Below are 72,089 nucleotides of genomic sequence, written 5' to 3' on the forward strand. Positions count from 1 at the left end.
AGTCCTATACTCTGTAAGAAGTTAGAACTACAATTTAGTAGCCATGTATGACATATATTTGGACATGTTTGAAAACTTTTTAAAATTGTGTAGGGTGTACTCCAAGCCTTTAGCACATTTGCGATCTCATGGGGGCTGCATTTGAAAGGACCTGTCTACATTGCAATATTCAAACCAGTATCAATCGCCATTGCTGCTTTTATGAGTGCCATTTTCCTGGGTGATTCCCTGTATCTTGGAAGGTACTGTTTTCCATAGTTTTCATGTTAGAATCATTTGAGAAGCAATCTATATAAATTCTATCTTAATTTTGCAGTATTATTGGAGCAATTATTATATCAATAGGATTTTATGCTGTGATATGGGGAAAAGCAAAAGAAGATGAAAGGACTACATCTAGCAGCAAGGTTCCTCTGTTGAAAGTGGAAGAGAATGTAGAATAGCTCAAATGATTCATTAATGGTATAGGAAATCAGAGTTTAAGGAATCATCTGTAATTAGTTTTTGTTTTATCAATGTTGAGCTGATGAAGGATGATCATCATTGTAACTAAAATAAGGAGGATTAAGATATTATGGGGTTAGGATCCATTTTCATTCATTTCAATTGGGCGATCCAAGCTTCATATCTATCAAATATTTTTAGAATGAAAGGCAAAGCCAATAAAAATGGCGACGACAAAAAGGCCAGAATTTTAGGGGTGGAAAAACACTTGGATAAAAATGTAGAAGATGAAATTTGATGTCGTGAAGCAAGGAAACGCATCCTTGATTTGCGTTAGATGAGTTTGGTGGGTGTAATGTCTTGTTCAAAATGAGAGTGTGGATGACATGTTCTCTTTCTAAATTTAGGTTGGTTTCAACCCCTACTTTTCCCTTTCTATAAAGTCTATTATTCCATTTTGTAACCACTTTAAATTTAAATTTTGAAATTGGATTTCAGATAAAAAAAATTTTGTATCATTGAATAAAAAAAATCTCGATTTACATGTTAAATTTAATTATTGATTTTTTAAAAAATACAAATTGTCGAAGCCACTTTTTGAAAGCAAAAATTAGTCGACTTGGATTTTTAAAAAACGAAAAAAATGGGAGTCACCACCGACATTTTTTTTTTGAGGTGTGGTCGGATCACCCTACAATTCAATCGTTTTGATAAAACGTTTTGATTTTATTAAAATAATGATTTTGTTCTGCGAAATTCTAGAAAAACGGGTTCGGGAGTCGGTTACATGCAAGGAAGGATTAGCACCCTCGTTATGCCCAAATTGGTACCTAATTGATTAATTAATGTCTTAATGTCGAAAAATTAAAAATTTAAAAATATGATCCTTTAGTTAAAATTACTTTTAAAATTTCAAGAAGGGTGATTTCTCGTTAATCGAGAAAAAGAATTATATCCTGTGAATTAAGACACAATATCTTAAATTCCGAAACAAGAATGAACACCAAAAATTTATTTACTTTTAAAAGTTTTGATCGTCCTGGTTTCGGAAAAGAGATTATATCCCGTAAGTTGGAACATGGTCCTTTCTTGATTCCCGATATAATTTTTAAGAAATGTGCCTTTTAAAGAAAAAGGTTCATATATTTGAAATTATCAAAAAATTGAGACCCGATAAGTTAGGGTACGATCTTTTCAAAAATCTCAAATACTGAGTGTTACATTATCTTGGAAACTTTTGGATAAAAATGATTTCGAAACTTAAGTCATATTAAACATAATTTTTGAGCAAATAAAGCGTGGTGGAAATGATAATATACAATGCGAAGTGATAATTCGTAAACCAAAATGTACTCTAATGGATGACAAATAATCGATAAGTACAAATAAGCAATACAATACACATAAGGGCTGTAAGAACCCATTTTTTCCCGGCCCATAAACCAACAAAATAAACCAAATAAAAATAATAATAATATAAAAAATTAAATTATTAACAGTCCAAATTACCAACCAAGTAGATTAAGCCCAAACCCGATTACAAAATCCAAAGTCCCAAGCCTAAACTGTTAACCCAATACCAGCTTGACCCACTAAACCCAATGGCCCAAATCACCTAAGCCCAAAGCCACAAGCGAAACCCTAGCAGCTAGGGTGAGCAGCCAGCGCCGCAGCCACTAGGGCTTTCCTTTGGCCCCACGAGCCTCGCACGCCTCAGCCGCCGCTCCAGCAAGCCTCCGAGCCGAGCCACGCCACCGCCAGGGACCACGCCTTCACGCATTGCACCGCACCACGTCCTCATACGCCCGTATACCTGCAACAACACGCACACAACAATAGACAACAAAAGCAGAAAACGCAACGAACGTAAAAAAGAGAATAGCAGAGAAATAGCAGGTTTTTTAGAAAAATTACCTGTAAAGTTTCTATGATTTTTTTGGCTATAAAGCCGTTTTCGAAATTGTAAAAGGGGTTCCCTTTTTTTTAAAGGAAGATCGAATGTAAAAACACCCACACACCGAGATTGAATACAAAAAGAAATCAAAAACAAGTTTCGAAAAAAAAAGTCTTGGAGGTGATTTCGAATCTGACTTCTGTTTAGGGGCTGTTTTCTTTTAAATCTTTCTCCGTTTTTCCTTGCTTTTCTACTGCGTTGTTCATTAGTAGTGTAAAATGAAAGGCAAAGAAAGAGGGGGCACTTACCTGGCCGTCGGATCTCTGACCACCTCTGTTGCAATCGGAGTCTTGGCGGAGGTCGAGGGCGCAAGAGCGGCGCAGAGAGGAGAGCTTTTGAGCTCTCTGTTTTTTTTGTTTTTTTCTTTTTTTCTTTTCGTTTTGAAAGAATGAAAGAGTGCCTATCAGATTAGGGTTTTACCTTTGGCCCTTATGCGACGTATGAAACGACGCCGTTTGGAGTTTGATTAGTGGCTCCAAAACGGTGCCGTATTGGTCCATACCTGATGACCTGACCCAGAGGTGGCTGTGACCCGTGCCGTATTGGCTGTTATGTTATCCGCCGATATAGAAGTAAGTGTTCAAAGGGAATGTTGGCACACAAATTATCTTCAAATATTATAGAACCCACCAAGGTATTTTGTAGTAAAGCTCACTAAGTTCTCTTGAACTTACAATATTTGTTATTGTTTCAGGTATTGTGGTAAGAGAATGCGCCAGGAGGGATGACACCAGGATAGCGACGAAGTGGGTTATTATGCATACAGTGAAAAAGTGGCGTAGATTGGGGTTACCCCCTAAGAGTCTATCTTTAACAAACTTTGATACTGTAATGAGTTGTAACAAGTTTAGTGTAAAATTTTATATTTAATACTTTTTTTGTTCTCAAATATTAAGTCTCTCAATTAAGTTTGTACAAGCCCAATAATGCCCAGGCCCAAGTAAATAAAGAGGCCCAAATACTAGACCCAACCTACTAAACCCAGCCCATATACAAATAAAAAAATGTAAACTAAAACCCAATAATTGAAACCCAATGTCCCAAGTTACTAAACCAAGCTTGCTAGCCCAAAACACCAGCAGGAACCCTAGGCGCAGCAGCTCCCACACGCACACCGCAACAGCGCCCACACGCCACGCTTGTCGCTCTGCGCTCGTCGTGCGCACTCCGCGGTCACCAAACCTGCGAAAAAGGGGGACACAAGCGCAGCAAATAACGAAAAGAAGTGGTTTTTTTATTTTTTTTCAGATTTTTGGTGTTAATCGGCTATATAAAGCCAATGAAAATTTGTATCTTGGGGAATTTTTGCAGTGTAAAAAACAGACGAAAATAGAGAGAAAGACTGAGATTCCAAATTTTTTTCGAAGGTGAATTATGTTTTTTTTATTTTTGATTTTTCTTATTTATTTTTCATTTAAAATAAAAAGGAAGGGAAAGGGCGCTTACAGGTTGGGCGTTGGTTTGAGTCTGCGTCTGTGGTGGCTCCTGTTGGCATGGCATGAAGGGGCTAGGGTTGAACCCTAGCAGAGAGTCAGCCCCCCTCCCTTTTTCCCCTCTGCTGTTTTAAAGAAAAAGAAAAAATGAAATAGAATTGTTGTTTAGAAAGAAAATTTTGGTTTTAGTATTAAAGACAAAACGGCGCCGTTTTAGCCAGGTGCGACCCGCACGGTGACCCGACCCGAAGGGGAGGATCCGCGCTTTGGCTTTAAAGGGGAAATTGCACAGACGGTCCCTACCTTTTGCAGCGCACCCCAATTAGACCCATTGTACCTTTTTTTAAATTGGGCCACGTATTTGATTTTCGTTTCAATTTAGTCCCTTGCTACGCAGAGTCTTGGAAACTGGGTAAAATTGCTCGATCGGTCCTCCTCCTATTGCGCGCTTCTAAATTTGCTCCTCCCTTGCTTTTTACTTTTGAAATCAACATTTAAATTTTGCTTATTCGCAATTTAACCTTTAATCTTGTATTTTAGATTTTTTTTTCTTTTATGTTATTTATATTATTAGTTTTTTTTCCTTTATTATTTTTACTATAATGTTATATATTATTATGCTTATATGCGCATGTGCATGTTAATATATATATATTTTAATATATTAAATATATATACCTATTGTATGTACATTTTATTATTACTTTGTTTTCATAATTGTTACATATAAATATACATACATACATATTTTAAAAGATTTTTATATAGATTTTGTACATACAAACATTCTTTATATCGATATCTGAATGCATATTTTCATGTTTTACCAATACATGTATACTTATACTTTTTTTCCTGTAAATATATACATATGCATATTTTTATATTTTTATTTTATTTTCAATACATGTATTTTATTTGTTTTTGTTTGATATACTCCATTTCTTCCTTTTACATGTATACTTGTATATGTGTGTTAGATATATATGTATACGTGTTTGCAAATTTACTTGTATATCGTACTTGTATATATATTTGTAAATATTTATTCATATTGGTCTTAAATTAAAGTTTGTTTCATATTATACATTAACTTTTAACATACCTTCCGGGAAATATACTTTGGTTTTGTCAAAACATTAAAATCATCATATTTTATAAATTTTCAAAGTATTTGGCATTCATGATTCTCAAGAAAGACCGTGTCCTAACTTACTGGATTACGATTATTCTTCGATGAATTTAGAATGCTAAGTATTCATTTTGCATTAAATTCGCAAATTTTAAATAAAAGCTTATTCTTGGAGTTCAAAAATGTTGGGTCCTAACTTACTGGTCCTGATATTTTGACTTCTCGAAATAAGAATTTTCAAAAGCAAAAGGCAATATTCGGGTATTTTGAAGATTTAAAAATATTGTGCCCTAACTCACTAGGTGTGGTGTTTTATTTCTTTGAAATAAGAATGTCTTATTATTTTGATTCATTCATGAAATAAAAAGTCTCCTTTTAAAATCTTTTCAAATTTTCGACACCAAGACATTAAATAATCAATTTGGTACCGATTTTGGGCGTTACGAGGGTGCTAACCCTTCCTCGTGCTTAACTGACTCCCGAACCTATTTTCTCAAATTTCGTAGACTAAAATTATTTTTAAGGTGAGCCGCTCACACCTCAATCAAGGATCGGTGGCGACTCCAACTTTTGTTTTTAAAGTCGACAACTAAATTTTTGTTTTACAAAAAAGACAGTTTCGACAGCTTGACGACTCCACTGGAGAATTTGAGAGTCGAGCCATGAATTGATTATGCTTTATCTTTTTGTCGAAAGTCAAAAGTTTTTAAAAAAATCATGAGTTCTCTTCGCATTCATTGTTTTTTCATATTGGTATGTTGGCAATTTTGCATTTTGCATTGCATGGTCCGTTTTACCCCCTTAAGTGGGAGCGAGAAACTAGTCCTTCGTAAGGTTTTCACCTCCGTGCAGGGTAGTGGACCGCTTCCGGGATACATCCGTACCTATGTCTTCGTGAGATTTTCATATCCGTGCAGCCATAGGGAAATGTATCTCCCTAAACTGAACTCGATCCACATGAGCCTATAATGGGTGAGGATTGAGGAATCTGCTGGTTTGGGTACCTTTACTCTAGAACCTAAGCCTCATATAATGAGCTTTAGGAACTTGCCCTAGGTAGAGCTATACCAAACCCTAGTGGATTCCTGAATAAATGTTCTTGCTATTTCATATTTGTGTTGGATTATATATTTTTGGTGTGATACTGACTTGGGTTTATTTTGTTTTGATTGCATGACATCATGATTGCATTGCATTTGCATCTTACAAAAGAGATGTTTATTTGAGTTTGATTACTAGATTAGAAAGCTTGTTATAGAATACGGGTTTCTTGATAATGTGGAAGATAATACAGTGGTCCGAAGAAAACATGGCACGAAAAGCCTAACAAGAGGAGTATACGACTTTGCTGCATGACCTGAGGATCCAAATTGTCAAAGTTTATTCAAAAGTCATCAAATGTTCCAATATCATAAAGAAGCTAATGAACGTGAATGAGCAAGGATTTACGACCTAGATCAAACAAAAAGGAGATCAAATTCGTGAGATATATCTTAATATCTGAAGGGTCGATGTCTTCACTTGGAGTATGAGGGTAAAGCCGTATATATATGTCCGCTTTATGTGAAGAGATCTGTTTTCTAGTAAAGTGTTCTAGTAAAAAAATTGAAAATGAATCAACGTCTCTTTTTGCATTCATTTCATGCATTTGCATTTCATTACATCATATGCATTAAACACAGTTAAAGGATCCTAATTAACTAAAATCATTGCTCAGCTAACCTGGAAACCAACCAACTGACCAAGCACCGTTACGGCACTCGAGCAAAGATTAAGGACATGGATCAGAGATTGGAAAAACTAGAACAGTGTCAGAAGGAGATGCAAGACCGGCTTCAGCTACAGGTGCAGGAGCGGTTAGATAAGATGCAACAGGATATGTCTGAGAAGATGTGAGAATCCCAAGATGATATGATGGCGAAGCTGACCAAACTGTTGACTGGAGGAGGTGATAAGGGAAAGGGTCCCATGACTGATGTCGAAGAGGGTAATGAACCACTCTATCCTCCAGACTTTACTCCTCCGCATGTTCGAACTCAAGCTGAATATTCGCACAAACCCACTGTCACAATCAGGCCTCAGCAGTCCCAGGCCAGTGCTTCGAACTTTCAAGCTAGGTTGGGCTCTAACCCTGAAAACTACCCTGTTAACTCTGTCATTCCTAACTTCAATGAAGTGGTTGAACAGGAAAGAATAAAGGAGGAGTTACCAAAGCAGCTAGAGGAAATATGCAAATGGCTCGAGGAGAAATTCAAGGTGATGGAAGTCACTGAAAGATGTCGTGGGATTGACGCTAAAGAGCTGAGCTTAGTTCCTGATTTGGTACTCCCTCATAAGTTTAAGATGCCAGAATTCGAGAAGTACAATGGGACGACTTACCCAGAGGCTCATATCACCATGTTCTACAGGTGAATGGCTGGATATGTTCACAATGACCAGTTATTAATACATTGTTTCCAAGATAGCCTAGCAGGGGCAGCATCTAAGTGGTACAATCAGCTGAGCCGTACCACGATTGGTTCATGGAGGGACTTGGCACAAGCATTCATGAAACAGTATAGTCATATGACAAACATGGCTCCTGATAGAATTACCCTTCAAAACATGGAGAAGAAGCCGAGCGAAAGCTTTAGGCAGTACGCACAAAGATGGAGGGAAGTCGCAGTCCAAGTTCAACCACCGCTCTTAGAGAAAGAAATGATGATACTTTTTATAAATACATTGAAAGCCCCGTTCATCACACATATGTTAGGAAGTGCCACAAAAAGCTTTTCTGACATAGTCATGAATGGTGAAATGATTGAAAGCGCTGTAAGGAGCGGGAAAATTGATGCAGAGAAGAGTAACAAGAGGTCAATCTCAAAGAAAAGAGAAAGTGAGGTGCACAACACGAGTTACTCTAAACCAGTTATTGTGAGTCAGCCAAGAAAGGTGGCACTAACCAACAAGGTTTATTAAGACAAGAATCTAGAGTGAAACCAGGTACTAAGAAGCTCCAGTTCACACCAATTCCGATGTCATATAAGGATCTGTATCAAATCTTGTTTGATGCGCATGTTGTTACTCCTCATTACTTAAAACCTCCACAACCTCCTTATCCTAAGTGGTTTGATGCGAACGCGCAATATGACTACCACGCGGGAATTACGGGGCACTCAATAGAGAATTGCATTACCTTTAAAAAGCTAGTTGAAAAATTCATCAACATGGGTATTGTCAAGTTGGGTGACTCATCAAGTGCAGAAAATCCGTTACCCAATCATGATTGAGGATAGAGGGACTGCAATGTATGAAGAAGTGGTGAGAAGTTTGCATATCGATGCCATAGATGCAGACATAATCAAAAGGGTCCTTGTTAGATATTCGTCTTAGAGGTGTTTTAAATAATGGGACTGCAGAGGAAACTCTTGAAGTATTTAGAGTCTGTTAGAGTAATGTTCAGAACACACTTTTGCTTTCAGCCTAGATGTAATAGGAATTTCTTTGTGAAATAGGCTCACGTCTGAACATTATTATTTTAATAAAATACATTATTGCAATCATCTTTGAGCAAATGTTCTTTCATTCTTTACAATTTTTTTCATTCTTTCAGATTTTTTTCTGCCAAATTATTCATTCATTCATTCATATTATTCATACATTCTTTTGTATATTCTTCAGTACCCACCATGGGTCCCCAAATATCAATGACATGAGTAACGCTGCTACAGACTCAGAATCTCCTTTTGAGTGAGACATGTGTTCAGAGGGATCTCATAACTTTGAAGATGACATGGATCGTAGCTTATCTCCGGACTTATTGAGGATGGTAGAATAAGAGGATAGACAGATCTTACCTCATAAAGAATCATTAAAAGTTGTGAGCTTGTTGAAGATTGGAATTGATATGACTTCAAAGACAAAGCAATACATTGTTGAGTTACTTCAAGAATTCAAAGATGTCTACGCATGGTCATACCAGGATATGCCCAGGTTAAGCGCTGTCATTGCAATCTGAACAACAGCACGATATCAGAAATTTGCAGTATGTTCGAGGTTAATATCATGAATGATGCAGTGAAAACTCTACTGGAGCAGTGCCACTTTTTTCTGTTTATCACGGTTTTTTCTATTGAAGTTGAAATTTTTTCTCTCTGGGTATTGGCTGAGCAAGTTGGATGAAGCAGAATAGATCAGATCGTAATGTGATCAATTGAACTTGATAGAAGGAAGAAGATTAAAAGCTATTCATCACGGTCAGATGTACCAGAAATGAATGATGTAAGCCTATAACAAAAGGTTCATCCTAGAGAATTCCACAAGGGTGACCAAATGTTGAAGATCCTACCTCTACAAAAAATATAATGAGGGAAACGGATGCCAAATTGGGAGGAACCTTATGATTATAGAGAATGTTTTTTTTCCAAATGAGCTTTGATTTTAAGCGAGATGGATGATAAACCTGCAAGGTCCTGTAAACTCAGATTCAGTCAGGAAATACTTCGCTTAAAAAAGGAGAGGACCAAGGTAAAAACTCGCAAAGGGCAGTTTGAGTCCCAAAAAGAAAAAAGAAAAAAAGTGATGTGAAAAAATAAAAAGATGAAAATGAAAAATGAAAAATGAAAAAGTAAAATGGAGAGGCTAAGGTGAAAACCCGCAAAGGGCGCCTTAGACCAAAGGGGATTTGAGTTGAAAACCCAAAAAGGGAGGCTCAAATATTGATCAAAAGGGCGCTTGAAATTTTCAAAGTAGCTCAAATACTGATCAGAATGGGGGCATATAGTGGTCTTGCTATACCGGAATCAACAGGAAATGGTAGGCGACATCTTGAGGCATCGACAAAGTACTCCTAAACACATGTTAAACTCAGAATGGTCTTAAAAAAATCTGTACAGAGAAGTTCAAGCTGCGATATCTGGGGCACCTAATCCCTATATTATTTTTTGTTATTCTTGGAACACTTCATTCATTTCCAAGATATGCATTCTTAAATCAATTTCTTTGTTATCCATCTTTATTATCTTTGATAACTTATTCATTTCGAGCTATTCTTAGAACCAACTCAATTCTTATCCATGATCTTTTTTGCAAGCATGTTGTATTAGAATAATGATTAATGGACTAATAAAACTTTCACAAGGGAAGTTTTGCATATTACTCTAGAAGTTTCTGAATAATATAGGAACCTCAAACAAGACTATTGTTTAGAACGCACCAGGTTAGAAATCTGATAAAGAAGAGTCTAAATTAAGACTATCCCTTTGAATTTTCTTGTCTAAAGTATTAATTGAACAAAATGGCAGGATGCCGTATTGGTGACAAAGCTTCAATGAACAAGCAAGCAATTATCACCGAGTAATAAGAAGAAGTTGTTCTTGGAGAAGATTTCTTCATTTGTGCATGAGCATTTGGTACAACACCTTGGGAATGGTGTAAGAGACCAAAAAGTCTCACATCCTGTATCCTTGAACTGTGATAACAGAGGATTGAGAAAATGCCAAATCTTTTACTCTTGGGTTACAACGGGAAAAGATGGTACAAATTTTGCATCCCAGTGGATCAAACTTGGAAGTTTACAGTGAGGGGGCAATCTGGTCAAGTGCTTATTAGGTTCGCCAACCGAGCATAAAGGCGCTATAGTACATTAAGCGATAGGACCTTAATAAACTTAGAGTAATGATAACTCAAGCTTTAAAATATCATTTTCATGACATTCTACATTCATTCAAATGCCATTCATACATGTCTAGTTAGGAGCATTTGATTCATTCTGTTCATGACATCCTAATCATTAGGCATAATTAGGTTTATTATACAGGTCATGTTCTCCAGAGAACAGATCAGTGAAAATAGCAGATCTTGCCTTCCTGCACCGACAGCGAAGCAGATCGAAAATAAAACCTTGCCTCCCTCAGTTGCAGTAGAGCAAGTTAAAGATAGCAAATCTTGCCTTCCTACATTGACAGCGAAGCAGATTGAAGATACCAGCTTTACCTCCCTCGATTGCAGTGGAGCAGGTTGATGGCAGATTTTACCTCCCTGAGGTTACAGTGGAGTACATTAAAGCCAGTAATTCTATCTCCCTGGGCAGTAGTAGAATAAATTAAATATTACAGATCTTATCTCCCTAAGCAGTAGTGGAGCAGATCAAATATGGTAGATTTTACCTCCTTGAGGTTACAGTGGAGTACATTGAAGCCAGTAATTCTATCTCCCTGGGCAGCAGTGGAATAGATTAAAGATTACAGATCTTATCTCCCTAAGTAGTAGTGGAGTAGATCAAGGATGGCGGATTTTACCTCCCTGAGGTTACAGTGGAGTACATTGAAGCCAATAATTCTATCTCCTTGGGCAGCAGTGGAATAGATTGAAGATTACAGATCTTATCTCCCTAAACAGTAGTGGAGCAGATCAAGGATGGCGGATTTTACCTCCCTGAGGTTATAGTGGAGTACATTGAAGCCAGTAATTCTATCTCCCTGGGCAGCAGTGGAATAGATTGAAGATTACAAATCTTATCTCCCTAAGCAGTAGTGGAGCAGATGAATGATAGCGGATTTTACCTCCCTGAGGTTACAGTGGAGTACATTGAAGCCAGTAATTCTATCTCCCTGAGCAGCAGTGGAATATATTGAAGATTACAGATCTTATCTCCCTAAGCAGTAGAGGAGCAGATCAAAGATGGCGGATTTTACCTCCCTGAGGTTACAGTGGAGTACATTGAAGCCAGTAATTCTATCTCCCTGGGCAGCAGTGGAATAGATTGAAGATTACAGATCTTATCTCCCTAAGCAGTAGTGGAGCAGATCGAAGATGGCGAATTTTACCTCCATGAGGTTACAGTGGAGTACATTGAATTCCATCTCCATGGGCAACAGTGGAATAGATTGAAGATTACAGATCTTATCTCCCTAAGCAGTAGTGGAGCAGATCAAAGATGGTGGATTTTACCTCCCTGAGGTTACAGTGGAGTATATTGAAGCCAGTAATTCTAACTCCCTGATCGGTAGTGGAATCGATCGAAGAAAGAAGATATTGCCTTCATGTATTAGCGTGGAGTAGATCGAAGAAAGCAGATCTTGTCTTCATGTATTGGCATGAAGTAGATCAAAGAGAGCAAATCTTGTCTTCCCATACTGGTGGCGAAGTAGATCGAAGATACAAGTCTTGTCTTCCTGAAGTTACAGTGGACCAGACAGAAATAACCAGTCCTATCTCCTTAGAGTTGCAATGGAGTGGATTAAAATCACAGATCTCATCTCTGTGAAATTACTGTAGAGCAGATCGCATCCGATTTATCTTTAAGTCGTAGCAGAACAAGTTGAAGTTATAAGTCTTATCTCCCTGAATATGCAGTGGAGCAGATTAAAGATAGCAATTTTTTTTTCTTTCAAGAACCTACAACATATGAATCCTATCTCCCCGAAAATGCAATGGGGTAGATCGAAGCACCAGTTCCTATACCTCTGAACATGCAGTAAGAGGGAATGTAGTTACTTGAAGAAGAAAAGCACTGAAGAAGGCGAGACTCAGTAAGACCGGGCACAATTGGGCTTTTAGTCTTTGCTCTATTCCCGTTACACGAAAATGAGCAAAGAAGGGCAGCTGTACAAGCCCAATAATGCCCGGGCCCAAGTAAATAAATAGGCCGAAATACTAGACCCAACCTACTAAACTCAGCCCATATACAAATAAAAAAAATGTAAACTAAAACCCAATAATTGAAACCCAATGGCCCAAGTTACTAAACCAAGCTTGCTAGCCCAAAACACCAGCAGGAACCCTAGGCGCAGCAGCTCCCACATGCACGCCGCAATAGCACCCACACGCCACGCTTGTCGCTCCGCGCTCATCGCGCGCACTCCACGGTCACCAAACCTGTGAAAAAGGGGGACACAAGCACAGCAAATAACTGAAAGAAATGGGTTTTTGATTTTTTTCGGATTTTTGGTGTTAATCGGCTATATAAAGCCGATGAAAATTTGTATCTTGGGGAATTTTTACAGTGTAAAAAATAGACGAAAATAGAGAGAAAGACTGAGATTCCAAATTTTTTTCGAAGGTGAATTGTGTTTTTTTATTTTTGATTTTTCTTATTTATTTTTCATTTAAAATAAAAAGGAAGGAAAAGGGCGCTTACCTGGGTTCGGGCGTTGGTTTCGAGTGCCGTACGCGGTGGCTCCACGGCGGCGGCGGCATGAAGGGGCTAGGGTTGAACCCTAGCAGAGTCACCCCTCCCTTTCCCCCCTCTTTGTTTTAAAGAAAAAGAAAAATGAAATAGAATTGTTGTTTAGAAAGAAAATTTTGGTTTTAGTATTAAAGACAAAGCAGTGGCGTTTTAGCGGTGCGACCACCATGATGACCCGACCGAAGGGAGGATCCGCGTTATTTTTAAAGGGAAATTGCAGACGGTCCCTACCTTTTGCAGTAGCACCCCAATTAGACCCATTGTACCTTTTTTAAATTGGGGCGTATTTGATTTTCGTTTCAATTTAGTCCCTTGCTACGTGACGTCTTGAAACTGGGTAAAATTGCTCGATCGGTCCTCCTCCTATTATGCGCTTCAATTTCTTGCCCCTTGCTTTTTACTTTTGAAATCAGCATTTAAATTTTGCTTATTCGCAATTTAACCTTTAATCTTGTATTTTAGATTTTTTTCGTTTATGTTATTTATATTATTAGTTTTTTTCCTTTATTATTTTTACTATAATATTATATATTATTATTATGCTTATATGCGCATGTGCATGTTAATATGTATATATTTTAATATATTAAATATATATACCTATTGTATGTACATTTTATTATTACTTTGTTTTCATAATTGTTACATATAAATATACATACATACATATTTTAAAAGATTTTTACATAGATTTTGTACATACAAACATTCTTTATATCGATATCTGAATGCGTATTTTCATGTTTTACCAATACAAGTATACTTATACTTTTTTTCCTATAAATATATACATATGCATATTTTTATATTTTATTTTATTTTCAATACATGTATTTTATTTGTTTTTGTTTGATATACTCCATTCCTTCTTTTTACATGTATACTTGTATATGCGTGTTAGATATAAGCGTACGTGTTTGCAAATTTACTTGCATATCGTACTTGTATATATATTTGTAAATATTTATTCATATTGGTCTTAAATTAAAGTTTGTTTCATATTATACATTAACTTTTAACATACCTTCCGGAAATATACTTTGGTTTTGTCAAAACATTAAAATCATCATATTTTATAAATTTTCAAAGTATTTGGCATTCATGATTCTCGAGAAAGACCGTGTCCTAACTTCTTTGGATTGCGATTATTCTTCGATGAATTTAGAATGCTAAGTATTCATTTTGCATTAAATTCGCAAATTTTAAATAAAAGCTTATTCTTGGAGTTCAAAAATGTTGGGTCCTAACTTACTGGTCCTGATATTTTGACTTCTCGAAATAAGAATTTTCAAAAGCAAAAGGCAATATTCGGGTATTTTGAAGATTTAAAAATATTGTGCCCTAACTCACTGGGTGTGGTGTTTTATTTCTTTGAAATAAGAATGTCTTATTATTTTGATTCATTCATGAAATAAAAAGTCTCCTTTTAAAATCTTTTCAAATTTTCGACACCAAGACATTAAATAATCAATTTGGTACCGATTTTGGGCATTACGAGGGTGCTAACCCTTCATCGTGCTTAACTGACTCCCGAACCTATTTTCTCAAATTTCGTAGACCAAAATTGTTTTTAAGGTGAGCCGGTCACACCTCAATCAAGGATTGGTGGCGACTCCAACTTTTGTTTTTAAAGTCGACAACTAAATTTTTGTTTTACAAAAAAGACGGTTTCGACAAAGTTAATAAGAAAAATGTTTTACGTAAGGATTGTTTGTCAATTGTTCAATATTTTGTTAAGTATCATGTGTAGTAACACCGAAATCTGGACCCGATGGATTGAGTCGGTTTGAGGGCATTACAATAACAATTTGATGTTTTGTAATAATTTTTATAATTTTTTAATTTTAAATTATTCGTTGAATTTTGTGTACTACTAATGATTAGTTAGCGAGGAATATGTTTAACTTACAAAAAATATTGCTAAATGAATTTATTTGATGAAATTTGAAATTTTTACAAAAAAAATGACACACACTTATATTGAATTTTGGGATATTGTTAGCAGCCTTTTATACCATTATAAATTTATCATACGTGCATAAGTGTGGAAACTACATATTTAGAACATATGAGTGTATTTAAAAATAACATATAATAAATAATAAGACGTATAGTTTGAAACTAATTAATAATTACACATGCAATGTATACGAATGAAAAATATAGATCAAATTGCAAGTAAACGACATTTAAACATATAAATACATTAAATTAAAAATATTAAATGTTCTAGAAATGTTTGCGATGGTGTTGTCATCAATCTTGAGTTGATGGCGCCGTGACGAGTCAACTTATGATATCAACTCAATCGACAATATTATTAATATATACAATTTACGGAGGTAATAATGTTTATATAATAAAATTAAAATGTATAAAATATTAAAACAAAGTTTTGGTTGAGGGGTAAATTTAAGGTATTTCTAATACACTTGGCTTGGGTTCATATCTCGCAAAATGTATATCTTTTATTGTTTATTTTAAAATTTTAAAAAAACTAAAATACTCTCGAGATAATATAACTTATTTTAAATAAAAAACATTTTAATAATTTTCCTAACCGAGTTGTATTTGATTGACTCATAATACCAAATCAAACACGAGTGTAAATAATAGTATAAATTTATGATTTAATCAAAATAAATAAATTGAAATAAATATTAATTAATTTTTTGGGGGGGCCAACTGCCATTAATTATTGGTGCACGTTGAAGATGAAATGAATGGCTGAACATATTAGTGGAGATATTTATCACATGTCACAATCATTGCTACCATAATCATTATTTAATTACAACCTAAAGTTATTTATAAAAGACAAATTTAACATGAAAGAAAAAGATTCCCCATTTTTGTAGTCCTTTTGACTATTGTATATTATTCTTGAGAAATACCATTGAGAAGCAGGAGATTCAGATGGCAAGAAGGTACTGCTACAACGATGTTCTGCCATTAACAGCCATGGTTGCAATAGAGTGCACTAATGTAGGGCAAAACGTTCTATTCAAAAAAGCAACTTCAAAGGGGATGAGCTACTTCATCTTCATTACTTATGGTCACGCTATTGGAGCTCTTCTTCTCCTCCCTTTATCCTTCCTCTTTCCCAGGTCATCTTTTACGTTTTTTCTTTGCCCAGATTTGGTTATTACTCTACTTTTCCAATTTTATAATTTTAATTTTGATATTAAATTTATTAGATCAAGTTATGTTATTAGGTTCGTATGATAAGTAAGTTGTAAATTTAGTTATTGTTTTTTAATTTTATATTTTACTTTTATATTTTAAAATTATAATTATGATATATATAGTGATAATATAAAATTTTAAAAATAATTTAACTTAATAAATTTAATAGCTATAATTTAGAGAAAAAATAAAATTTCAATAATTAAAAATAATTTAATTAAAATGCAAATACTAAATCCATACATAAAACTAATAGAAGAATTTAATAATTTTGTTCTCTTAATATTATCAAGACATTTTTTACATTTATGACCACTCAACACCATTGAAAATTTGCTTGTTTGTAGTGCAGTGGACGTGTGCTTCCCTCATTGAAATTCCACCTTGGCTTTAGAATTTTCCTACTTGGCCTTATTGGGTATTGAATCACTGTAAATATTTTCTCACATGTGATCATATATATTTTCGATTCTTGGAAAGATTTCTATCTAAGAGTGTTTTTTTTTCCCTTTTCTGGGGGCAGGTTTTTTGCTCAAGTATGTGCATATAAGGGTATAGATTATAGCAACCCAACTCTTGCTTCTACTATTCGTAATCTCTCACCAGCTTTTACCTTCATACTGGCGGTTCTTTTCAGGTTTCTTCCTCTTCCTAATCAAACCAAGCACCGATTTTGATTCTAATATTCAATTCAGAGTAATAGTTAAATAAATTTTGAGTGGATTTTATTAGATTTTTTATAAAAAAAAGCACTAAACAATAATTTTTATTGTTTCTACCTTTGGTTTGATGCTAAAAATAACAAGATTGGAAAGAGTAGCATTGAGAAGCTCAACCAGTCAAGCTAAAATCATGGGGACCATAGCATCAATTTCAGGCGCACTATTAGTTGTTCTTTACAAAGGCCCCCAAGTTTTTTCCTCTCCATCACCATCTTCTACTTTACTTCAACTTTCATATTCAAATTGGGTCATTGGTGGGATCCTACTTGCTGTTGCCTATCTTCTATTTTCGATTCGGTACATTATCCAGGTAAATCATACATCTCTAAGCACTCCTCTACAATGTTGAAAACTTTCGAATAAACTGAACTGAACTTGGGATTTTGGAATCTCCCAGACCCAAGTTATGGAGATTTACCCAGCTGAATTGCTTGTTGCATTGTTTTACAACATATGTGCGGCAATTATCTCTGCACCGGTTTCCTTAATAGCAGAATCTGAGTTAAGTTCTTGGATGCTAAGGCCTAGTGTTGCGGTTATTGCAGTCCTATACTCTGTAAGAAGTCAGAACTACAATTTAGTAGCCGTGTATGACATATATTTGGACATGGATAGGCACGTTAAGACCCTTTGAAAACTTTTTAAAATTGTGTAGGGTGTAATGCAAGCCTTTAGCTCATTTGTGATCGCATGGGGGCTGCATTTGAAAGGACCTGTCTACATTGCAATATTCAAACCAGTATCAATCGCCATTGCTGCTTTTATGAGTGCCATTTTCCTGGGTGATTCCCTGTATCTTGGAAGGTACTGTTTTCCATAGTTTTCATGTTAGAATCATTTGAGAAGCAATCTATATAAATTCTATCTTAATTTTGCAGTATTATTGGAGCAATTATTATATCAATAGGATTTTATGCTGTGATATGGGGAAAAGCAAAAGAAGATGAAAGGACTACATCTAGCAGCAAGGTTCCTCTGTTGAAAGTGGAAGAGAATGTAGAATAGCTCAAATGATTCATTAATGGTATATGAAATCGGAGTTTAACGTATCATCTGTAATTAGTTTTTGTTTTATCAATGTTGAGCTGATGAACAATGGCGACGACAAAAAGGCAAGAATTTTAGGGGTGGAAAAACACTTGGATAAAAATGTAGATGATGAAATTTGATGTCGTGAAGCAAGGAAACGCATCCTTGATTTGCGTTAGATGAGTTTGGTGGGTGTAATGTCTTGCTCAAAATGAGAGTGTGGATGACATGTTCTCTTTCTAAATTTAGGTTGGTTTCAACCCCTACTTTTCCCTTTCTATAAAGTCTATTATTCCATTTTGTAACCACTTTAAATTTAAATTTCGAAATTGGATTTCAGATAAAAAAATTTTGTATCATTGAATAAAAAAATATCTCGATTTTCATGTTAAATTTAATTATTGCTTTTTTTTTAAAATATAAATTGTCGAAACCACTTTTTGAAAGCAAAAATTAGTCGACTTGGATTTTTAAAAAACGAAAAAAATGGGAGTCGCCACCGACATTTTTTTTGAGGTGTGGTCGATCACCCTACAATTCAATCGTTTTGATAAAACGTTTTGATTTTATTAAAATAATGATTTTGGTCTGCGGAATTCTAGAAAAACGAGTTCGGGAGTCGGTTACATGCAAGGAAGGATTAGCACATTCGTTATGCCTAAATTAGTACCTAATTGATTAATTAATGTCTTAATGTCGAAAAATTGAAAATTTGAAAATAAATTTAAAAATATGATCCTTTTGTTAAAATTACTTTTAAAATTTCAAGAAGGGTGATTTCTCGTTAATCGAGAAAAAGAATTATATCCCGTGAATTAGGACACAATATCTTAAATCCCGAAACAAGAATGAACACCAAAAATTTATTTACTTTTAAAATTTTTGATCGTCCCGGTTTCGGAAAAGAGATTATATCTCGTAAGTTGGAACATGGTCCTTTCCTGATTCCCAAGATAATTTTTAAGAAATGTGTTTTTTAAAGAAAAAGGTTCATATATTTGAAATTATCAAAAAATTGAGACCCGATAAGTTAGGGTACGATCTTTTCGAAAATCTCAAATACTGAGTGTTACGCTATCTTGGAAACTTTTAGATAAAAATGATTTCGAAACTTAAGCCATATTAAACGTAATTTTTGAACAAATAAAGCGTGATGGAAATGATAATATACAATGCAAAGTAATAATTCGTAAACCAAAATGTACTCTAATGGAGGACAAATAATCGATAATTACAAATAAGCAATACAATACACATAAGGGCGATAACCTCACATCACATATTATATAAATACTAACATTAATATTTGAAAGCTAGTGAAAAAGCTAATTAAAAAATACCAAACAAATTAACACAAACAAAATGTACAAATTTTAAAATAACTAAAAAGATGAATGGCATGAAAGAAGGAAATTTGAAACCGTCAATTTATAATCAATAAATTATACATACAAAATTTTTAAAATAAGTGATTAATATGAAAACTTGAAATAGATAAAAAAATAGGGTTAAAAATGAATTTTAAAGTAAATGTTGCATAAGAAGAAAATCAAAGTAAATAATATACTAAATAATATATATTAGTCTAAATAAGTAATAAATATGAAATGATAATCTTAATATAAATAATAATATATACAAAAAGTTGAAATAAACAAAGTATATAATAAAATAGGGTTTAAAATGGATATGTAAAATAATTTAAATAAGTGATAAAAATAGTATATGAAAATGAGTTTTAAATAACTAATATAAATCGATTTGAAGTAAATAGTATAGGATAATCTTAAAATAATTAATATATAAAATAACTTAAAATAATAAACAAAGCAACTTAACATAGATAATTTACAAAGCAAGTTAAAATAATCATATAAAAGCTTAATGCAATATATATATATATATATATATATATATATATAAGTGAAATTTTAAAAGAAAACAAATTAAAACAAATTTTAAAATAAAATAAAAATGATTTAAACTAAATAATACGTATACACAGGAAAAATATGAAAAAAAGTATTTAATATTAAGTTTGAGTTCATTAAAATAATAAGATAACAAATAGTTAAATAAATTAACAAATAAAGCTTAAATGAAAAATAATAATGAATATAATATAAAAAATAAAAATAATATCCACTTAAAAAAATTAGACAGATTGATAAACAAACAATAAAACAAATTAATTAAAGGACTATATTATAATCAGAATAAAATTAAAGGTAAGATTTGTGAACAAATTTAATACTAAAAATCGAAACAGGATTAAAATGGAACACGAGCGAAGAAAGGAGGGCTAAATGGGCAATAAGTCTGAATCCTGGACACGTGTCACTTCTCCAGAGGATTAGCGCGCTAGGGATTAAATTGCCAATTGAAAAAAACTTGAAGCCCAATTTAAAAATAAAGGAAAAAGTGCGAAAAGGACTAAATTGAAACATATCGAAAATGTGGAAGGACTTAAAACGCAAATAACCCATTAATAGAAAACACGCGAATCCTTCCCCGGGTCGGGTCACCGCGCGGGTTAGGGGAGTGTAAAGGTCAAAACGGCATTGTTTTAGGGCTATAGAGACTAGCCCTAAACGGCACAATTTCACTTGCCTATAAAACCCAAAATTTTTTTAAAAAATTTCATTCTTCCTCTTCTTTTAAAAAAATAGAGAAACACAAAAAAAAAAAACTCTCCTCCTCTAAAATATTTTCCAAAATTCGGCCCAACTTCGGCGCCAGACCACCACGCCGACCGCCAGCGACGGCGTCGCCACTCGCGATGGCCGAAAAATCGAAAATGCCCATTTTTTGGGGCTTTTAGACTTCCCGACTCAAAAATCCCTGATTTTCATCGGAATCGACACCTCTTTCGCAAAAAGGTATGATTTTTATCTTTTTCTTCTCATTTTTTATTTCCTAAAAAAATAAATGTAAACAAATAATTAAATAAAAAACGGCACAACTACCTTTGAAAATGGTCTGTATTTGAATTGATTTTTCTCTGTTTTCTTTTGATTCATTCGTAAGTAAAAAACATAAAATCAGAGTTCTTTTTATAGCCCGAAAATACCACTTATTTTTCTATTTTCCCTATTTTTTACACTGTTTTTTTACTTTTGGATTGTTCTAATTCGTTTTCCAGGTACAGACGAATTGTTTGGCTACTGTTGTGGCGGCTGGAGGCCTAGGCTGTTAGGGTTTTTTGTTTCTGAAAATTTTTGTTTTGGGTCATACTGGGTTTGGGTTATTTATTGGTTCTGGGTTTTAGTTATTTGGGTTGATTTGTATTTGTTTATTTCTTGTGTTTATTTTGGTTTTGGGCCTAGGCCAAAATTGGCCTATTACACAAATGCTTAGAATTATCTATAATATCTTCCCAACCCTTAAATAAAAAGATAAATATGTTTTAACTCACTCGAACCCATATCTTCCAAATAGATACGCATTAGTTTGGTTCGATTGAAATGTGTATGATATTTTTGTTTTCTAAAAAACCAGAATATTATAAAATAACCATAAATTATAGGGTAAACTACAAAAATAGTCACTTTTGTTTGCCTTAGATTACATTTTAGTCATTTATGTTTGAAATGTTATGTTTTAGTCACTTACGTTATTGTTTTGTTACGAAGTGGTCACTCTATCGTTAAGCTCTGTTACCTCCCTAACGACAATCCTACGTGGTAGTCCAAATGGGTTTTAAATGCCAACTTGGATGTTTTACGTGGCAGTCCAAATTAAATTTATTTAATTAAAAACCTATTTTCATATTAGAAAATGGGCATCCAAGTTGACATTTAAAATCCATTTGGACTGCCACGTAAGACTGTCATTAGGGAGTTAACGGAGTTTAACGGTAGAGTGATCACTTTGTAACAAAATGATAATGTAAGTGACTAAAATGTAATCCGAGACAAACAAAAGTGATCATTTTTGTAGTTTACCCTAAATTATATTCAAATTTGTTTGAACCAAAGCATTATGATGCTAAAAATATGAGTTTGATGGGGATGGATTCTGTTTAGATATTGATGGGTTAGTGAAGGGCGAGGGAGGGGGAGAGTGTGGACGCCACATTCCCCTTATGAAATATGGAAATGGGAATTGAAATTGAAATTGCTTTTGATTGTCAACAGTGAAGTCCCAACTTGCGTTTGGGATCCGCCACTGCCATTGGACTCCGCAATTTATGTTGCTTTATTTTCCTACACTTAAAGCTTTATTCTAATACTATACGATATACCCAAGGCTATGGTGCTGTCTTCAATCTTCTTCCTTCAAATGTCAATATTTTTTTGTTGTTTCCTAGGTACTCTATTATTACCTTCTACTCACTTAAACCCCACTAATTGTTGATTTAATCAAAAGTCTATTGTTGAGATTATATAATTGTTGGCAACCATCTTACGAAATCGTCAATAAAAGAAGCAAGTGATTGTAACCCCAAAAGCATCCATATGTAATTTTTTAAAAAGAAAATTACATCTGTCAACTAAGTAATAGTTTAATTAATATTTTTCATTATTTTAAGTGGATGACGTGAATTTAAATATACTCTTATTAAAAAGTTTGATAAAAATTTATAACGAGGTTAATGTAAAAAATTCATCTCAAAATTACATTAAATTTCAATAATTAAATTAGATGGACTCTTTAAAAGAAAAACAATATGCTAACTTGCCTTTTTTTAAATTTTTAATAAAATCTTATTTAGAATACATATATTTTACCAATCCAACCCGAAAATCGTCGATAATACTACATTATATTTAACATATAATACTCCAATGATAAGATGCTTGATTGTGGTTGGGCCGAAGAATCCTGATGCGCACCCCACATATTGTTTTCAGTAAAGCACGCCAATGGCATTAACGATAATTTTACATAAATATTTCAAAAAAAATCAAACTATATAGGTTAAATTCAAATTTTACTTTCGCAATTTCGCCAACTCTATCCTCGAAAAGTCATCGATAGTGATTGCTTTTTTTAGTGTCATTAATTCATTCTCTCGGCTAAAAATACCTATAAAAATTTTATTGAATAAAAATCGATTGGTTCATTTATTAAAATAAAGATAAAATACAAAATAAAAATTACCAGTCCTTCTTCAACCCTTTGAAAGAACACTAGTCAAAGAAAGTAAAAAAGGGGAAGCACCACTTTCGATGGCAAAAGGAGGGTCAAGAAAACTTTCCAAGGTGATCTCCACCCAAAACCGATCGTCGAATCTTCTCATGCCTACTAGGGTCATTGCATGCGCCATTTGGTTTCCATTTCGATCGCTGAAGTTGAAATGACAGGAAATGAAGTTTTGGGCCAACAATTTCGCATCCCAGATGAATGAACCAATTTCTGAATATTTCGTTTCTACTGACCTTAAATCACTTTCTACAACTACAAATCGAAATCCCAATTCCATTACGAACTCGCCATAATTTCCCCAGCAAGGACGTAAGGAATCTAAAAAAATTCCTAAAAATTAAATGAATGGTTGATATATTAAGATATTATTATATTTGGTAGATCAAAATCACACTCTATCTTGTAATATTAAATATTTTGTTTTGTCACATAGGTTTGAGCGGTAAACGCAATAATAAAGTACATAAGCACAAGATCATAATTTTGGACACTGTTGTGACATAAATAATGTAATTATTTATAATAAAGTATGGTCATGTCAAACGATATAATAACCTCTAAATTATTTGATGAGAGAAAATATACTTTTCACACTATAAACCCAATTTATTATCATGCAACTTTGTTATCAAATTTACTTGGATGCTAATATATTTTTATATCCATGTTTTTTTAATGAGAATGTTAAAATATATTTTTATAAGTATGTATCAAATATAATCTTTTTTTAATAAATAATACAGCTTATATCTAAAAACTAATGTTTTAAGAAATGGGCTAATGGTTAAAATGTCAGATTCCCAATTTTTAGTTTAATTGGTTCATAATAAAAGCATAAAGATATACTCATTTAAATATATTGGTTTTATTTTTTTGGTAATTTTCTCCTTTTAACTTTTAGAATTTAGTTAAATTGTTTGTTTTTGACGAAAAATTATTAAATTGTTAAGATTTTGATGGCATTGATGTGACTACTATTGTTACGTATAATTCATAAAAAATAATAAAATCATTTACATCTAATAAATTTTAAAAAAGTTTATAAAAATTTTAAAAATTTATCCATGTTAATAGTGAAGTAGATGTATAATGCTACATGAATTGTCATGTTAATAAACAATTTGATTAATTTTAAAAATTGGGGCAAAAATAACCCAAAATTTAATAAAAATCAAAATAATAAAATAAATAAACCATAAAACTACAACAATACTCTAAGGGTGTGTAAATTTCAAGTAAAACGAATTAATTCGGTTAACTGACTGAATTCAATTAATCGGTCAGTTAACCGAATTAATTCGGTCGGGGTTGGTTAATAATTTTTTGAAAGTTCGGCAAACTATTAATTTGGTTCAAAATCAGTTGGTTAACTAAATTAACCGAACTTAATAAATAATACTATAATATATAAGTATTCGGTCGGGGTCGATCTATTTGGTTAATTTTTTGGAAGTATTCGATTAATTTTTTATATGTTTTATATTTATTTTAACTAAAAATAAAAAACATATAAATTTCAATTCAATTAATAGTTAAATATTTATAAGGATCGATTAATTCGATTAATAATAATTCAGGTTAACACTCCTACAATACACTGTATACCGTTGCAAATTGCACCTTCCTAATTTTGCCTTATCTCCGTTCCTTTTTTTCTTTTTTTTATGCTTTTGTCCAAAAAGAAAACACAAGGGTCCATTTTACCAATAATTATACCACATAGGAAATCACGTATTTATAAAGTAACTCATCAGCAATTCCCATCAAAGTTTTTTGTCTACTCATCCCTCACAAATTACACTACCTTCCATTTTTCAACAAAAACTCTTTTTAATTCTTTTGGAAGTTTACTGTGTATTCTTTCTTTCTTTCTTTCTGGTGTGTTGGTTTCAGTTTTCGTTTTGAGAGGGGAAAAAATGGTGTGGAGATGGAGGTACTGTTACAAGGATGTTCTGCCATTTTCAGCTATGGTGACAATGGAGTGTATAAACGTGGGTTTAAACACACTTTTCAAAGCGGCTACTTTGATGGGCATGAGTTACCATGTTTTTGTTATCTATGCTTATGCCATAGCTGCTCTTGTTCTCCTTCCTGCTCCTTTCTTCTCTTACAGGTCCTTTCTATTACTACTCCAACTCCAACTCCAGTTTTAAGTGTTTCTTTTTTGTATTTTAAAGCTCAAATTGTTCATTTCTGATATGTTTCTCTTTGGTTTTATTGCAGATCAAGAGTGCTTCCTCCACTGACCTTCCCTATACTATGCAAGATTGGTCTGCTTGGGCTTATAGGGTAGCTTTTTTTTTTCGACTCATGCACCTCACATGGTTTCAAAAACAAGAACCCATGATTTTGTTTTTGTTTTAGAGGATTTTATCCTTACGACTTTTGCTTCATTTTCACAGAAAAATCTTGTGTTTTCCATTTCTTTATTGTTTTGGATTCCAGGAGTTCATCTCAGATCATGGGGTATACAGGCATCAATTACAGTTCTCCAACTCTTGCTTCTGCAATCAGTAACCTCACACCGGCTTTCACCTTCATCTTGGCTATCATTTTCAGGTAGTTTTAAGCACGCTTTACTGCACAAAATTCGATGGATTATTCATCTGGAAAAAAAAGAAGAAAAAAAACTGGTTCCACCCCTGTTTGGTTTCTGGTTAAGTTGGACTGACAGTTAAACTCCCTTTTGGTCAGAGTTTTTGATAGAATTTCATCAGTTAATTCTGTCCCTTGGATTATCAATTATGCTTTTCTTTTTGCTTTTGGATGGTACTTGGGGTTCACTTTGGTAACCAAAGCTACTTTGGGCCCCAACACACTTTGACCCAATACCTATTTGCTCAATTTGGTGTACTTCAGGCTTAATTTTCATCATTTAACAGTGTACTTCAGTTGCTAAATGCTAAGAAATGTTTTTTTTTTTTTTGTGAAATATTCTCTGATGTAATAATGCTGCTCGCTCTTTAATTTTGATTCCTTTTCTTTTGTTCTCGCAACTTGGAAAAAAGAATGGAGAAGCTAGCTTGGAAAAGAACAAGCAGTCAAGCTAAAGTCATAGGCACCATAATATCAATCACTGGTGCATTTGTGGTGACTCTTTACAAGGGTCCAGCCATAGTCATTGCTTCAACGCCTTCATCGTCTCTTCAACAACACCTTAATCCATCGAATCGCCTTTTCGTTGGACGTAACTCTTCAAACACTAATTGGGTCATTGGTGGCATTTTCCTCACTGCTGAGTACATTCTAGTTCCTCTCTGGTACATTGTTCAGGTATAAAGAGTTTGCCAGATTGGTTACAAGTTATATGCTTTCATTCCAATTGTAAGTTTGTCGAAATACGATGAAATGTAATCGATTCTCTATGGTTGTGCAGACGCAAATCATGAAGGAGTACCCGGATGAGATGACTGTTGTTTGCTTTTATAATTTATGTGTGAGTTTCATAGCTGCAATTGTTGGTTTAGCTACCGAGAGAAACGCAAGTGCTTGGAGATTAAAACCAGATATTGCATTAGCCTCGGTTGTTTGCTCAGTAAGAAACTTGTGCCATGGTTAAAATAGTCCCAAAACTCTTTGAATTTCCTATCTTATTGTTCACCCTGTATGATCCTGTTTAGGGACTCTTTGGTTCTTGCTTGAACAACACGGTCCATACATGGGCTCTGCGCTTGAAAGGACCTGTTTTTGTGGCTATGTTTAAGCCATTGTCAATCGCCATCGCTGTTGCCATGGGTGTCATGTTCCTAGGTGACACACTGTATCTTGGAAGGTATCAAAAAAAATTAGTATCGTGCATAATTTTATCTGTTTTTTTTTCTCTTTTCTTTTTACCCTAATGACTGGTTTTCCTTTGTACATTCACAGTCTCATCGGGGCAACAATAATATCGATCGGATTTTACACAGTTATGTGGGGAAAAGCAAAAGAAGAGATGGCTGAATGTGGCAATGAAACCATCATGGACTCACCATCTTCCCACAAGGCTCCCCTGCTTCAAAGCTATAAGAACGAACAAGTGTAGAAATCAAATTCAAGGACATGCATATGAATTGTGAAAGCAAAATCAAATCAAAATATGGTAAAATCTGCAATCAACCTTTTGGAGATGTGCAGAAAAGTTAGAAATTCAATGCCAAATCCATTTCCCTGCAAAAGGGTGTACTGATATAGAGATACTGTGGCTTAATGTGAATAGAAAACAGACAGTAGAACCAACCCTAGATGGATTTGGGTACCAAATATGTATAAATTGGTGTAGTTTGAATACCATCTTTGTTATAACTTCAGACTTCTACCTGTATTGAATGGTACAAAAGTCGAAATGATACAATATTAATATCATTTCGTTTTACCTTTAATTTGATATGATATGGCTTCACCTTAATCTTCTTACAATGTCTTTGAGATAATCAAACAATGTTCCAAACACAGTATACCAAATTGTTAACAGTTGCAGTATCCAAACATTCCCCGGTAAGAGGGATTGGAGTTGGAGAAGATGATTTTCGGCCTATGTTGGGCTTATACTACAATATTAGGGTGTTTGTTGAAATTGAGTCATCTTTAAGGCCAATTTAGATAAGGGTAAACTACACCATTAGTCACTAAACTATATATAAGTTTTTGTTTTGGTCACTTAACTAAAAAAATTATAATTTGGTCACTGAACTATTCAAAAGTTTTTATTTAAGTTATTGGGCTGTTAAAATAGATGTTATATGGCTTTCTTTATTCCCATTGCTTTACACCAATCGAAAGCTCTCTCTCTTTCTCCTCTATAGTTCAGTTTTTTTTTTCATGAAATAACTTTGGATGTCACGAATATTTAAACCAAAATTCAAACAACTTTTTTCTCCGATCTCTAACATTGACCATCAGATTGACTTAGATCTAAGGTATGTTCTTCTACTCATTGATGAGTACTGATAGCAAGTTAATTTTATGATTTTAATGTATCTATTTTTGGCTAATTTTTGAATAAAATAATACTAAACTTATGATTTCTTGGTTAAACCTTATCAAGGTTGAAATTGAAGTGTCAAAATTCAAAATCAAACAAAATGAGCTAAATTGGAATAAGAAGCAAGAAAAGGGCGAATTAAAAGATTGCAAAATTAGTGGCTGAATAAATTAGATTTTTGAAGTTGTCAAATTCTATAAATAGAAAAAATCTGATTTTAGTTGATATATTCTTAGGATGAATCATGCTAAATTTAGCATGTGGAAAGTATATAAATACCTTGTATTGGGTGCATGAAAAAACATACTTGAATAGAATAAAAATAAAATTACTTTCTTTTATTTCATAGCAAAAGTTTGTGAGCATTCTACAATTTCATTTTCTTTTCCTTGTTTCTTCACATTTTATTTCAATAGCTTCCTAAGTACTTTCTCATGCTCAACTAATTTCCTTTTAGTTTTAGTCCGTCTATTATTTTAACAAAAACATCGTGAGATATGAGCCCGCACTAAAAAAATCTTTCAACAAGGTATTCGCTATCTCTCCGATATATGAGATAGTCACAATCGTCTTTTAAAATTGATCCAATTTCAGCTCATAGTGTATGTTGGGTGGGAGTTGTATTGGCGTAAAGTTGAGAAATCGGGTCAGTTGTCTACCGTATTCGAATTCCTGCGAACAAATTGGCGTGTCCAATTGAAAAAAGCTAGTTGGGTTCCGTTAAGGGAGGTAGTGATCGAATTTAAACAACCCACACAATTGAAGCTGTTGATTCAAGTTGGGCTTTTCTAGATCGCAAGGCTGCGGAGATCTTGAATCGCGAACGCATGTTACGTGGTTAAATAATCGGTAAGGGTTGGTTTGTAGGTCGTATCGGAACCAACTACACAAGGAAAAGTTGGCGATTAGGGCGTCCTTAATTGCTATAACCAACTTATCGTTTGGAAAAGAAATCTACTTTCAAGGATCAATTTGATTTCAGAGTGTACCGAGGCTGAGGCTAAGCATTAATATATTTGATTCACCAATTTAATTTAATTTCCTTAATTTTATTTCTCAATCATAATTCTGTTATTATTTCATTTCATTTTATATTTTTTCTTTTATTTATTTTCTTTATCAACTAAAATCCCCTTTTTATTTTTTGAGCTCTACAACCCACAAGTTGTGGGCATGGCAGTTGCCTAGAATTAGGAATCTAATTACGTAAGCAGGAAAATTATGAGTCCTAGTCCCTATGGGATCAACCTTACTACTCTATACTACGATTTAATTAAGTTAGAGCATAGGGAATTATATTTGGTGGTTTTGACACCCATCAGGTACCGATCCACTGTACTAATTGTTGAATCATCACTTGAAATCCGCTAGCGAAACTTTTTTTTTAAAGCTTAACAGCCCAATGGCTTAAATAAAACATTTGAATAATTTAGTGACTTAAATAATTTTTTTTTGAATAATTTAGTGATTAATTTGTAACTTATTTTAATTAAGTAGTCAAAATGAGAATTTATTTGTAATTTAATGACTAATGGTATAAGCATAAAGTTGGACTTCCATTGACTAAAATATCGAAGATTTAGCTGTTGTAATTCATTAATTTGGGCCTATGATTGTGGGTTTTAGCGGACAACTATATGGGTAGGAAGAGTTGGGCATATTACAATTGGGCGTTTCAGTGGAACAATATATGGCCACTTTAGCCCTGTTTCGAATTATGGGGCAATGTCAATTCAACTTTAATTCGACTTCCAATTATCTTAAATCATTTCTATATGGATTTCTAGTTCAAATTGCTTGAGATTGATTTTAGTTTTTTTTTTTTTTTGGTATATATGGATAGTGCAACGTAAATCATGCATTTTTAATTTTAAAAAAACTAATTAAATAAGAAAGATTAACAAAATTTAATAATATTATATTAATATACATAATTAACTCATGCATCTCATGAGTATACAAATATATAACACGAGTGATTCGATTTTGAATACACATATGTCACAACATTAAAGTTACTTAAGTTTGACTTTTTTAAAAGGTTTAATATATAATTCAGTACATGAGTTTAACACTTTTTTCTAATGTGGTACTTGTGTTATGTTTTGGTCCAATCTAGTATTTGTATTTGACAAAAGTTTTATATGTTGACACTCAAAAGTAACGATGTTAATTTCTTAGTGTTTAATTCGGATTTTAGGTTTATTTAATAAAAGTTCATTAATAATAGTTTTAGGTTTGAAATTTTCATGATTTTTCTAATAGAATAAATTTAGTGTTAATTGTGGATTCGTTTAATTTTACGTTATGATAGATGTGATTTAATTTGAGTTTTAGGGTTAATTTGATGAAATTTAATTGCTAATACTATTAGCTAATTATGAATTTTGATCAAATAAACTATAAACCAATTAAACACTAAAAAATAAACACTCTTAACCTTGGTACCAAAATATATAACTTTTGTCGAATACATGTACCTAATTTGACCAAAAAATAACACATGTATCACATTAGAAAAAGTGTCAACTCAGGTACCAATTTATGTGTTAAGCCTTTTTTAATTTATTTTTCGAATGTAAAAAAGGGTAAACTACATAAATGATCACTCGACTATTGGAAACTTTTTATTAGGTCACGACTTTAAATAGTTACAAAATAATCCCGACTTACCTTTTTATTTTTAAGTCTAAAACCGTTAAATACTTAACAATACACATAATTTTCATGTTATATAATAATTAAAAATTTGTTTGTAACAACTCAATTTTCAATGGTCTTGAAAAAAGCGATTTGAACCTTATTTCCGTAAATTGGGTTCACAAATATTAATTATAAATATTTACGGAGTTAGTATAAAAGTATATTAAAGTTAGGTCTTTCAATTTTGTCTATTAATTGCTTAATTAGGTACAGTGACTAAATTGTAAAAGTCTTATCACTATTGGTTTTAATTGAACAAAGACTTAATAGCTTAAATTGCAATTAAACCAAGGTCTAAAATGGTAAATAGACCATCTTGGAGAGATTATAGTTGACGATAAGTGAAAATTCCTTAAGCATGATTATTGTTAATATTATAATTAAATTAATTAAGTATAAAACATGTATAAAAACCAGAATTAAGTGGAAAGAAAGAGAAGGTTCATCTTCTCCATCTTTCCATACTTGATTTCTACAAAGAAAAGAAAGGAGAAAGACTCTCTAAGGATTTCAACATTAGGTCCTTCAATTGGAAAGAGATTTCAAGTCCTTTTTGTATATATATATTTTTTTTATGTTTTTTAGGTCACTGGAGCTTGATTTAGCTAGCCCATGTACCAACTTGCAAAGATGTTAAAGTATTTGAAAGTTTCCATTGTTGATTTCTTAAAGAAATTGGTGTTAAATTGATAGATTTCAAGCGTAGATATGAAAAATGACTAGATTGTAATGTTTAAATTGTTAGTTTTGTACATAAGGATTAAAGTGAATAAATTGTGAAATTTCAATAATAATAGATAGTAGAGGGTCTATAATGAATGTAATTGAGTTTGGTTTTCAAGTCGAAGCTCAAAATTTAAAGGTATGGCTATTTCGGTTTAAAGGACTAAATTCAATAAAATGTAAAACTTTAAGGGTATCAAAAATAAGATTTCATAAGTCCATTCATGTTAATATATAATGTATAAATGTTTTATATTGATGGATTGAATGAAATAATTGAATAAATCAAGAATTGGATCAAACCGGAGATAATCTAGAAAAAAAATTGTAGATTAATCATTGAAGTTTTAGCTTGTTTGGTGTTTTGACCAGGTAAGTTCATATGGAGCTTACTACTTTATTTTATGCTATACTGATTTGTGTTCTATTTCATTTGTGCTTTAGATTGAAGTGAATTAATGAATTGGCACAAATGGTTCGAAATAGATTGAATTGTAAATTCATGAGAATATTGGTTATATGGAAATATAATAAGATGTAAATGAGATTATTGACTAAATATATGTCTCATATGAGATATTAAAATGTGTACAGGAATTGATAATGTCATTTTTACGGAAATGATGCCTGAGTGAACTCAGTAAAAGGTTAGGATACGTATGACATACAATTAGGGTTATACGAGTGATTAATTAGGGATTTTATATGTTATTTAGAGATCTAGCATTTGTTGTCATTCTCGAATTATATGTATCGTGGATTTAGCCCGGGCGAGTAATCTTAGTATAATGCCAGCTTGTGTGAGAAACCTTGAATTACTTTCAGCTTGTGTTACATTCCCATGTATCTGAGTCCATTTTACTATAGTTCCATCGAGCGATCTTCAATGTTGATAGTATTTACGATTCGAGAACGTAACTAACGCATTCGATTTATGGTGATGCTGCATATAGAGATATGTCTTAATGTGCCAATGATAATTAAACTGGTAGTCAAATATAATAATTGATTATACCTTAATGATCAAGGTAAGCTTTAGTTTCATATGAGCTTACTAAGCATACTATATGCTTACCCAGTTTGTTTGTCCTTTTCCTTGTAGATTGTCACTTTGCGGAGCGCATCAACCCATATTGTCTTGAAGCTAACACTATCTTCAATGTAACAGTCCTGTTTAGACCCTATTCAGAACAGTGATTTCGGGACCACAAATCCGATTCAGAAACATATTTTAATATTATTTTTGGAGTCTACAGTATGTTAATTTATGTGTATGAAAGTTTCGTGTGAAAATTTTATTGTTTGTGTGCTCGATTTAATTAAAAGGATTTAATTGCGTAAGATGTAAAATTAGCATGATATATGTAAAAGTGTTTATTTGCTATGATTAATTAATTATGAAGTCTTTAAGTGGTTATTTGACCCTTGGTTATTTGAGTGGACGGTTTTGGGTTTATAATATATGGTTTTCATATTAAATTATAAAGGTTAGTTTTGTAAAATTAGTAAAATATGTTAATATAGTAAAACATAAAAAAAATGCATTAGTTCATCTTTCTTTCACCGAAATATGAAAAGAAAAAGGGGTTTTAAAGCTTTTGAACATTCAGCCTTGGGTCAAGCTTGATTCAAGATTCGTTTTTGCTCGGTTTTTTTTAATAATTTTTATGTTTTTGAGATCGTTGCTTCAAATACTAGCTAGCCCATGTTGAATGTTTTAATTTGATGATGTATTCATGAATTGCCATTGTTGATAGCTTGATGATTTTTGTGTTTAATGATGAAAAATAAAAATATATTGTTAGGTTATTATATTTAATTAAGTGATTTTTGGTAAAATGTGTATTAAGGAGTAAATTGTGAATTGTATAAATGGAGGGGTCAAAATGTGAAATAAATTAAAGAAATGGGCTGGTATGAACCTTAGTAAAATTTAGCTATACTAGAGTTTAGTAAAATTATGTGTATTTTGTGTTTTGTGAAATATGGACTAAATTGTGAAAAATGTGAAATGTTAAGGGCAAAAGTGTAATTTACTCAGTTATGTGTTTATGGATGAATTTGACTGAATATGTTAATAAAAAATTCAAATTTGTATTAATTTATATCAAGAAAAGAGGAAATCGGAATTGGATCGGGGGAAATCTAAAGTTGTCGAATAGTCATCCCGGTTCGTTCGTATTCATCCGAGGTAAGTACATAAGTAAATAAATGTCGTTAAATTTGAATGTATATATTTTATAAGTGCCGAATTGAATTATTACAAATGCATGTGTATATGCCGAATTGAATTAAGCATGGGAGTATTACTTATGAGTTTGAATTGATCGAATTACAACGTCCGAAAACCCTGTACGAACCTTAGGAATAGTTAGAATACATATGTCATGACATAGGATTCCAATATGTAATTACGTGTAAGACCACGTCTGGGACATTGGCATCGATTTGTGTTTTACGTGTAAGACCATGTCTGGGACATTGGTATCGTATATGAGTTCGTGTAAGACCCTGTTGGGGATAGTGGCATCGATAGTCGATTACATGTAAGACCACGTCTAGGATGTTGGCATTGTACGAGCTTTTTGAGTTATCCGAGTATCCTATTTAATTCCAAAAGGTTCAACGGGAAATATCGAGTTAAAATCGAATGTGAAAACGAGCTAAATGGTTCAGGTACGTACGAAGTTAAATGATTATGAAAGTAAGGTAAGTATAGTATTTGAGATGAAGATATGAAATTTGCATGTTATAAAAGGCTACTTATATGTACATGTGATTATTCTTGTTCGGCCAAATGACATTATAAGGTTAATGTTCATGTGATGATATATGAATTTGCAAGTATGATAAATGTATATGTGGTTAAGGTTTTCTTAATTTGCCCTAGTTTAATTGAATTATGTATGATATTGAAATGATTTAATTGCTTATGACTTACTAAGCTATTTAAGCTTACTGTGTGTGTGTGTTCGTTCGTTGTTTTATAGATTTTGGAAGCTAGTTATGAGCTCGGGGATCGTCAGAGAAATCCGTCACACTATCGATTACTATTTTGGTATTTTTGGGAACAAATAGTTTAAATTATGATTACTTCTTCGGGTTTCCTGTCAAAGATACCAGATCTGAACAATAAGGCATGGTAACACATCAGCATGATAGAACCTTGATGAACAACGAACAATGTCAACCCAAGCACTAAAAAGATGATCATTCTCGAAAATGACATTATGCATTCATACAAATATCATTCATATACATCTAGTTAGGAGCATTTGATTCATTCTCATTATAACATCCTAATCGTTTGGCATAAATATAGGACTATGAAATGGATTCTACAGGTTATGTTCTCCAGAGAACGGTGTAACAGATCAGTGAGACCACAAATCCTATACCCCTAGAGTTGTAATGGGTCGGATTGAAGTCACCATAGCAAACCTTATCTCCCAGAAGTTGTAGTGGAGCAAATTGAAGCTACGAATCTCATCTCTCTGAAGTTACAATAGAGCAGATTGGAGCTATGAATCTTATCTCCCTAGAGTTGCAGTAGAGCAGATTGGAGTTACGAATCTTATCTCCCTGAAGTTGCAGTAGAGCAGATTGAAGCTACAAATCTTATCTCCTTGAAGTTATAGTGGAGCAGATTGAAGCAACAAATTTTATCTCCCTAAAACTGCAGTGGAACAAGACAAAGCTACAATTCCTATACCTCTAAAGTTGCAATGAGTTGAAATGAGGCTACAACTAAAAATCCTATACCCCTGAAGTTGTAGTGGGTTGGATTAAATTTATTATAGAGAATCTTATTTTCCTGAAGTTGTAGTGGACGAAGATGAAGCTACAACTCCTATATCCCTGAATTTGTAGTGGATCAGATTGAAACTATAATTCCTATACCCCTGAGGTTGCAGTAGGTTAGAATGAAGCTACAACAACAAATCTTATCTCTTTGAAGTTGCAATGGAGGAAGATGAAGCTGCTATGCAAAATCTTGCCTTCTTGAAGTTGTAGCAAAATGGATACAATAAAGTAAACTAACCAAGTATTGAAATAATGGACTACTTGAAGAAGAAAAACACTAGAGAAGTCGAGATTCAGTGGGACCAGACAAAGTTGGTGCTTATTTAAAGTCCTTGCTCTTTTTCTGTTACACAACAATAAGCAATGAGGGGCAGCTGTAGCAACCCAATTTGCTCAGCCCAACACATAAACCCAAACAAAGACAAAATAAAAATAAAATAAATAAAACCCAAATTAGAAGCCCAAACCAATACAAAACCCTAAAAATCAAAGCCCAAGCCTATGACTTAAACTTTTTTTTAAAAAAAACCCTATATCCCTATGCGTCATTGCTCCTAGCCACGTCAGCGGCTGCATTGCTCGAGGACTACCTCCCCTGCAATCATTTCACCAAAATGGCAAGGGTGCGACTCCCATCGTCGTTGACTGCCATGAGTACCTGAAAATGAGAAAGAAAAGCACAAAAACGGAAAACATAACAGAAACAAAAAGAAAAGAAAAAACGAAATACTGTAATGGCTATAAAACCAAACTATTGTAAGATTCAAACAAGGCAATCAAATATAATACAAAAAAAGAGAACAAAAGTTTGAAAACGGTAGTTTTTTTATTTACTTTCGAAGCAAAATATGAAAAAGAAAAAACAAAAAACAAAAAACAAAAAAGAAAAAAGAAAAAAAGAAGGTCTTTACCTGTTTTTCGATCACCATTGCCGCGGTGGCCTTCGCCGATTTGAAAGGCTTTCGAATCCAATGGGATTCGGTGAGGGATTAGTCGGAAGATGTTCCAATTTCTTTTTTTCTTTTTGAAAGACAGTGTTTTAGGGATTTTTTTACCCTAGATCCGACCATCAAAGGCGCCGGTCGCCGTCGCTAATGACCGGTGGTCGCAGTGGAGCTACGGCAGCCCCCATGGTCGGCCCAAGGAAGTTTTGAGCAAAAAATAATAGAGCAATTTTTTTTCAGAAACTAGTACAAATGAATTTATTATTATTTGGTTTATATAGCCCTATAAAACGACGTTGTTTTGGGCTTAACTTTCAGACGCCAAAACGGCGTTGTTTCAAGCTAGACCCGTCGACTCGATCCGGATCCCCTGAGATCCGTGTGTTTTCGTGACAAGGTTCTAATTGCGGCCCTAGTCCTTCCACTTTTTAAATGTTTTTCAATACAGTACTATCTCTGATCTTTTGTCTTTTTAAAAATTTATACCATTTAATTTTGTGTTTTTTTAGTTTGGTCCCTCTTGAAAACGATGCGTGTAATGGGCTTGGGAATAATTTCCCATTTGATCCCTGCTCCTTTTCGCGCGTTTTATTTTAGTCTTTTACTCCGACTTATTAATTAATTAATTTCTTTTATTACGATTTATGCTTTTAATTTCATTTAAATTCTACTTCAGTCCTTCATTTATTTAATTTCACCCTTTTATGAACCGTTTTATTTATTTATTATTTTTGTACCTTTTTTAATATTTAAGATTTATGTTATTCATATTTCCTTTTTATTGTGCATTTTTGCCTTCATTATTATTATTATTTTATTATTCACATTAATATTATGATAGTAATCATGACATGATATCGTTGTTATAAATTGATGTTTTTACTTTCATTATATTTGCGTTATTATTACTCACTAGCATGACACCTTATTTTACCTTTTTATTTATTTTCTTTATTAATTAATTAATTAATTAATATTATCATTTCACTTTTTTACTCTCTACTATTTTACCTTATTTTGTCAACCGCCATGTTTTAAAAGTTATCTTCATTTTATCTAACGTATAGAAAATATTTAAAACCGAGGCAGTGTTTATTATTTTTGGGATTTGAGGAAGTCGTGCTCCTAACCTACGGAGTATGACATCTTCCTATAACCAAAGTAATTGAATATCCTATTTAAAATAACAAAAACAAGATTTAGGTAATGATCAAATGGCGATTGTTCTGGTTTTTCAAGAATTCGAGGGATCGTGTCCCAACTTACGGGGCATGATCTTTCCTTTTCGATTAACTTGAAATAAGGCATTTTCCATAAAATTTAATTTAGTTGAGTGATATCTTAATTAAATAACATTATGCAAAGAGGGATCGTGTTTTAAATTCTCTTCAAATTTTCAATTCTCAACACTAAGATATCAATTAATCAATTAGCTACTAATTTTGGGCGTTATGAGGGTGTTAATCCTTCTTTATACATACGTAACCGACTCCTAAACTCATTTCTCGGATTTTTGTCGACTGAAAATAATTTTAATAAATCGAACATTTTATTAAAATGACAAAAATTTGATGTGATCCAATTACACTTATTTAAAAGGGATTGGTGGCTACTCTCATTTTCATTTTTAAAATAAAAGTCTATTTCAAAAAAGTTTTCTACACAGATTATAAGGTTAGAGAAAGAAAAATTGCAAGATATAATCAATTCCATAGGGCTTCTCTTTTGATACCATTCTCTAAACGGTTGCAATCCCATCACTCTTATGATTATTTTCATCTCTAATATTTATTGCTGATGTTGATTTTATGTTTTAATTTACAATAAAATTGAATTTTTTCTTCCCTGCGTATTGGTGTTCTTGTTCTAAACAATGGAATCCACATTTTCTTACTTAGTTAAATTTTGATTTTATAATATTAGACTTTAAATTAATCAAACTTTCATTTCCATTTCTTTATTTCTATGATTGTTCGTTTTGTTTCATTTTCGTTAACGTTTTATTAAATAATTTTTAAATATTGTTTGACAAAACGAGTTAGTGAATAATAATAATTAATTATAAATAAACATATATAAAATAAAATATGAACAAAATTATTTATAGTTAATTTATCAAATATGAAAATCAAATAAAACCATAATAAACAATTGGAACAAAGGAGAATTGAGATTTTACGAAACGTTGAGGCCCGTGAAACACGATTTCCTTAAGACAGATTCGGCCGCTCCTACGGTACTTGGAGTAACGTTGGTCGAAAGCCTCTAAGGATACAACAATAGTGATCAAAGTAGTAGCACTTCTACCATGATCAATCGAATGAACAATGCTTTTTTCTATCACCGGAATATTTATAAAACACAAATGATGGAATAAGAGATTTTTGAGAGCAACAGAATTTAGGCAAGAGAAATTCTAAGTATGAAAGTGTACAAAAACCCTTCTGAATCATAGCCTTTTATAGGCATGGAGAGTGTTGGAATTTTGAAAGAAAAAAAATCTCCAAAATCTGTCATTAAATAAAAAATTTAAACAGATTTATTAGAATCAAATAAATAATATAAGTTTCCATATATAAGCAAATTTGGTCTACTAAGGAAAATAAATTCGTGTTGAACTACAATATTCACATGCTTATTTAGGCCTGACCGATCCAGACATTTCGCATCGCCCACGTCGTACGAGTGCACCCTATAACCCTGTCGGGTTTGAACCTGCACCCCCTTGCACGCGAGGCAAAATTACAAGCTTAGTCATTTAATTATCTTTCAAGAGAGTTCACATATATAAACACATCCCACACTTGGTATTTAACCAATGTGAGATTTAAGCCTTTTATTTTTCCTCAATAATATTTCCAAATAGCTTACTTTGAGCATCAATTTTTCATTCATCACTCAACCATTTCGAGCATATAATATTCCGTTGTAAAGGTATCATGGAGTATAATATGAAACCATAAAAATATGATTCAACTTTCCACCTTTACCTATTGAGATTATGCCACAAAGTTACCATAAAATGCAAATTTTCCAACAAATATACTATACGATATTCCAGTTGTGATTTAAACAAACAATTAGATAATTCCTTAAAACAATTGCCACAAAAATAATATCAATATGATGTATTCCAATTGATTCAATTTATAAAATATTTGTGGTTGCATTCATGATATTTAATATATATATATTTAGTTTACAAAATATATTTTTGTTTAAATTTTTACCTATATAAATTTAGTTTTGAGAATATATTTGCTTTCATATTTTTCATATATAGAATTTTAATTTAGAGAAAATTTTGTGTTTGTATTTGCAATTTTTATATAAACTTTTACATTTTAATAATTTGGCTTAATGCATAATTGATACATGAGTTTGAGACTTTTCTTTAATGTGGTACTTTTGTTAGTTTTTGATCCAATGTGAAACTCGTATTTAACAAAAGTTATACATTTTGGTACATGAAGTAACAATGTTAATTTTTAATGTTAATTGGGTTTTAGAGTTGATTTGATAAAAATCATAATTAGTTAATAATATTAGAAATTAACTTTCATCAAATCAACCTTAAAACTAAATTGAACACTAAAAATTTAACACATTACCTTTGATACTAAAATAGATAACTTTTGTCAAATATAAATAAAAAATTAATCCAAAAAATAACAAAAGCCTCACATTAAACAACATATATAAAATTCAGATATCAAATAACATCTTAATAATTTTGTGGTCGAACAATTTTAGAACGACTTTCACTTGGTGTTCTATTGTTCTTCAACCCTACTTGTCTTCATAATTTCGTTTATAAGTATGTGTCACGAGCCAAAGTGCAAAGCCCATGATCATGGCACAAGATGCGCCCCATGGAAGTCTATCGATTAGATGGGGATCATTTAGCCCACAAGAACTAGCCCGATTCAAAGAACTATTGGACAAACCTGTCAGATTGAAGCTTGGGTGGCCCAACGATGAAGATATGGCAACATAGGCTACCTTGGTAAATATGAGAACTAATCTTAGAAGACTGATAAGAATCAAATCTTGTAAAGATTAGATTAGATTTGATATTATGTATCTTGTAAATCTCATGATTTAAGGGATAGGCTAATCTCGTCCATCGATGTAACTTAATCCAGACCGTAGGTTTTGGGGGAGCTCAACTATAAATAGAGAGTCTCCCCCTCACTTGTAAATCATCCCTTGTATCTTGAATTCTTAAGAGTAATAGAATTCTTGGAGAACATTTACTTAAACATCTCTGGTGCATCCTTTTTTGTAGCTTTCTGTTGTTCTTTTGTGGCTTCTTTTGGTATAATTGCTTCCGCTATATAAATTGGTGCCTTGTAGGAATTCTAAAAGAATCCTCACTTGTGGTGGTTAGGTTGACTAAGACAAGTTTGGAACGAACGGATCTCCTAAGGCCGCACGGATCGCGAGACGAAAGATCTAGCACTGTAACATATACACAGTTCTTACAAAGAATAGCTTTACGCGCCACCCCCCTTCCCTCCCAAAAGAAAAAAAGGAAAACCTAGGTTCTCTCGGGAAACAACAGCATTTGTTACAAAGACCCTTTTCAACAACATACTACGTCGTTTCACCCATCAAGATTTCCATGAAGCTGTTTCTTCCATGACCATAACTGATGCTTTTCTCTTCCTCGTAAAATAACTCATTTTTCTCCTATATTTAAATTACGACCCCAAACGTTTTTTTAAGTCATAACATCATGTTGCCGGCTGCTATTAAGCTTAAAAATTATTTTTGGTTAATCAGATGGTTCTTTTGGTGGATAAATAGGGGATATGGCACCGGTTACCTGTTATCTTAGGTTTAATATATCTGGTTGTACATTGGCATCTTCACCAGCAATGTCGGAAAAACTCCATCCGGTGTTCGGTTTAGTCCAGGGGATTATCCGTACAGAACAGGTGATGGAAGTTACAATGATCCTTTCAATGATGGAGCTGGCAGCCAAGGATCTTTCTTTGGCAGGAACACTATGCCTGTTCATCAAACAGAGAAGGTATACAATATTACTTTTAAGCTGACAAATGAACAAAAATCAGACTGCTTCCATCGGATTAGCTCAATCAACCATTTATTATGGGAGAAGCACTTATTTTAACAAATACTTGATTTTAACTAACACAGTCATGTAAATACCTGTTGTGTTATTACAAATTGATCACTTTTAAAAGAAATTAAAGAATCATAATAATTTTACAAATTTTGAAATATTTATAAAATATTTTTTCAAAATTTATAAATATACATAAATTCAAAAATTAAAATTATTAAAAATGTTAATATATATTTTCTAAAAATCCAAGATGAAAATTTGAGACATTAAATAAGTAAATTATCAATTCAAGTTTCTCATATCAGTTATCTTGTTTTTTCCTCCTCTTATTTTGTTTTAAAAGAAATTTTCAAATATATGTGGTATCTATGTTCTTTAACTCGAATTAATTTATACTATTAACAATATTTCAACATGGCCAATTTATTTTTTAATTTAACTCGAGCAAATTTATTTGACTCCAATTGGGTCGAATTTCATTTTACTCGATTCGGTTCGAAAAAATTTTAAATCGAGTTTAGATAATAAAATAAGACACATCAATTTAATTAACTCGAAATTTTTCACTCAATTCGACTCAATCCAACCGAACGCTCACCTCTAAAATATTTATTATATTTGGTACTCATTTAATATATATATATACACATATATAAACATCCTCAACTGATTTAGATATTCAATTAATTGAACCGTTTGTTAACTAAGCAGTGGGGGAATTTAACTTCATTAAAGAAGAGGGCCTGGTTAATTATAAACTGTTATCTGATAGACCGAAAATTAAAACAACTTCAGCTTGAGATGGGAATATGTTTTTTAAATACTTCTTAAATCATAATAATTTTAATAAAAATATTAAATATTAAATATTAATAACAGAATAAAAATATGTAAAAATAAATATTGGTAAATATTAAAACTTTGATTTATATGTATATATGAATAAATACGAAAATAGAATAAGAATAATTTAATTTAATTTAATAAAATTTTATTTTTAAATAAAATACGTCATTTCTTATCTACGTGACTATATATAAAAGGATATGCTGACACGTGTCTCTCTCAACATGCTTACTTTTTTCATTTTAGAAAATGGTTAAATTTCACCTCTGCTCCCTCTAATATGCTTAAATTTGAGATTTAATCTATATACTTTAATTTTAACACATTTGGTCCCTATATTCTTATAATATTCTTAACTAATCCAAATAATTCGGTTAAAACATTATGTTGTTATGCATAATTTGAATACCTTAAGAATCTTAGAGACCGATACGTGACTTCCCATTTTTTTAGGTTTACGTAAGTGCTTAACCTTTTTTGCAGTTTTAAAATGATTAAATTTCAGTTATGATTCCTCTATTATACCTAAATTTGAAATTTAAATGTCACATCTTAATTTCTAATGCAATTTGGTCCCTATAGTTTTATAATGTTATTAATCGGTCCAAAAGTTAATATCATTCATTTTTCAATTAAAACATTATGTGGTTATCTATAATTTGATGCCCTACGAGTCTTAGAGATGAATATATAACTTTTATTATTTTTAGGTTTGCCTTGCTTTTTATTTTTGATATTATAAGGGAGTGACTAAACTTCAATTTTAGCCCTTTATATTATCTTTGAAACTTGGGATTTAATCTATATAGCTTATCTTTTACATAATTTGATTATTCTACTTTTACAATGTTTTTAGTTAGTCTAAATATTTAGTATCTGTTAACTATTTCAATCAAAATGTTGATGTGAATTTTTTTAGGAACACTATTTCAACAAAAAATTATTTTATCATAACGAGTTCGAATGAATGTTTTTAAGAAAAATCTATATAAATATTTTCAATAAATGCTATTTTATCATTACATGACTACCAAATAATTTTTTAGAAATTTCAAAAAGCCACATCGATAAATTTAACAGATGAATTTTAATAGTTGCAACAACTGGGCCTAAATGTTTAAATCCAAAAGTGAAGGGTCTAAATTTTTGAAAATAAAAGTAGGATTAAAATATATTTTAACTTTCAAATTTGTATACCATAATTTTGCACTAACAAATAACCAAATTACTAGTTTCGATGACAGGGATGAACAATCAACTTGTGCAATTGGAAAAACTAAGGGTTTATTTGATAAAGTGTTAGAGAAAATTCAATCAACTAAAATTAATATTTTCAATAACTTAATTTTTAAACATATGTTTGATAAATCACAATGAAAACTACTAGATAGATCTTTTTTCTACAAAAAAGGTAGAAAATGATAAGTAGGTAGCTTAATAGAGAATAATTCAATGATTTTTATTTTATTTTATTCTATTTCATTTAAGATTATATTACTCGTTATCAAACAATCTAATTATTAAGGATGTCAATTGGGCTTTTCATCCCCATCCGCACCCCGCTACGGATACAAAACCCAAAACCATCCCCGCCCCATGACCCACGAGACTAAAACCATCCCTGCCCCACCACCCATGTGGGTCCCTAGACCCACCTAATCCTCGTTATACCCCGTCTTGCAACCCACTTCATATAATATATTTATAAGTATTAGTGAAATAAATATAAATCAATTTTTTTATGAAAAAAGTATGAAATATCTGTCCTCCGGACTCCTATCACATATGTGACATTATTCCAACTGTCACCATTTAAAAAAAATAAGTCGTCGCGACCCTTTAATTAGTAAATAAAATATAACTTCAACACGAGTTTAAAAAATTCAGAAAATAAAGTCTTTACATAATATCCAAATACAAACAATGTCTTAAATACATCATAAATGTCTTCAAATGCAACACAAGTGTAAAAATTCCAAAAATGAATCAATACATGTCACTCCCGTTGCTTCTGTATCACATTCATCTTCTAATTCTTCTATCAATTGTGAGCATTATATCTCTTTAATTTTACCTAAACCTGCATATGAGAAACTGTGTTGAGTACTCTCCTTTCTTTAAAAAAAATTTGGTGAGAAAATGTGAAATGCTCTTCTTTTTTTTTAAAAAAAAAGAGAGTAGTGAATATGAGTTAACTACTATTATCAAAATTAAATTTTTAAAGATGGTTATTATATTATATGGGGCGGGGCGAGTGGGGATGAGGTGAGTACAAGGTTATACTCATGTCTGCCCCATCACCCATGGTTGATCTAATTTTTTTCCCTATTTGTCCCATCACTCATGAAGCCTGTACCCATTTCCACCCAATTAGGTGCAAAATGGGGTGGGATCCTACAAAATCTGTCTCACTGACGTCCCTACTAATTATATTAAAATTTTAATTTTAAATAAACTATCAAATATATTTTAAAACTTAAATCGAATACTTAATTTTTACGAACACCTACATTAACTAACTGAAGTGCTGCACATAGCTAGAAGAACAAAGCTAAAGCATCTATCCAATGTTTGAGAGCGGTGAATGAAGGTTACTAATTCCGAGAAATCTTTCTTCCCTCTCCAAAGTTTAGAATTAGGGAGATATTGTCAATTTCACATACAACTTCTTTCCCAAACCCCAAGTCAAACATGAATTCAATGGCACATGGGCTAATACCAGATCGGGTGGAAATTTATTATGAGGTTGTAGGGTGTTCAAGTAAAACGTGCAATATATCTCTAGCACGCGCGAATTTAGGGGTTGACTTTTTTAAAATGAAGCTTTCTTTTTTATTTTAATTTTTAAAATTTTTAATTAATAAAAGTAAAATTACACTTTAACCCCCTAAATATAATAAAATTTTAATTTAATCTTTTAAAAATTATATTTTTACTATATTAAAATTTACAATTTAACTTCAGCCCCTAAAATATTTTATGACTTCGCCTTGCATAGGAGAGTTGAGTGATATGTATAAGTATGTGTTTGATAGATAACCCATTAGGGATTGTTTTTAAATATAGGTATATATTTTATTGCAGTTAATGAAGCCAGATCCAATGTTTGTGGCTACGAAACTGTTGGCAAGCAATCCAACATTATTGCAGCTTCATGGGTCCAGTTTGATCCACGATTGGATCGATCACATGGAGACCACCAACCAACAGGTTAAACCTTAATTATATATTTATTTATGTATTTATATATATATATATATGCATACAACATAAATATCCGATACAAGAACAATGTTGAAGCCAATGTTAATGGAGATATAGTTATCATTGGTGGTTGAACAAAAATTGCAGGTTGAACTGATTGCACCTAAAGAAGTTGCAAACAAATGTCTTCTCACTTCTTTCAAGTTTCATCCAACAAAGGAATTTCCAACTGGTTTCTGTGACGTCAAAACTGGCACAAACAACATCCGTACACCTTGGTGGTAAGAATATATAATTAGAATTGATGGTCGACTATATATTTAAACGGGTATTACTCAAATCTAGATGTGCCTAAACATGATATTAACATTTTATGTTTGGTAAAATTCAGTTCAGTCTAAAATATGAGCATAAATTTTTCTTTAAATTTACTCATACTTGCAACAGATTAACCTAATCTCATTTTAAACATGTCCATATTTTTTTTAAAATATTTATATTATTTTAATTTAATATTTAATAATTTTTCATATTTTTCTATTTATTAAAATTTTTATATAGCCATCCTAACATTGTTTTAATGTTTATATTAGAGTAATATTATATATTCGTATATAGGTTTTATTTTTTAATGTGTTATAAATTACATTATATATAAAAATAACATAATATAAAATATTATAAACTTAAAAATAGGTCGATATAGGCCTTAAATGTTCAAATCTAAGCTCAACCCATAATTTAAACGAATCTAAATTTTTTCTCAAACCCATTTTTCGAGCATAATATTTTTGTCTAAATTCGTTTAAATTTCAGATTAAACTCTAATCTCAAATTTATATTAAGAAAAAAAAAACAATAAGAAGATAAATAGATTTGTTTAAATCTCCTTCAAATGTGTTGACGGCCGCCTTACCACACGCACGTAGAAATCACTTCATAGTTGATTGTCTCATGCATAAAATAATTTATTTTCTAAAGGAAAAAACATGTGGGCGACATCAAAAGCAAAGTATGTTTTTTCTTTGTCTCCTTAATTCCGTACAAAATGGATAATAATAATAATAACAGTGTTCTTTTTCTATACTGGAGGTACCCTAAACCACAATAAATTAATAAAATTTGTATATTATTAAAAATTAAATAATATCAATCAAGTAGTAGTAAAATTAACCCTTAAAATTTGAACTTATTCAAAAATTAAATTAATCTATTTAATAATAAAAGGAGATACGAGGTATTATTTCATCACAAGTTATTGGCCTCGGACAAAGTCTAAACCACAATAAATGTTCGACTTTCGTCCATTAATGTACCTTTTACTCCAATATTATCATATTCTATCCAAGTTTGGAATTAATAAGCAATACTATTCAACCTCGTTCTCATATGTAGAACAGTAAGCTATGAGTTGAGGGGAGAAAGGCATTTTGCTCACGCAATTATCCAATGGTTTTCACGTCATTGCCGGCACTACTTTTCTCATAATTTCTTCTATAAATACGGACATATGCATGACCATGGTTATTACAAAGAATATCTTTACCACCCCCCACCCCACCCAAAAAAAAAAAAGAAAAGAAAACCCAGGTTCTCTCGAAAAACAATGGCATTTATTACGAAGGCTCTTTTCAACAACATACTACGTCGTTTCATCCATCAAGATTTCCATGAAGCTGTTTCTTCCATGACCATAATTGATGCTTTTCTCTTCCTCGTAAGATAACTCATTTTTCTCCTATAAACCTTTTTTAAGTCATAACATCATGTTGCCGGCTGCTATTAAGCTTAACAATTATTTTTGGTTAATCAGATGGTTCATTCGGTGGATAGATTGGGGATATGGCACCGGTTACCTGTTGTCTTAGGTTTAATATATCTGGCTGTACGTCGCCATCTTCACCAGCAATACAATCTCATCAATGTCGGGGAAACTCCATCCGGTGTTCGGTTTAGCCCAGGAGATTATCCGTACAGAACAGCTGATGGAAGTTACAATGATCCTTTCAATGAGGGAGCTGGCAGCCAAGGATCTTTCTTTGGCAGGAACATTATGCCTGTTCATCAAACAGATAAGGCATACACATTATTTCAAAAACCTCAATTAGGTCATATGTAGTAAATATAAGCTTTACTAAAAAGAAAAAAACATCCACCATACGCCTGAAAAGAATAGTATGTACAAATATATATTAAAATTTTATTAAGAATTAAATAAAGCTTTAACATGGATAAGTTTTTATTAATTTTAAAAAAATATGAAAAAGACCAATATCTTTATAATAATGTCCTTAATACAACATTTGATATCTGAACTTGACACTTTTTCTTAATTTGGTACTTAAACTTTTTAAGGCCCAATTTGGTACCTAAGTTTTTTTAGGTTTAATTTGGTACCTAAATTTTTAAATGTTATAAAAATTACGCAAAATACTAACAGTGTTAAAATTTCTTTTATGCTACAAAAATATTGTCAAGATTATAGAAAATTCATGTCTAAAAATAGATATTGAGCTATGCTTAACGGATTAATATTAAATAAAGTAAATTTTAAAACCCCAACTTAAAATAAATTCATTATTTTCAACTAATAAAATAATTAAATAAATAAAACTAAAAGTAATTGAATATATAAAATACAAAAAAATCATGTCATCTGTCACATGTCGATTATACATTGATTATTTTTGCTACCTCATAAAAAATATTGTTAGAATATTGGAGTAATTTGTAAAACATTTAACAAGTACCAAATCGAACAAAAAAAAGTAGGTACCAAATTAGGAAAAAGAGTCAAGTTTAGGTACCAAAATGAACCCCCAAAAAGATTAAGTACCAACTTAAGAAAAAGTGTCAAGTTTAGGTACCAAATTAGGAAAAAATGTCAAGTTTAGGTACCAAATTAGAAAAAAGTGTCAAGTCATATTAAGCCTTTTAGAAAATATGAAAAAGAAAAACGAATACACTTATAATTATATAAGTTATTTTATAAAATAAATGATTTTATTGTCATTTTATAATTGAGTCGGTGTCCGATTTACTCATTATACCAACTTAAGGAAATGCTGTAACGTTATTATATTTAGTACTTATTTAATATTTAAAACATTTTGAATAGAATTTGAATATTTCAATTAATTGATCCGATTAAATCCGAAAATAAAAGGTGACTTTTAATATTGCCGCATGCAAAGCTAAGCAACTTTATCAACTAGGTTGACGGTAAATTATATGATTGCAAATTAAAACTTTATTATTATTTTCTTTTTAGTTAATGAAGCCAGATCCCATGGTTGTGGCTACGAAATTATTGACAAGAACACAATATAAGGACACAGACAAACAATTCAATATGATTGCAGCTTCATGGATTCAATTTATGATCCACGATTGGATCGATCACATGGAGAACACCAATCAGCAGGTGAAACTTTAATTACATATATATGTCACCATCATTTATTTATATATTTATGTTATTTCAGATTTGGGCGAAGATGTATATTTAATACGAATATTTTAATTTTTGTTAGAATTTTTTTCATTCTTTTTTGAAGTACATACTTATTTTACAGATATAATGGAGATATAGTTAACATAGGTTGTTGGACAAAGTTGCAGGTTGAGTTTATTGCACCTAAAGAAGTTGCAAACAAATGCCCTCTAAGTTCTTTCAAGTTTTATCCCACGAAGGAGTTTCCAACTGGTTTCTATAACATCAAAAGTGGCGCAAAGAACATCCGTACACCTTGGTGGTAAGAACATATAAGCCCTAATTTAATTGGCCAAATAGAATATATGTTTACCCGATATGATACAAACGTTAAATAATATGAATACATGAAAAGATGAAGAGCTCGAATGATATGAATATTTGGATGTGGTATTAAGTTTGGATTTTTGTAGATTCAGGCTCAAGCTATTTAATTTGAATTTGGATAAAGAAAATAAATAAGTATATAATTTAAAATAAATATAGATTCAGATAAAGATATACATTCGACCGTCCAGGGTTAAAGGCATGCAAGATTTTCACATGAACGGGTTATTGTTGTAGGGATGGAAGTGTAATATATGGAAGCAATAAGGAAAGGTTACAAAAGGTGAGAACATTCACAGATGGAAAGTTAAAGATTTCAGAAGATGGATTACTGCAACAAGATGAAGATGGGATCCCCATATCCGGAGATATTAGAAATAGTTGGGCTGGCATCTCAACATTACAGGCTCTATTCATTAAAGAACACAATGCAGTCTGTGATACCCTCAAGGTATTTGTTTAAATTCCATATTTGCTTTATAATATGAGAAATATTTACTAAGCATTAGTATTTGGAACAAAATTTTAGAAGGAATACCCGGATTTGAATGATGAAGAGCTATATCGATACGCAAGGCTCGTAACTTCTGCTGTGATTGCAAAGATCCATACCATTGACTGGACTGTGGAGCTTTTGAAAACTGATATGCTGCTTGCTGGAATGCGTGCTAATTGGTAAACTAGTTTTCATTTTTCCCTTTAATGTTGTCAAATTTTAGGGGCCCCGATTGTTGTGATTTGAACCTCGAACATAACTTTAATGTTGTCAAATTTGTCACAGGTATGGATTATTGGGAAAGAAATTCAAGGACACATTTGGGCATGTTGGTGGATCCTCTTTGGGAGGTTTAGTGGGTTTGAGAAAGCCTGTTAATCACGGTGTTCCTTACTCTTTGACTGAGGAATTTACCAGTGTCTATCGACTCCACCAGCTTTTACCAGATTCCATTCATCTTCGAAACATCAATGTTGCTCCAGGACCAAACAAATCTCCACCATTGCTTGAGGAGTAAGCCTTACATGACGTTGTAAACAACGACTCAATAGTCCACATTTATTCTTAAACTTAGTTTGTCTTTGTACTTTGTAATGCAGGGTTCCTATGCCTGATTTAATAGGCCATAAAGGAGAAAAAACTTTGTCACAAATTGGATTCACAAGGCAATTTGTATCAATGGGACATCAAGCTTGTGGTGCATTGGAGCTTTGGAACTATCCTTCATGGCTTCGAGACCTTGTGGCACAAGATGTTGATGGCAAAGATAGGCCTGACCATGTGGACTTGGCAGCTCTTGAAAGTAATGACTTGTCTCAAACTAGAAATTTATGATCCATGAATTCGTTAAACAAACACATAAAAACTCGATCTAAAATTAATGTCAATGATGCAGTTTATAGGGATAGAGAGAGGAAAGTCGCAAGGTATAATCAATTCCGTAGGGCTTTGCTATTGATACCAATCTCTAAATGGGAAGATCTGACTGAAGATAAGAATGCCATTGAAGTTCTCAAGGATGTTTATGGTGATGATGTTGAAGAACTAGACTTAATGGTAGGTCTCATGGCTGAGAAGAAGATCAAGGGTTTTGCCATAAGCGAGACAGCTTTCATTGTTTTTCTATTGATGGCAACAAGGTATAAATCATACTTTCGTACTTATATATGAATATTTTTGTAAGGAAATTGAATACCAAGAATTGAATGATATTGGTATTGCAGGAGGCTTGAAGCTGATAGGTTCTTCACAAGTGATTTCAATGAGGAAACATACACAAAAAAAGGATTTGAATGGGTGAATACCACTGAAAGCTTGAAAGATGTGTTGGATCGTCATTACCCAGAAATATCAAAGAAATGGATGAACTCAACAAGTGCTTTCTCAGTTTGGGACTCACCTCCAAATGCTCCCAATCCTATCCCTCTCTATCTTCGCTTTCCATCTTCATAACCCTATTGTTAATTTGTTGTTGTGGTTATTTTATCTCCAATATTTACTGTTGATATTGATTACATGTAATTTACAATAAAATTGTTACTCATGTATTGGTATACAATGCATCAATAAAAGTTGATTTGTTCTTGTACTCAACAATGAAAGCATTTAATCCTTTAATCACATGACACAAAATAATTTGATATTAAAAAATAAATTTTGAATGAAATTAAACCTGCTTCATTTAATTTTGATTTTGTTAAGATTATTTTAAAATATTAAACAAATATGTTGGAAATATAAAGCAAATAATTGAGTGCTGCCTTGAATATTTTTGCTAAATCGATTCTTTTCTGACATAGTCTTGGATTGGGACCATCTTGAAAGTGATTTTCGAGTTCCTTGCTTGTTTTGTGTTGGATGAATGCCCCCACCATGTTTGCACCCAAGTTGCCAGAGTTTCTTTTGTCATTGTTTTGTTACACGCCATTATCCTTTGCACAAATAATGGTTGCTTGGACATGGGAGACACGACTAGGTTCAGGGGTAAAAAATCTACGGTTTCTGATAAATGCTTGAAAAGCATATTCGAAAGAGGAATTACTTAGGATGCAAATTGATTCACGCATTCTAGCGGATTTGTTAGCAAGGCATTGGAAAAAATTTTCAACTTCAGAATCAGAAGAACAATTAAAGAAGATGAAGTAAATGGTTCAGTTTTAAAGTTTTGGGTTTAAAATTATTTTTTAATTAATTATAAATTTACATGAAAATAATGTGAAAAAAACAAAGGGTTAAAAGAATACATATCATGAAGTTAACCCGCAACTCAACAATTTGTTAGTATTTTAACGGTTAATTTTACCGAAAGTAAATGCATCGTCTATCTAAAAGCACCCTAAAAAAATAAAATAATAAATTGAGTAATTATTTTATAATTTTTACTAAACCAAACTCTAAAAGTCAAATCTAAATCTCAACTTTTTGCATTTGAGTGAAAAAGCACTTTTTCATCACCAAAAGTCAAAAATTCCTTTCTTGTAAATGAACCATGCTTGAATGAACGAACCTCTATTCATATTCATTTGTTTATTTTTAAGTTTATTTTTGTTCTTAAAGAATTTCAAAATGTTTGCTCGTCTTCATTTATTTAAATTTATGTGTTTCATGTTTATTCGTTTAAGTTAAACAAAAATGTTAGTGGACATGTTCATGAATAACTAAAAACAAACAAACAATAAATAAATAGGTAAAATATATAAATGGTCACCCAACTATGCCTGCATTCTTGTTTTTGTCACTCAACTTTAAAAAAAAAATCAATTTAGGCACTAGCATTTGAATTTGTTCATGTTTTAGTCACAGTTAAGTTAATAGTATGAAAGCCTTTTTCTAATTGGTTTACTAACACATTTAGTCCTTAATGCTTGCATATTCTATCAATTTGATCCTAATTCTAAATAATTCAATAAATTCAACCCTTCACATCTATGAATTCTATCAATTTGATTCTCAAACTTCCTAACCAAAGCTTTCACTTTTAAAATAGAAGCATCCCACATCTATTAATTGTTTTATTTATGGTTGAAATTATCCAATTTGGCACATAACTTATTTTATTTATATTTTAAGAAGTTAGTGTTAGAAATTAACTAAACACCATTAAAATAATAGGAAATACAAGTTTTAAAAATATAATGTATAATAAAATTATATAAATAATTTAATATTTGTAGAAAATAAATTTCTCCTTTGAGTAGCATAATTTTTTGAACCACTAACTAGCATAATTTTAATTTTTAATTAATTTGATAAATGATTTGACACTAATTCAGATTATTAGTGATACATATTGCTTATTGTGGATTTAAAATTAAAAATAAATAGAACACATAATAATCTCTTAATCAATTTATAAGATTAAAAACTTATAATCAATGTAACAAAAGGAAATTCAATTAATGCTTTCACATTTTTTTTCTTATGTAAAATTAAATGTTCATAATTTTTTCTTATGTAATTATTGATTCAACAATTGGATTTTTCAAAGTCATATTTTAACTTTGGATTTAATTTTCATTTCTATGTACCTTGAAGGAGATAACATCCTATCAATAACAAGAGTAAATATAGAGTGTTCTTTTAAGGTTTTTCTATTTTCTTTAGCCAAAATTTTATCAATAAAATAGTTTAAAATATTATATTTAGCAAAAAACTAATGAAAAAAAAGAAACTGAAATAAATTTTAAAGATGAACTCATTGGTATTAAGAATTGGCTTGGAAAACAGCTCCCTAGTTGAGAGAATTTTTTTTCTTTTTTGGGTTTTAAAATTTATTTATAGATGTGGAATGCCTCTGTTTTAAAAGTTGAAAGCTTTGTTTAGGAAGTTTAAGGACCAAATTGGTAGAATTTGTAAATGTGAAGAGTTAAACTTATTGAATTATGTTGAAAGCATAAGAGCTTAAACTCGAACTCAATATGACTTAAACTCGAATTAGAGCTTGAAACTCATAATTTTCCGTAATAATTCTGTCTAGAAATTTTGTTCATCCAGCCTTCACTAAAATTATCATAACTTGAGCTCCCAACTCGAAATTGAGTGAAAAGTGTATTTTGAAGCTAAGAGATAGCTTTTTGAATTTTATGAAGACATCTCAACCCAAAAATGCATGGATCCCGTCTAAAAAATTGTCGTAAGTCAACTGATCAAACTTGAAAATTGATAGCTTTGATTAATTGAATTTGATAAATTTCACTCATCCTATCAAACAGTATTTGATAAATATTTTATTACTTTTACAATTAAATAGATTAATTTAACCTATATATTATTAAAAATATTAAATAAAACCAAAATTTATTTATTTATGCAAAACCTTAAAATCCTAAAACTCTAAAAGTTGAAAAACTCTCCTAAAATTTGATTTTGTTTATAGTAGAGACTAATTTATAATATACGTGCAATAAAACAACTTGCTGCTGTTCATAAATATACATTCTCCCACAATATATTTAAATTATTATTATAAATTGAGGAATCTTTGCCTCTAAAATTATTATATTTGTTAAGATTTGAAAATCGATAGTTCGAATGACCGAAAGAATTTGGACCTCCAACCCGGATAAACCTGATCTGAAAGAAGAATGTTCACCACAGTCAGCTGAGGACTTCACAGGAATACAAGATGTTCACAGAGATAGCTTGCATGGAAGAGCTCGCGTAAGCCTCGCACCGGCAAGGTCACAAGAAGGAGCTCGCATGAACCTCGTAGGGACAAGGTTGCGAGCTATGTTTGCGAAGAGGACCCCCCCTCCCTCGTGACTGGCAGGTACGAGGTCTGCTGGGAAAATTAGTCCTAAGGTCAAAAAGGACCGCATGCTCCACAGGCAAGTGTCCAATAAGCCAGAAAAGACCAAAAGAATGTCTACATTAGGGACAAGAAATACTAATGCCCTCGGCTCAAAGACTAAGACAAAACAATGAACCCTATTCTGAACTGTAATAATAGCAATATATATAAATATCATTGTGTTTCCCTTAATACATAAGCAAATATTACTCAACAATACTCATTTATGTTTTATCAAAGTTTGAAATTCCATATATAAGTGTAAACTATGAGCTAAGGAGGCAAATAATCAAATTCAAGATTTGTTGGAAATTGTGAGCAACAGTCGAAGATTCACTAGAGAGAATATCTAAAGTTACCTAGAGAACAAGAAAGACATATCTAACTTTGGGTGTAACATAATATGAAACAGATGTCCGTTACGGCCACTTGTCGATTCAATGGAACAAAACCTTGACAAATATCAAGGCAGCTGTCAACCTTCAATAGAAAAATATGATTAATATGCTTCAACTCTTTGTCAAAATAAAGAAACCAACCCACCAAAAGATAGCAACCAGCCCAAACCAATTAATACAACACAATTGTCAAGATTTTAGATACACTCTCAAGGAAAGCATTTGAGCCCACGTGCCAGATTATAAAACTCCAGGACACCTTCGGCTAAAAATATGCATGACCATGGTCCTCAGAGAGAATATGTTTACAAAGAGAACAAAAAACCTAGGTTCTCTCGAAAAGCAATGGCATTTATTACAAAGATCCTTTTCAACAATATATTAGGTCGTTTTATCCATGATGATTTTCATGAAGCTGTCTCTTCGATGACTATAACCGATGCATTTCTCTTCCTCGTTAAATAACTCTTCCCTCCTCATATATCATTTTTTATGTTGAGATTTAAAAACTGCTGCTTAACTGTATTTGTTTTTGGTTAACCAGATGGTTCATTGGGTGGATAAAGTGGGGAAATGGCACCGATTACCAGTTATCTTAGGTTTAATATATCTGGCTGTACGTCGCCGTCTTCACCAGCACTACAATCTCATCAGTGTCGGAAAATCTCCGTCTGGAGTTCGGGTTAATCCAGGGGATTACAAGTATAGAACAGCTGATGGAAGCTACGGTGATCCCTTCAATGAGGGAGCCCGCAGCCAAGGAACTTTCTTTGGCAGAAACATTATGCCCGTTGATCAAACAGATAAGGTATACAACATCACTTTTAAGCTGACAAATAACTAAAAGTTGAGTGAGATGCGTGATAAAAACACAAATTTTCAAAATTCAATAACTCAACCTTTTATCAACCATACCAATACCAGTATCTCTTAACATTAAAAGTAGTACTATTAAACTGAACGATTAGGTTGTGACTCAACTTTTCTATTTTTCTTGTCTAGATCACTTTTTGTTTGGTCCAGCCAGATACATTCATTTGATAATAAAAAAGTGTTTTTTCATCTTTATCTTTATCTTATATGTTTTATGATTAATTTTAAATAAAATTTTCATTGTTAAATAATAAATAGGGAAGGGCTAGGCTGGTTGGTCCAAATTACTAAACACCTTTTCCAACCTTCCTATACATTTACTAACTATATATATGTTTTATCAAATATTTATAATATTTTAACTATATATCAGGTGAAATGACAAAAAAAAAAAATCTTTCTTTCTTAAACTAGTGATTGATTGAAAGTTTAATCTCATTATAAATAAGGAATGATTTTAAAATTTATAATCATCGTTTATCTCTTAACCAACCTATAAAACACGAATAATTAATAATTGAGAAAACCACCATATTTTCTTTCAAAACAATATTTACTATATTTAATACGTATTTAATGCACATAGTGTATGTTTCTTCTTTTGGGGCGTGTGCCTACTTTCATTATTAAAAAATACCAAGTTAATATTGAAATCTTATATTTTAATATTTAAAATATTTTAATTCAATCAATTGAGTCTTGGTTATTATTGATAATGTGAGTAAGTGTCACGAGTTAACTCGGTTAGAGAATTACGAAAACGTCTTTCTATAATTAAAAGAAGTCATATTATTCGAGGGTATTTTAGTCTTTTATTTTAATAAAATCAGTAAAACTTTGTATAGAGTAAGATTTGAACTCGTGACAATTGCATTAATAAAATCTTAAATTTATCACATAACTAAAATTTCATTTTAATATACTTTATACATTTTATTTTAGTATGCATATTTTATTATCTTCGTTGCATATCTATATATACTTACTATTAATAAAATCTCTGATGAATTGGTGACACGACTCAACCATGCACCAACTAGGTTAGGAAAATTAAGAAAATGTTCTTCCATAATTAAAGTAAGTTATATTATTGCATTTAATATTCTTAATATGATTTATTTACCTATTTCAATTTTCTTTTACTCACAAGTTAGCGTATTTTTGTTTTAATTTCATATGTATTGCATATGTCTTGTTATTATTATTAGTTTTAAACATTACATTTCATTATTTGTTGTATGTTATTTTTAAACACATATCGTGTTCTAAATAGTTTTCACACACATACGCATGTGATAGAATTTCTAGTATTATTTAACATTTTGATTGATTTTATGTAACTCATCAACCAAATCTCAATTCAATTGTAAAATTATCAAATGCTCCTTATTTTATAAAGAATAAATACTATTTTGAAGTATTTATATCTTTTTATATTTTGATAATTTAGAGAAACATATACTCACATTATGAGAATCATGGAATTTGAATCCAAAATATCATAGATTTCTATATGAAATTTATCATTTCAACCAAAGTCAAATTTAATTTTTACATCACTTTTATAAATTTGTTTTATAAAATTTTTCAATCACGTCATAGAGATGTCATAATCTAATATATGTTATAATGTACTTGATGCGTAAATGTGATCCATTAACCGGGTCTTAACTTAATTGTGAGATTATTAAAATATCTTTTTTCCCACCCTCATCATAATTATGCCATTATCTAGTACATTTATAAAGCTTTTGAGTGAGTTGGTTGCAACCTTCAACCATTCTCAACTCGATTGTAAAATTATCAAAAGTACAATTCTTTTACAAATAAATAAATATTATTTTGAGTAATTATATTTTTTAAAATAAATCTTAAAAAATAAGATATTTCAACCAAATCCTTTTAAATAAAAATTTTATGTTGCGTAATTTTGTAGAAATTCTAATTTCTAATGATGGTGAAGATTAAAACAAATTGGTTGTAGTTAAAGAAACCAGATCCAATGGTCGTGACTACGAAATTAATGACAAGAACACAATACAAGGACACAGGCAAGCAACTCAACATGATTGCAGCTTCATGGATCCAGTTTATGATTCACGATTGGGTGGATCACATGGAGAACACCAACCAACAGGTTAAACCTTAATCAATAAATATGATAGAATTTTTCATGTTTATCTAGGATTTATGAAAAGATGTTCATATATCAAGCAAATATAAGATATAGTATCAGAAGTAAAGAATCCATATTATATTTAGAAATTTAATGGAGATATGGTTGCAGGTTGAGTTGATTGCCCCTAAAGAAGTTGCAAACAAATGCCCTCTCACTTCTTTTAAGTTTTATCCCACCAAGGAGTTTTCCACTGGTTTTGATGACGTCAAAACTGGTGCAAAGAACATACGCACACATTGGTGGTAACAACATATCCACTCTCATTTAATTGTATAATTAAAAATCTACGTTACATTTGAACGTGTGTAGTAATTAAACTAAAAATGTAATTTATTATTAAATTTTAATGCTAAAAAGGAGAACCATTTTAAATAATTAAAGAAAAACAAGTGTTTTTTTTTAACTCAACCAACTGACCTAAACACTCAATATTTTCCGTATATATTTTCCTTCCTTCTTTGACACAAATGTTCAAATTGAAACCCAACCTTTTAAAATAGTCATATAAAGGTCTAACCTTACAAAAGTGCTCAAATAAAAGTCAAATATTTTAAACGTGCTACACTAAGGGTTAAAAATTTTCTAATGTGCTTAAATAAAGGATTCTAAAATGTCATATATCATACTTCAAATTATGTTTTTATTACTTTATTTTCTTTTCAAGTAATATTTAATTACGTTGTTATGTGTTTTATTTTAAACACGTCAATATTCTTCTAATTTTTACTGTAAAATAATTGAAATACGTGAAAATTCTTATTTAAGTACTTTTGTAAAATTTAGACCCTTATATCACTTGAGCAGCACTAGAAAGTTGGACCTAATTTGAATATGTAACCATGATAAACACAAATATATTAAAAATAAGACTTCAAATAATATATTATATGTTTTTTAATTAAATATCACCATCATGGATGATTATGGATATAGTGGGTTTAGATATCACAAATAGTCCATCCATTTTTTAGGACTAAAATAATGTGAATTTGGATCTTCTATGCACTTAACTTGAAATATACGTAAATATTCACTTGTGCAATAGACTCTTTCAAATTTATTTAGTATGAGTATTTTTATAAATGTAACAGAATGTGAGTTCAAGTACGCTGAAGCGTATTATCTTCTTATTTATGAGTTGGTAAGGGACTATGCCTAGTTTTAAGGGTAATCATGTCAAAAAGAGCAAATATAATAAAATCATTAAAAAAATAATTTTTAAATTTAGTGAAAAAAAATAAGTAATTCAAAATTTAAAGCGATTGTATATATTTAAAATTGAATTCGAATATTAAAAAAAATCTAACTCTCTATAAAGTCGAGCATGATTTTCATATGGAAGGATGATTTTTGTAGGGATGGAAGTGTTATATATGGTAGTGATAAGGAACGGTTACAGAAGGTAAGAACTTTGGTAGATGGAAAGTTAAAGATTTCAGAAGATGGGTTACTTCAACAAGATGAAGATGGGATCCCCATATCCGGCGATATTAAAAATAGCTGGGCTGGCGTCTCCACCTTGCAGGCTCTATTCATTAAAGAACACAATGCTATCTGTGATGCCCTTAAGGTATTTATTTAACTTCCTTCGTTGCAAAATTGCTTTATATTACGAGAATTTTACTAAACATTAGTCTTTGAAATATAATTTTAGAAGGAATACCCAGCTTTGAACGATGAAGAGTTATACCGACATGCAAGGCTTATAACTTCTGCTGTGATTGCAAAGATCCATACCATTGATTGGACTGTGGAGCTTTTGAAAACTGATATGTTGCTCGCTGGAATGCGTATTAATTGGTAAACCATTTTGCTACTTTCCTTTTAATGTTGTCCAATTTTATAAGCTTCGATTGTTGGGATTTGAACCTTTAACCAACTGGATTAAACTCCAGATATAATTTTAATGTTGTCAACTTTGTCACAGGTATGGATTTTTGGGAAAGAAATTCAAGGACACATTTGGGCATGTTGGTGGATCCACTTTGGGAGGTTTAGTTGGTCTCAAAAAGCCTATTAATCACGGTGTTCCTTACACTTTGACCGAAGAATTTACCAGTGTCTATCGGATGCACCAACTTTTACCAGATTCCATACACCTAAGGAACATTAATGTCACTCCTGGACTGAACAAATCTCCACCATTGCTTGAGGAGTAAGCCTTACAAGATATTGTTGTAAACAATAGTTCAATAGTCCCCCTTTTTTTATGATCTCAATAGTCCATGTTTATTCTTAAACTTGGTTTTTAAATGCAGGGTTCCTATGCCCGATCTAATCGGCCATAAAGGAGAAAAAACTTTGTCACAAATTGGATTTACCAGGCAATTTGTTTCAATGGGACATCAAGCTTGTGGTGCATTGGAGCTTTTCAACTATCCTTCATGGCTTCAAGACCTTGTAGCACAAGATGTTGATGGCAAAGATAGGCCTGACCATGTGGATTTGGCAGCTCTTGAAGGTAATGACTTGTCTGAAACTAGAAATTTATGATCCATGAATTCGTTAAACAAAGACGTGAAAACTGGATCTAAAATTAATATCAATGATGCAGTTTACAGGGATAGGGAGAGGAAAGTTGCAAGGTATAATCAATTTCGTAGGAATTTGCTATTGATACCAATCTCTAAATGGGAAGATCTAACTGAGGATAAGGAAGCCATTGAAGTTCTCAAGGAAGTTTATGGTGATGATGTTGAAGAACTGGACTTAATGGTGGGTCTCATGGCAGAGAAGAAGATCAAGGGTTTTGCTATAAGTGAAACTTCTTTCATTGTCTTCCTACTAATGGCATCTAGGTATAAATCATAATTTCGTACTGTTTTGCAGAAAAAATTGAATACTATGAATTGAGTAATGATAATACTGTAGGAGGCTTGAAGCTGATAGGTTCTTCACAAGCGATTTCAATGAGGAAGCATACACAAAGAAAGGATTTGAATGGGTGAATACAACTGAAAGCTTGAAAGATGTGTTGAATCGCCATTATCCAGAAATCTCAAAGAAATGGATCAACTCAACAAGTGCTTTCTCGGTTTGGGACTCGCCTCCAAATGCTCCCAATCCTATCCCTCTCTATTTTCGCTTTCCATCTTAAGATTAACTCACATTCGATCTATGGATTTAAGTAGTAGTGGGATCCTATCTCTTATCATAATTTTCATCTTTAATATTTAATATTGATTACATGTTTTAATTTACATCAAAATTGTTTGTTTGTTTTCCTTATGCTATGCATCAATAAAAGTTTCTTCTTTCTTTTTCTTTGCTCGGCCATTCAACAAGAATGCAATACAGAAAGACCCCAAAGTGACACGAACAGAACAAAATGAAGAAACAAAGCTCCTACATCACTACCTAATAAAGTGCCATCCTGCCATTACAATTAACACCTTCATTAAAGACTTGAGGCTAGTACAAGGACCTCGTCCTGCAAAGAAACATGTGTTGAATTCATACGTCTCTTCAATACAATATTAGGATAAGGAGATAAGGTACCATGAATTTGAATCCGTGCCTTATAGATATCTAATAAGAACTTTAACCACCGCTTTATTCAAACCAAGATTATTTAATTCATATTCGTTAATCTATATACCTACACATAAAAGGATTATATTCATCAAGTGGCTAGTGTTCTTTGCTTCACACAACTTTTTATTTTTATATTACATGAAAATAATCAAATTTCAATTTTAGTCCCTATCCTATACTCTATAGAACTATAAATATAAAAGGAAGGCCACCATTGGTGTCTTTTTTTTTTTAAAAGTTATGAAAATATAGTTAAATTTTAATTTGGATATCTTTATTATGCTTGAATTTTACATTTAACTTTTAGTTATTTTATAATGTTATTAATTAGTGTAAATAGTTAATATCATTAATTGAAATCCTACATGCTTATATATAATTTAAATGCTCTAAGGATTTTAGAGACTGTTACACGGTTCTCAAATCCTTTGCATTTACCTTGTTTTCCTTTTTTTTTTCTTTTAATAGTCAAAATTTAGTTTTCGCCTTCATATTGTGCTGAAACTTAAAGATTTAATCTATATATTATAATTTTGACACAATTTGATCTCTTTACTTTTATAATTTCATTAAGTCTAAAAAGTTAATATTGTAAACTATTTCAATCAAAATGTTGATGTCAATTTTCTTAAGAATAATATTTCAATCATGACAAGTTTTTAAGAAAATATCCACATAAATAATTTCAATGTTGTTTTGTCATTATATTGCTATCAAGTAATTTTTTAGTTTCAAAATGTCACACAAGTGATTTAATAGACAAATTTTAATGGTGGTAACAACTAGAGTTGAAGTTTTAAATATAAAAATAGACACATTAAATTCTAAATGTACAAATTGTATAAAAACTAGAGTATATTTTAACTTTCAAATTTTTACCTTATAATTTAACCCAAATAAATAATTAACCTTACAAAAAAAAGCAAAACTATACTAGTTTTTTAAAATAAACTTTTCATTTGATTCATTTAAAATTAAGTACAACGAAGTCTGATTTAACTTTGATTTGTTAAATTAAATAAAATTATTTAAAAATAGTAAAAAAATATTCATTGAAATATAATCAAACATACAATCCAATTTAATTTTACATTTCAAATTTATTAGAATTAGATTTCGAATATATTCATGGAAATGTATTCCTCTTTTAAAAAGTTATGAACTCATGTGATGGCCTGATAGTTAAGGGTGTCCATTGTCTCAGATGTAACTTGAGTTCAACTCACGCTAGTCATGTTTATTGTTCGGCCTTTACCCTGTTGTATGAAAGTTTACATGCTTATTTTTTTAAATAATATATTTATATATTTTTTAAAAATATATATTTGATGATTAAATGATAATTGATCTCATGTATAACAAAAATCTATTAATTTTAAAAATAATTAAGAGAATAAAATAGCATTTTAAAAAGTAATGAAATAAAAAAAGGAAACTACCAATAGTAAAATATTAAGTAATAATATAAAATAAGGGTTTGTTTGATAAACCATTGAAAATATTGAAATTTTTAATATTTAATATTTCAAACGTGTTTGACAATCATTTTAATTTTTACTTAATATAAAATTTTCAACAAAAAGTGTTGAATAAATAAGTAGGTAGATAGCTCATTATCATTAGTGTAGAAAATATTAAGTTGATTTTATTTTATTAAAATTTTAAAACAAATTATCTTTTTGTTTAAAAAATAGGATATTCAAATTACCATATTTATTTTTCATCCAAAACTATAAAAATAATATAAAATATTATGTTAATAAGATTAAATTTAAAAATTAAATTTTACTTTTATCAAACAACATAATTATATTCAATAATTATATTTACAAATTTACTAAACAATTTTCTAATATAAATTCAACACTTGTAAAATTTAGTAGTAAAAGTTTAGTACTTAATTTTTAGCACTTAAATTTTCAGTTTATCAAGCACACCTAACTTGTCATTGAATAAATATTTGACATAATATTTCGAACACAATAATAAACAACATTTATAATTATTTAAATATTATTAAAATCAATTAATACTAAAACTATCTAATATCAAATAATAATAATTAAATATCTCAAATAATAATAAAACCATACCTTTTTTGTGATGGAAACAAATGTTTTTTTCCAGTAATTTTGCAGATGTTATTTTGAATGATTTGTAATGCTAAATATTAATGTATAACTGTAACACTAATTAAGTGATTATTAATTTAAAATAACAAATTTAATTTAATATGGATCCAAAACATGATTAAATGATAATAACTATTACATTGATAATGAAAACATTATTAATAATTACAATTATTTTATATTAATACTTTTATTAACATAATTTTATATTCAAGATTTAATAGAAATATTTTAATAAAATAATTATAAATATTTTATATTATTTATTTTATATATTTAAAATATATGAAAAACATAGGTAATACAAAATACTAATTCTTAATTAACCTTAGTTTCTCAAATGGATGTGAGTCATACTATTTGTTGAGTCGACATTTATGTTGAATTAAACCGATTTGATTAGATGCAATTAGTATTTATAAAAATTTTAATATTTAATTTAATTAAAATATTTATTTATTTTCGTTTGATTTTTGACATATAAATTAAGAATAAATAAATTTATACATTATATATTAGACTACTAGTATATTAATATTATCTTCATAACGTGATCTAAATGTCACACATTTAATTTTTATTAATTATAAAATATATTTTAACATGATTAATTATTATCATATTTATATATAAAAGTATATTTATTTAATTAAAACTTGATTTTTTATTATTCTTAATTTATACAATTATATTAAATGATTTTATAGATTTATAATTTTATTAATTAATAATATATTATGTCATTTTTTACGTAAACTTTTTAAAATATATGATCAAATTAATTAATTTCACATTAATATCGTTCATAATAATAATTCTAATAAATTATTATTGTAATAATTAACAATAAAAGATATTTTTTTCAATTTCATCTTTTTATATGTAAGTTGTTCATGTACTATGTGAAAGTTATGAATTTAGTCCTTATAATTTAATTTGATTATTTTCAGTCTTTGTACTTTGAGAATTTAAAATTTTAGTCTTGATCAAATAGTAGCTTTCTATTATTTTCAAATTTTCATACAACAAACATATAATCTCATATGTAATGTCAAGTCACTTGTTACTTTCACATATTACTCACGAAAAAATGAATGAATAGATTTAATGATTGTCATTTATATTAAGGTTAAAATTTTTCACTTCAAAGATATTGTAACTAAAATGATCCAGTTGGAGAACATAGACTAAATCTACAACTTTACGCATAATACAAGACCAATGTCATAATTTAACCAAAATATTTAATTGCTACCGTTTGGTTAGATCTAACACTTCAAAATTCAAAAAGTAAAGGGAATAAAATTGACAAATTTGAAAAGCACATGGACTAAAATTAACCAAATTAAAATAGAGAGACTAAATCCCCAACTTACACAAAATACATAATTTAATAGCAGAATTTAACAGTTTACTAGTACTAGAAAAATAAATAAAAATATAGATTATAATCTATATATATAAATATATAAGCACGAGTTTGAAAAAAAATTGAATTGAAGAAAATATTTCTTATTTTTTATCAAATTACGGTTAATTTACCTATTTAACAGGCGTAACCACTTTTTTATATTAATTTTTTTAAATATAATTTTATTGGTGGCGCATTTCTCATATGCGCCACTGCTTGTATTTTTTTTTCCAGACCAGTATATGGTATGAGGTAGGTGGCACCTATCTGGTAGGCACGACTGGTGGAGCCTATCTGACAGGTGCCACTGGTGCTTAATTTTTCCCCTATATATACTTCCCCGAAAATCAAATGAGCAGAAGATATACATAAAATTTAGCAGAATAGAAGTAAGAAGATAGGGAGAAGAAAGAAAGAAAGGAAGACAAAAAGCAAGAGAAGGTATTTTAGTTTATTTCTTTTTAAATAAAATGTAGAGTTTTGTTAGTAATTTTATTATTTGAAAGTTATTTTGTTAGGTTATTAATTTTGTTAGCTTCTGAATGAAAAAATTTGCATTAAAAATTTTATGTAACATTTTTGCTATTCGAAACTGTTTTGAGAATTTTGAATTTTTTTAACAAATCTAGTATTGAAGATGGAGAATCAGTTTTTCGTATGCGTTTATTTCGATGGAGAAATTTTGACAACAATCGTGTGATGTATATTTGAATGTCGCAAACAAGTAACAATGAAATTTAATAGAAATATCTCGTTTGATGATATGAAAGAAAGAATTAGTGAAAATATTTATAGACGTTGTGGGAGAAGGATCTCAAAACTTTTCTACAAGTTTCCAGTTTCGACGAATCCCATAAAATTTACTGAAATGTAGACGATGAAGACGTGGAGACAATGGTCGCTCTTTATTGTGGGATTCGGAGCAACCAAAATGCACCGATTTAGTTATTTTCTGAGTTAGCTGGTGTGGAGCCAACTGAAGATCCCACTCCATTAGGTGAAGAACATAGAGCTCAAAAGTCGTCTATGGTGGTTCCAATTTGATAGTCAATCAACTATAACGGGATCGACATTGATCTTAATGTTGCACCCGAGACTGACGTGGTCAGTGATGATGTATACCATAGTAGTGATCCTTCTGATCACGAGGTCGATAGTGATAGTGATCCCGACGTGGATGAGGTCTCAGATGATATTGACGACGAAGGCGTGAATGACGATGGAAACATTAACGCGTCTTCAGTCGGGAACCAAATTCGTCGTATTGTGATACATAATAATCCTAGGGCACATATGTCTCGGATAGACCCCGATGCAGTACACGCGGCCGAGTTTTTGAAGTACCCTGAAATACTACCTACTCACCGGCTGGCCGTAGATTCTGATCCTGAAGAGTTGTTCGGGGGTCAGAGATTCGAAAGTAAGGAAGAGTGCGTATTTTCCATTAAGCGGTATAACATGAATATATAAGTGGACTACAAAGTCACCGTGTTTAAACCGACATTATATATTGGGGAGTGTTTAAGGTCAGCGAAAGGTTGCAATTGGCGGTACGAGCTGCATTTATCCAGAAGTCGTAGATGTGGGAGATACGAAAATTTATTGGGCCTCACACATGCACTTCAACAAGTATGATAGAAGATCATCGAAAACTTGATTCCAAAACTATCTGTACGTGCATCATGCCAATGGTGAAAGACATGCTGACCATTAAAGTTTCGATATTGATTGCCGAAATGTAGGCACAATTCCAGTATCGAGTATCATACCGAAAGGCATGGATAGCTAAATAGATGGCAATTGAGCAATTGTACGGAGATTTCGATGCATCGTACAATGAGTTATAGGGATGGATAGCCGCTATGCGGGAGTACGTGCCGGGGACTGTCATTGAGTTGCAGACACGACCTTATTACGGCTCGGATGACCAACTACAATCGGTAAAAAAAAATTTCTAACGGATGTTTTGGACGTTTGATCCATGCGTGCGTGCATTTCCCCTCTGCAAGCCGTTTGTGCAAGTAGATAGGAAATGGCTATAGGGTAAATATACACAGAGCCTACTTCTTGCAATTGCTCAAGATAGGAATAAGAACGTGCTCCCGATTGTGTTTGCCATCGTAGATAAAGAGAACATGGAGTCATGAGAATGCTTCCTTACAAACCTGCGAATGTATGTTATTAGTAATGATAATATTTGCATCATCTTCGATAAAGGAAAATGATTAATTGCCGCCATTAGGCGTTCCGGTGTGCCATGGAGATCCGTTTACTGCATCCGATACATCGCGGCTAACTTCCACCGATATTATAAGAATGCAGACTGGCGGAGACAAGTTGTGAGAATGGGTAAAGAATAACCTTATCCTTTCAATATATAACCTAATGTTTTAGTGCGAGACTGTAACTTATATTTTGTTAATACATACACAGCATACGAGCTAGAGCCACACATTTTCCGGCTAAGGATGACTCAACTTGAGAGTGAAATGGAAGGTTAGACAAACACATCTTTCCGAAAATGGTTGGGTACCATGGAGCCATGACAATGGGCTCAAAGCTTCAACGAGGGCTTTCGTTATGGTTAAATGAACACAAACTTGGTGGAGGGGGTTAACTCCGTGTTGTTAAAAACATGACATATTCTGATTTCATTTGTCTTCTCGGCTACATTCTACAAGTTGGCTACCTTGATGCCAAGAATGGGGTAGCACCAAGCCAACCAGATGGAGGCGGGACACGTGTTTGTTGAATATGTCAGGAATGCAATGGTTGCAAACCGGCGGATGGCGATGTCGAAGAATGTAGAAGTATATTCACGACTTAATGAAATGTTTTAAGTTACAGAGACCATCGGTCGTCGACCCGGTATACCACTTAAGTCCTACGGAGTTTATCTCTGGAACAGACAGTGCGATTGTAAGAGGTTCTAGACACTTCATTATCCCTGTGCACATGTCGTGGCAGCTTGTGCTAAAGTCTCACTCAATGTAGAACAATTTATCGATGAAGTGTACACCTTCGAGTGCATGGTACATGTATAGGAGAACGAGTTCCCCGTGCTTCCTGACCTATCTACATAGGAGGTTCCTCCGATTACCTTCGAGCTTATCCCAGACAAAGGGTTACGTAGGAACCCGAAAGGTCGTCCACAATCATCCAGAATCCATAACGAAAAGGACATTAGAGAGAAATCCGACGAGAAGTTGTATGGCGTATGCAGTTTAGCCGGTCATAATTGAAGTAAATGCCCGCTCTGAAACTATCATATTGGACAATCGTCGCGATCGAGTAGAAATTGAGATGTTGTTCACTACATGTTGAGAAGATTAAATCTAAAATTTGTCTAGAATTTGTTGCAATTAATCTAATTTGAATTACAAAGTTAGTCTAAAGTTTATTTATTTAAATTGCAAAAAACTCCTAAAATTAATAAATAAAATGGAAAAAAAATTGATAAATAAAATTAATAAATGCATAAATAAAAACCCATAAAATTGATAAATAAAATGGCAAAAATTCATAATAAATTACTAACAAAATATTTAACAAAATAAATTTACATTACTAAAAATCACCAAATACTATACTAAACACAACAATTTATAACATAATCCTAAATTACTAATAAATTAATTTTAAAATAATTACAAACACAACAATTTATAACATAATCCTAAATTACTAACAAATTAATTTTAAAATAATTATAAAAACAAAAAAATTGCATTCATACAAAATATTAACCCAAAACCATAAACACTAAATATAAACAATTTATAAATAATAATTAATAACAAAATAAATTTCACAACATCTTAATTGAACTCTTTAAATTATAAACAAAATTATTTACTAAAATAATACATTACCTTTTTTCTTTTTTTCTTCTTCTTCTTTTCTTCTCCTTTCTCTCCTTTCTTTCTCTCTGCTGGTGCTTGAACTTGGGGGACCATGCTTATAAGGTCCCCTATTTAAAAATTTGTTTCCCTTGTGAAGGGACTAAACATTGCCAAGGCAGTCTATCAGTCCGGGGCAGAGGGCCGTAGGCGGGGGGCCTGTTAGGTGTGATCAGTGGCGCCTATCTGACAGGCGCGACCGGTCTCAGATATTTTTAACCCATAATTTGACTCATTGACTGTATTTTGACCTGTATATATATATTTAAATATTTTTTTAAAATAATAATATTTTATTTAAAGTAAAAAAATATTTTAATATAAAAAAGTGGTTGCGCCTGTCAGATAGGCGCGACCTAAAAAAAATTATTTTCATATATGATCCAGCTGACAACCTATTTCAATATTTAATTTTTTTTAATTATTTAGGTAAATTAACCTCAAATTACTAAATTCACATTTTAAAATAAAAAGTTGTGATAATTATATATTTAAAATAATTATAATTTAATAGAAGTTGTAATAACTATTACACATTTAAAAATATTATAATTTAATTTATAATTATTAATTAATAATGTTGTGTTAATTTTAAAATAGAGTTATTACTTAAAAAACTCTAAGCATAAAAGGTAAGAAAAATTAGGATAATTATAATTCAAATTACGATTATTAAGTAAAAGATCGATGTAAAAGTTCGATAATTTTATTAATGTAAAATAAATTTATCACTTGAATAGAATTTCAAATATCTTAATTATTACTTATTTAAAATATTAGAGTAATTATTTTAATAAGTATTGTTTAAATAATGTTTTTATTTTAATCATAAAAGTAAAATTATATTATATGTTAAAAATACTTTAATTATAATTTGAAAATTTTCATTATAATATTTAAATTTATATATTTTAATTATATTTTAATAATTTAAATAATAAATATTATTTTACATTAATTATTACAATTAAAATATAATATTTTAAAAATAAATTAAATATTAAATACAGAAGCTAGTGAAAACAAGATTTAGCTGCAACTTTTTGACCTTGACTGATATTTCCTGATTTAAAAAAAAACTTATTAAATAGTGTTGGTTGAATTACACTTTGTAATTCGTATATTTGTTATAAATATATTATATTTGTTGAAAAAATAATAATTACATTTATATTTTGAGTTTATATAAATATTAAAATATTTATTTATTCAAATTGCTAAAGAAAATCAGACTCCTCTCTTATTGTCTGGTTGTTTGAGAAAACCATAAAATCCCCCTTTTTATCCTCCTCCTTTGGCCTTTAGAACACCAAATCTAACCTGGGTATTTTGGTTTACCATGTTCTTTATAAGGTTTTGAATCAATTTCCCCTTCTGGGTCACCTTCAATTCTTGTCAAAGTTCCAATTTTCATCATCTGGGTACTCTTAGATCTCCCTTTAAAAATTTGGGTTCCTTTCTTTTTTTATTTTTTATTACCCTCAAATTTTCAATGTCACAAGGCTTTTCAATTGAGCTTTACTTTGACCCAGCTCTTGAAAACCAAGTCTTGAAAGCATGGAATGTTTTGGCTCGTCGGCAAATCAGCACTCAGTTAATTGAAATTGAGTCGAGGCCTCACATTACACTTTTCTCAAGCCCTTTCCTTGACCCTGCCAGGCTTGAATCTGTTGTAAAGTCCTTTGTTTCAAAGCAGGAGCCTTTACCTCTATCTTTTTCTTCATTTGGGACTTTCCCAAATGAAAAGAATCATCTTTTCCTTGCACCAGCTCCAACAATGGCCCTCCTACAGTTCCAGGCTCAGTTATGTGAGGCAATTAAAAAGGAAGGGATTGAAATTGGGGAAGAGTTCAAAGCTGACGCTTGGATTCCCTATTGTGCTGTAGCTCAACAAGTGCCAAAAACAAGAATGGCTGAGGCATTTTGTGTGGTAAGAGAGTTGAAGTTGCCTGTTTCTGGGTATGCAATGGATATTGGATTGGTGGAGTTTTCACCTGTTCGTGAACATTTCTCATTTGGACTTGGGAATGCTGTTGAGCCATGAGATTTCAAGGGGTCATTATGACAGAGTTAGTTCTTGCTTCTTTTTTTGGTTACAATTTCAAAATATGTTTACATATGTGTTGTTAAAGTAGGTTAATCATCAATGATGGATTCTTTATTGTCACTTGCTTTATAGGTTACTCATTTATAATGTCTTTTCGCTGGGTGTATGTTTTAGCACTAAATAATCAGATTCTCCATTGAATTGGGATAAAAGGGGATTGGCCCGAACTTGTTATAGATCTTTTATCTCTGTCTAGGTGTCTAGATAACTAGTAAAAACTGTAAAGAATATCATGAGCTTTTAGTTGTTACTGTTGACATTGATGAAATATATTTAACCATGATATGGCCAGATTCTGCATTGGATAGGGAGAAAGTATAGTTATTTCAAGCCTTTTATTGGTCTCCTATCTTGGTTTGGATGTCTGGAAACATGTAATATACATATTGAGTTCACCGAACATTATAATTCGGATTTCAGATGTTATAAAGAGCAGATTGCGAAGTTTTCGTCCAAGTAGTAGCTTTTTAGTTGCTACAATTGCCAGTAATTTCATGTTTGTTAGTTTTGACATTCTCAAATAAGCAAATGGAATTTGATTGTTACTTAGTGTAGTTTTGCCAGTATTTAATCAATCTTTAAATACTAGGATTCATTGGTCCTTGGATTAGATAACGTGGAAACGCTTAATTAGACAATAATTTGTCAACATGATCATTGTTATCTTTTATGTGCAATTGAAATAAAAGTCCCATCTTAATTGGCTTGGGGTGCTTAAGAGTTTCTGTTTTGATGTTTAGCATTATGAATTGATGATTTGACAAAGTTGCATCAAGTGTACTGATTTTTGCGTCTTAGTTTAGAATTCTAATCTTTAGAAAATTGCCCACATCTATATATCTTTTGCCATTCATACATTTTAGTAGTTCATTAGTCTATGTCATCACTGTGTCCTTTGTCAGCTATAATGTCCTTATTCATAAATCCTTTTATTTGGCCAGGCAAAGAAGATAAACC

General features: G+C 31.4%; 6 protein-coding genes across 11 annotated transcripts in view; all 6 read left to right on the forward strand.

Moving 5' to 3' along the window:
* Positions 1 to 606, forward strand: part of LOC105780010 (WAT1-related protein At5g40240) — a 2,208-nt gene extending 1,602 nt beyond the window's left edge. For 2 of the 3 annotated variants that reach the window (XM_052629645.1, XM_052629644.1), the window contains 3 exons: positions 1 to 13; positions 94 to 242; positions 317 to 606. The exon at positions 1 to 13 is cut by the window's left edge and continues 146 nt beyond it. In XM_052629645.1, the coding sequence (XP_052485605.1) occupies positions 1 to 13; positions 94 to 242; positions 317 to 443 (289 nt within the window). In that variant the 3' untranslated portion in view covers positions 444 to 606. The remainder of the gene's footprint in view (positions 14 to 93; positions 243 to 316) is intronic. The other variant, XM_012604068.2, reaches the window with a different exon arrangement.
* A 15,352-nt stretch (positions 607 to 15,958) lies between these two features.
* Positions 15,959 to 18,460, forward strand: LOC105778934 (WAT1-related protein At5g40240). Its single transcript, XM_052629647.1, has 7 exons — positions 15,959 to 16,237; positions 16,669 to 16,734; positions 16,840 to 16,953; positions 17,123 to 17,348; positions 17,436 to 17,594; positions 17,694 to 17,842; positions 17,917 to 18,460. The coding sequence occupies exons 1-7, from the start codon at positions 16,047 to 16,049 to the stop codon at positions 18,041 to 18,043; spliced, it is 1,032 nt and encodes a 343-aa protein (XP_052485607.1). The 5' UTR covers positions 15,959 to 16,046; the 3' UTR covers positions 18,044 to 18,460.
* A 6,519-nt stretch (positions 18,461 to 24,979) lies between these two features.
* Positions 24,980 to 27,576, forward strand: LOC105780008 (WAT1-related protein At3g28050). Its single transcript, XM_012604066.2, has 7 exons — positions 24,980 to 25,328; positions 25,439 to 25,504; positions 25,661 to 25,774; positions 26,224 to 26,488; positions 26,592 to 26,750; positions 26,836 to 26,987; positions 27,083 to 27,576. Exons 1-7 carry the CDS (start codon positions 25,132 to 25,134, stop codon positions 27,237 to 27,239), a joined length of 1,110 nt encoding a protein of 369 aa, XP_012459520.1. The 5' UTR covers positions 24,980 to 25,131; the 3' UTR covers positions 27,240 to 27,576.
* Positions 27,577 to 47,018: 19,442 nt separating this feature from the next.
* On the forward strand, positions 47,019 to 51,398 carry LOC105780850 (alpha-dioxygenase 1). Its single transcript, XM_012605370.2, has 10 exons — positions 47,019 to 47,211; positions 47,308 to 47,571; positions 48,766 to 48,918; positions 49,116 to 49,249; positions 49,552 to 49,765; positions 49,844 to 49,989; positions 50,096 to 50,323; positions 50,410 to 50,612; positions 50,706 to 50,949; positions 51,034 to 51,398. Exons 1-10 carry the CDS (start codon positions 47,101 to 47,103, stop codon positions 51,260 to 51,262), a joined length of 1,926 nt encoding a protein of 641 aa, XP_012460824.2. The 5' UTR covers positions 47,019 to 47,100; the 3' UTR covers positions 51,263 to 51,398.
* A 3,923-nt stretch (positions 51,399 to 55,321) lies between these two features.
* LOC105780851 (alpha-dioxygenase 1) lies at positions 55,322 to 61,273 on the forward strand. Of its 2 annotated transcripts, XM_052629648.1 has the most exons (11): positions 55,322 to 55,453; positions 55,542 to 55,666; positions 55,721 to 55,805; positions 57,855 to 58,007; positions 58,158 to 58,291; positions 59,406 to 59,619; positions 59,704 to 59,849; positions 59,977 to 60,204; positions 60,308 to 60,510; positions 60,604 to 60,847; positions 60,921 to 61,273. In XM_052629648.1, the coding sequence occupies exons 1-11, from the start codon at positions 55,343 to 55,345 to the stop codon at positions 61,144 to 61,146; spliced, it is 1,869 nt and encodes a 622-aa protein (XP_052485608.1). In that variant the 5' UTR covers positions 55,322 to 55,342; the 3' UTR covers positions 61,147 to 61,273. The 2 variants fall into 2 exon arrangements, with proteins under 2 accessions (XP_052485608.1, XP_012460826.1); XM_012605372.2 differs by having other exon boundaries at positions 55,542 to 55,805.
* An 8,964-nt stretch (positions 61,274 to 70,237) lies between these two features.
* LOC105779981 (hypothetical protein) overlaps positions 70,238 to 72,089 on the forward strand; it is a 2,878-nt gene continuing 1,026 nt past the window's right edge. For 2 of the 3 annotated variants that reach the window (XM_012604022.2, XM_012604023.2), the window contains exon 1: positions 70,238 to 71,094. In XM_012604022.2, coding sequence (XP_012459476.1) covers positions 70,518 to 71,069 — 552 coding nt within the window. In that variant the 5' untranslated portion in view covers positions 70,238 to 70,517 and the 3' untranslated portion in view covers positions 71,070 to 71,094. Of the gene's footprint in view, positions 71,095 to 72,073 lie in introns of all 3 variants that reach the window. The other variant, XM_012604020.2, reaches the window with a different exon arrangement.

The sequence above is a fragment of the Gossypium raimondii genome, chromosome 4 (assembly GCF_025698545.1).
Source record: "Gossypium raimondii isolate GPD5lz chromosome 4, ASM2569854v1, whole genome shotgun sequence".
NCBI classification, from domain to species: domain Eukaryota; kingdom Viridiplantae; phylum Streptophyta; class Magnoliopsida; order Malvales; family Malvaceae; genus Gossypium; species Gossypium raimondii.

Excerpts from the sequence above, each read along its gene's own strand:
- LOC105780850 (XM_012605370.2), top strand. The coding sequence starts at position 47,101 with ATGGCATTTATTACGAAGGCTCTTTTCAACAACATACTACGTCGTTTC. Across the intron at positions 47,212-47,307 it reads TTGATGCTTTTCTCTTCCTC|ATGGTTCATTCGGTGGATAG; the intron begins GTAAGATAACTC and ends TTGGTTAATCAG. Across the intron at positions 49,990-50,095 it reads GCTGGAATGCGTGCTAATTG|GTATGGATTATTGGGAAAGA; the intron begins GTAAACTAGTTT and ends AATTTGTCACAG.
- LOC105780851 (XM_012605372.2), top strand. The coding sequence starts at position 55,343 with ATGGCATTTATTACAAAGATCCTTTTCAACAATATATTAGGTCGTTTT. Across the intron at positions 55,454-55,541 it reads CCGATGCATTTCTCTTCCTC|ATGGTTCATTGGGTGGATAA; the intron begins GTTAAATAACTC and ends TTGGTTAACCAG. Across the intron at positions 58,292-59,405 it reads AACATACGCACACATTGGTG|GGATGGAAGTGTTATATATG; the intron begins GTAACAACATAT and ends TGATTTTTGTAG.
- LOC105780008 (XM_012604066.2), top strand. The coding sequence starts at position 25,132 with ATGGTGTGGAGATGGAGGTACTGTTACAAGGATGTTCTGCCATTTTCA. Across the intron at positions 26,489-26,591 it reads CTCTCTGGTACATTGTTCAG|ACGCAAATCATGAAGGAGTA; the intron begins GTATAAAGAGTT and ends ATGGTTGTGCAG. Across the intron at positions 26,751-26,835 it reads TAGCCTCGGTTGTTTGCTCA|GGACTCTTTGGTTCTTGCTT; the intron begins GTAAGAAACTTG and ends GATCCTGTTTAG.
- LOC105778934 (XM_052629647.1), top strand. The coding sequence starts at position 16,047 with ATGGCAAGAAGGTACTGCTACAACGATGTTCTGCCATTAACAGCCATG. Across the intron at positions 17,349-17,435 it reads CGATTCGGTACATTATCCAG|ACCCAAGTTATGGAGATTTA; the intron begins GTAAATCATACA and ends GGAATCTCCCAG. Across the intron at positions 17,595-17,693 it reads TTATTGCAGTCCTATACTCT|GGTGTAATGCAAGCCTTTAG; the intron begins GTAAGAAGTCAG and ends AAAATTGTGTAG.